The following is a 61038-nucleotide window of genomic DNA, read 5'->3' on the forward strand; positions in this document are numbered from 1 at the left end:
CCCCAACACAACGAGCTTCTTTGTGTGTCAAATCACACTGACTTTTCTGTTCTTTGAATTTCCCAAGTGTAGTTCTGGTTACACTTTCTGCTCCTATGGTTTTAATTGCTGCGTTATTTCTAAATGTGTGTAACAAAAGGGACAAAACAAACAGGATATGTCATACAGTAAACAGAAACCAAGTACATAGATTTGCTTCTCATAGGCATTCTGCAGACAGATGGCAGAGACTTAGTGACAGGTACAGGAATGCAGATTTTCTATAGTGTCGTATTGAGTTTGGTTCTTTTGGGTACATGCCACTCATCTATACCTCTTAACAAGAACCTTTTTTCTACTTTTCTTCTACTCATTTTATTTTTTCATCACTTGCTTTTTTTTGATAACTGAGAGAGGTCTGATTTTCTACCATCTCTCCCACGTTTCTTTGCCCATTCTCTTTCCAGCTCATATCTAGACTTTATCTTTTCTCACTACTTCCTGTTCCCACCATTACTATGTCCCTCTTATAGCAATATATGTATTTACCTCTATAATATTCTTACATACTTCTATAAATTTAAAAACATGTATTTTATATTTGCTATATATACAGTTTATGTAAACATATACTGTATTGCATGTAAACATTACTGTATTTACTATATAAATTTACTATATTTAAATAGTTATAACTGTTATTTTTCACTTTTTTCTTTTTCTCTTTTCATCAACTTTCCTGATTCTAAATTAGTATTATCAGAGAGCCTGATGTGAATCCTAATTCTCTCTCCTTCTCTTATGTGCAGTAATTTCAGTGTCTATGTGGATGAAGTAATCTGACTTAATACATTTCCATATACTTTTTACAAAGGAGTAGATGTTAAATTCAGTGTAACTCTTTCATTACTTAATTACTTATGTTATTATCAAATCATGCTTGTTCTGATAATTACATAAGTTCATCAATGCATTCAGAGTAACTGGAGCTACTTCAAGGTGTATATGCCTAAAAAGTACAACCTCATTTGTTCCCCACTTAGTGCAACTGTATGTAGAAGTTAATAAAACTTCTTTAAAAATAAATACAGTACTAAGTTTTGTGTTAGAAAACAACTGTAACTTATTGATGTACCTATAAACTCTTTCAAGACTTGCAAAATAGACAGTCTATTTTATCCTAGCAGACTCATGATAATCCAGTAAATAAAGAAGACAAGTCCTTCTTGCTTCACGTGACTGCCATTCAGTTCTTTTCACTTCAGACATTTTGAAAGGAATCTCTTGCTTGTTTATGGACAGAATATTGATTGTGCTGGTGCTTCCTGGAGTTTAATGTTCGAAGATGTTCTCTTACATAATCTGACTACTTACTACTGAATCTTTGAGTAGCTTCAAGTGAAAATTGATAGCATACCAAGCCATCAAATTTACTTTATGTAAAAAACACTTTGGCAAGTTTTGTAATAGCTGCACATGATGCTTTATGGTGCATTTCTTCCTCTCCCATTCTGCATAGAGGTGGAAATACGAATTTAGTTTGAGCCTCATCCTCTCTTTTGCATTCTGTTCAGTGATTGATCTGATCAGCAAACAAGAATTTCTTCAAACTTGGCATTTTCCCAACTCTCTTTGAAATGACATCTCAGAATTAGCATGGCCTGAAACCACAGATGTAGCTTATTTTCACTCTGAGGAGTGATGTTTTTGATCATACATAGAAGCTTAGTGGGTTTATAACACAAAGAGGTGCTCTTGATTTATTGAATAAATGGGAACTCTGTGGAGTTCTGGAACTCTGGAACATACCTGATAAGGTTTAAGAAGTTCTCTGTCAAAGCTTAGCTAGTTATGGCAGGGGGAAAGGGCTTAAAATGTCCACATTCCTAAAGCAGTTGTAATTGTTGATAAGAAATTTTATTGCAAGGCTTGTGAACAGCGCAGTAGAATATAGATTGTTGTACCATATTTCCTTTTTTCAAACAGTTCTTTCTGTAAATGTAAGTTTATTACTTTCAAATTTTAATAACCAGAACATACTAGATTTTACCTGCATAGCTAATTTATTCATAGACACCATAATAGCTTGAATTTATGTGAATTGCATGCTATCATAATTAGTCATCATTTTAACTTTGCTGACAGAGATATGATAAATTATTCATGTTAGTCTAAAGACCCAGCATGTTTTCAGATACAGAATAATAAAAACATGAATCTTGGTTAGTCTTGCAAAACTTAAACCAACCTTTTAAAATTAGAAGCAAGACATAAAAGCTAATTCTATCATATAATTCTGACGGTATTTGGAGATTTTAGATAAAGACTGAAGGTAAACTTTATTGAACAGATTTAGCTGAAGAGATTATTTGAAATTCTGATATTTAGTAGCATGAGGCTTGCTCCTTGAATTTTTTGTGACGCACGAGTGAAATACAGAAACATTCTTAAAAGTATTAGGGTATGTTAAATTCCATAGCTCACAAAGGAGGTTAATTCATATATTTGAAAGTAAACATTTTTTTTAATAACTCTTCCAGTCATCACTTTCACTGGAGTACCAGCGCAGCATGGGTGGTAATTTAGGAAACAGATATCCCAAAAAAGATACCTCATGAACAGGGTGTCCCACTTCCAGATATAAAAAAGGATTCATGCAATTATTATAGAACTGATGTGTGCACAGTCCTAGTTTAAAATTATGTTGCTAGTTGGATTAGCCACATGGTCTGAAAGAAGATAGATGCTTGGTCTGAAATAGGTACTTTCCTTCCCCCTAGTCAGGATAAATCTATTACCCTTATTCTGCAAATATTTCTAATTTCTCGCATATGATGACTTTCATTGCTTCTGCAGCTGTAAAACTGTTCAAAGTCTTCTTAAATCAATAATTTCATTGCTCGTTCAATTAATCAGTATAAAACATCAGGCAAGGAGAAAGACTTTTTCCGCTGTTGATCTTCTATCCTAGAGCTTGCACACATCCATATTTACTTTCTGCTTATTGAAGGAATCTTTTTTCCTTGGCCCTAGAACTTCTTCAGAAGTACATACTACTTGTTCTTTTTCCCCCACGATTATAAAGATCTCTGACTACTACCTAAAAATTTTGTTCTCTGAGTGCCCCTTAACAGTTTAATTATGAGTTCATCCTTCTCCAGTACCTCTTTAGACCATCTGGACTTTCATGAAAGTGTTCTTTTCTCTGCCCTTCTTGAGTCCATAGGTGGACTCAATACCATACTACCCCTCCGTACATTTGAGGGGTAGTAGTGGATCTTTCTTTTCCAGCAGTGTTTCTTTCAGTATTTGAATGTGTACCCTCTCTGTGCACAGTGTGAATCAGTTGTGTTTCTGAAAGGTATCAGTCAAGGAACTTGTCACTTTTAGTGTTGGTTGAACAGATACAGATATGTAACAATTTTTCTTTTTTCTGAGGAATTGAATATGTGCTCCACCCAGAACTTTCTCAGACATTGAAACTCTCTTTTCCTTCAATGGCTATAGACTGTGTTTAATGTGTCTTTTGCAGAAGGCTCTTTTGTTGGATTTTTTTTTTTTTCCCCCCCTCAGGTGTTTTGTAGCTGTAAAGAAGAATATTCTCAAGAGGGTAATTTCTTGTTTCTTCTGACTTCTCCCCTTCAATAACTGAATAAGTTTCTCACATTTTTGTAAGAAAAAAAAAAACTTCTGTTAAAAACTATAGGTTCAAAATTTGCCAATGGATGCATTTACCAAGGTGAGAAAGAAAGAAGTGATGATGGTGGGGCTGAATAAGCATCCTGAAACACTGAGGAAACTGCTTACACCTGGAGATCCAGGTGGCTAAAAAGTTGAATGTTATCATCTTCAGTTATTTTGATCATAAACTTTCTCTCAAGATACTATAAAAGAGATTAAGTTAAAAATAAAACCCATCACATCCTGCTAGAGTTAAAGCAGAGAAGGATAGCATGATATCTAATTCTGACCAATACATAAACTCTTAGATTCTGAATAGCCTACAAAGGTTGTGAACTGCTTGAAGGAGAACAAGAGAAGTTTTGATTTGTCAACAATGTAGGTAGAGAAGAGATCACACTTCTCTGAATCTTACTACAAGGCCTGTCTTTTCAGACTCCAATGGCAAAACAAACCATGAGCTTTCTGCCAAGTTAATGCTTCAATAAGACACAGTAAAAAAAAAAAAGTAAGTAGGTTAATTAGAATATCATGTAGTTGTAATTACATTGAGGGTTTAAGGAGACGTCAATGTGGTATGAAAATCTACTTGACTCAACCCTTCAGAGTATCCTTTTGGTTGATTGGGAGCCAGGATAGTTGCTGTTTGCCTTAATGTGACTGTTCATGTCTAAATAAATCTCATTTTTTAATTTGCTCACCTTAATTGTAGCCAGTTGCATTGCATAGTGATCTTAGTTTAGAGGTGTTAATCTTCAACCCTTTAAGGAAAGGAAGTGAAGTAATGGTGGAGCCACTCCTTCTCTTTTGCAGTTCAAAAGGTAAGGAGTAAGGATTGTCTATAAAGGATACTGCTGGCGTGGTTGTGATCTAATATACAGCAATAGTCATCATATATAAGAACAGAGTTAGTGAGGTGCACAATGACTCAAGAGTTTCCAGCCTTATGCAGCAGCTGTCTCCATATAGATATTTTTCTTGTATGTGCAATTACCATTTTAGAGACAACATTAAGACTTCAGTTTATTCAAAAAGAAAATTCAGGGATAATGCCTCGTAAAGTTTAATCTGTTTGGGGATTTATTCTTGATAGGAGGTGCAGCTACTTACATTTCAGCTTGCTTTTCTTGCATACACATGATAGGATGTGCAGACGTTGAAGAAAATGACATGATCTGACTGATACCTACAAGCTGTCCTGTGTTCCTAGCTACCAAAGAGTAGGGCATGGCACTGTTACAGATAAGGATTAAAGCAAGTTATTTAAACAGGCGGCTGAATGCGCATAGCAGTAAATGCTCCATAATACCAAACATATAGAGAGGCAGATTCTACAAAAACTTTGAATTTAAATTGGAAAGATGGGAATTGTTTTCCATACCTTTATTCTTACCTTAACTAGATACAATCCTTTTAAAGAGAAAAAATTCCCATATAGTTGGTCAAAATTAGAATATGTGATTCCTTGTATTCTTTTCAGTCAGGTCTTTATTGGCAGGCTTTCGCCATGAGCTCAATACAGTTGTCGATCCTTTCCTAAACCTTGCCACTAACATTTAGATATTTTGTTTTATTTTAAATTGGTAGGCAAAATCATTTCACTTGCTGTTCTGACCCTGAGATGCTTTCATTCTCTTTTTACTTTCAAAAGGAATCAGAGCAAAAACAGAGATAAAATAATTTAACTTACTGGAACACTGTATCAATGTTTCTTAAAGGGAGAGTGTGGTGGGTGTCTAATGGCGTAGAAATTGATAAGAATGATTTTGTACATCCTATAGGAAATGGAAGTATGGGTTAGAAAACAGTTACCAGCTTTTTCACTGTAAAGGTAAACTAGAATTCTAACTTTATATAAACTATTAAATTCTTCTGAATATTTAGTCACAAGTAAATTGAGGTCAGAGAAGAAGGAAAACTTACTCACAGATTATGATAATCCAAGTAACATACTTAGTTTCAAACTAGAAGGGAGATGGTTTGAGTCAAGTTCTGGGCCAGGTAACTTACAGTGGTCCTGAATTCAGGTTCTTGACTCAGCTATAAAAAAAGAACACTTTCAAAATAAACTTACAATTAATATTTGTCCATGGTGTGTCTTGAAGCTTGTGACTTCTGTTAAAACATCCTAAATCTGGATGAGGTCTGATCATCCTATTTAATGCCTTAAACCAGTATTTTCTAGTGTGCATCCTTCTGGTGATACGATAAACTGTTCCAGGTAGTATGCAGCAACAGTTTGTATCTGCAGACCAGTAGCCAAGGCAGGAGGAGTCAATGTGGGAAGGCAGAACAAGCATGAAAGCAGAGGAGGACTGCTGACTAGATGATTAAGAATGGGAGGGGAAGTGGAGATCATTTTGGCAAGGAGGGGAGAGTGGAGGAAAGGGACCTTTTCTCTTTCCGTACATCAGTCTCCTTTTGGCTGATCACTTTGGGCCTGCTAATGGACGGGTTATCCAGTATTACCATTTATTTAAAGACCAGAGAAACAGAATGATGAACAAAAATACATTTCTCAGACTTGTTTCAGAAATAGCATATTGCTTTCTCCTCAGACCCCAGCATACTCATCAGTCTGCCAAGCTCAAATTAGATACAATCTGTACAGTGAAGTAAACAGCTGTCACAAAAAGGAGTATTTCTTTCATCAGACTGTTGTATCCTCTGAGGCTGATGTTACAGGATTTGTGTGGCAGTTGTAGCATCTGCAAATGAACAGCTAGCGTAATTGCTTTTTGTAAGTGCAGTTACAGGCAGTCTTAATTTAGTATAGCGCAATACCTTTAGCTTAGTAGGCTGATGAAACGCTGTGCCCAGTCTGTGCAGTTCCTGATTTTTTCCACTAGTCACTTCAGTCCAAGTTCAAGAACACTATCTTTCTGTGTTGCAATACTCCTGTCTAAGTTTCAAAATGCCCTGAAAGTAATTATTTTAACCAGTATCACTTCATCTTTGTTTAAATATATCTTGGAGCTGTTGGAACTGATGGGAGAGATGCTTTGTTTTGTTAAGTTTTAACTTGCTAGGTAGTGAGTCTATTTTAACCTATCACATGATATGCTATTAAATGAATAGAGTGAATCTTATCATGGTGTTAAATGATGTTGTAGTGATATTACAGAATAAATTACTGTCTTCTAGGACTTTAGAGAGAAGAAAAGTACTAATTATGTGTATTTTGGTTGGTGGATCGATTTAAGTAACATGGAGTAAACTGAATCCTGTTTATGTTTGGTTGGTAGGGTTTGTTAGTCAGGATTTTCATATGCCAAATAAAGCAAATGCATGATCCAGTGTTAGCAAGAAAACTTAGTTTTGTCTTTTTAAAGGGCAGACTTCTTAGCAATTCTTAGTAATTAGAATGAATGGTTTAAATGTGAGAAATATGGCTGTACTTAAAAGAACTGTTACACATAGCAGGTGCGAACGTAACCTTTTCTTTGTCTTTGTAAACATGAAAGGACAGATTGTTTTTCTTTCCATGAATTTATCTATTCTAAAGAGACAAAGTGGAAAGAATTACAGCCAATAAACTAAAGAAAAGAGCCAACAGAATTAGTTGCAGGCATAAATAACTGTGTTATAAGGGTAACTTGTGTAGATTCCTGAAAAGAATTAGGCACTAAACTTTCCATATATTAATACTCGTTAGAGTACTGTGTACTGAACAAATTAAAAACTATTTTCTAGAATTACAGTTTTCTAAATGATTTGGCACAGTTAGCCATGCTTCAGAGGAACATGCCACCATGCCTTAAAATAGAATTTACTAAATACTTGAAAATAAGAAAAAGATGAGCTCATTTCAAAACCAAGGATGTTAAAATTTTGACAGAAGTTTCTAGAATATATGTTACGAATATTAATGACCACTTCCAGAACTATTTTTGAAATGTGAAGTTCTAAGAGTGATGAAATTTTCACAACAAATTACTCTTGATCAGTGAAAATGCCAGGTCATTCTTGAAGTTGGAGAATTGATTGCCGATATGTCGGTATCTTGTAGGGAGAGCTCAGGAATCACCAGTTCTTCGTAATTGCTCTTATTTGGAAAGTTTTTCAATTCTAGTAACCAGATTTGATGATTCTGTTTTTGTACCTGCCACCTATATTACTGCCTTTTTATGGATACTGTTTAAGGGGACTTTGGTGTGTGTTTTCCGTAATTCTCTCCAGAAAAATGTTATCAACAGAAAATTCCGGTGTATAAAAACAAAGCTGGTTCTTCACAACTCGTTCCCTAGGTTTAGGTGACATATCAAGCTTCCTGATTTCTTATTTTGTAGAGATTTGATTGATTTGCAACATAACTAAGTCTGGTTATGAGGGCAGAATACAGTGCTCTGGATTTTAGATGATCAGGCAGCCAGTTCAATAACGTAGTATCTGCTACGAGACAAATGTACAAATAGCGCATAAAATAAAACATACGTGAAGTACAGACTGCTCCTGAATAAGGAAACTTAAGAATCTGTAAGCATGGCAAATCAGCTGACCATTGCTATTCCTTTGTTTTTCTATCTTTAAAATGGAGATGATGATGAAACTATCTAATGTTTCTGAAGCACATACTTCTTATGGAGAAAATGGCACTACAATTGCTGAGTACTAATATACTAACATACTAATAGTTAAGCTTTACAAGAGGATTCTATCTGGATTTTGACCAGGATACAAAGAGACTTCCATTAATAATAAATTGTATGAGAGTTGCTCTTTGCTTGGCAACATCAATGAAATACCTACTTTCATGTTTGGTAAACTTCCAGTTTAAGTCATTTATAAGGAGAAAAATACTTTCATTTTAAGAACAAGTGAGCCTGATAAATGAAGCATCCCTTCAACAGTCCAGCATAATTTTTTTTAAGTTCATTTTAAGCCTTGAATTGAACATTAACAAACAGTTATAAATTATTATACATACAGAAGCAAAGTGAATAGGTAATCTGAGAAGATGAGTTTATCTGTACTCTTGGGTGGTTGCTACCATTTACTTGCAATCTCACTATAGTTACCATTGTGAGGAGAATAGTCAATCAAAGTTGAAAATATAAAATAAAATTGAAAATTGAATTGGAAGGTAATTTTACTTTCAAATGGTTTGCAAATGTAGATGTTAAGTGTGAAATGAATGCAGTTAATGACCATAGCTGGGAGAGTTATGCACCTGCTGATCACAGGAATATTATTATAAATGAGGTTGATTTTCCTGTTGACTACCTCATTTTTCTCAACATAGTCTCATTATTTTTCTATCACATGTCTGACCCTTAGATATAAATACTCAAGCACAGACATAAAAATAAGTTAACTCCTATATAGATTTTTTTAATGCATCTTTGAAAATCAAGATGTGTGCTGCAGATGTTTCTTGCCTTTAACATAGGTTTAACATAGGTTGTGCTTTTTGATAGCAGAAAAAAAAAAAAGATTGAGTTTCACCCCAAATACTCTTGAGTCATTTTACAAGTGAGAGTTCTAATGTTCTCACTCGGGTTGTCTGAATTATTTCAGAAAAGAGTTTCATCAGACCCTTGTTTTATTTTTATTTTCCAAGAAGCAATGTAACTGATAAGTCTGAAAGTTACACCAACTCTCAAATAATTACCTTCCTTCTCCCAAGAAATAAATTATTTTACAGAATTTTAAGATCATCTTCTTTCTTCAATTTTGCCTGTTCTTCAAATGTTTCACCTACTTCTGCCTGTAGAATATAAATATTTTTTGTTGTTTTAAATTTATTTACTGAAATAAATTTAAAACTTCTTTAGGTGTGGTTATAACTAACATTTTCTGCTTCTTTACAGCATACATACATCACAAAAACCATCTTATTTTAGACTTATATGACAGAGTGATATAAATGCGTGTATTGCTATCTAAATGAATGTGTCCTTATTGCACTTCAGAGTGTAACTGAGCTGTACATTTACTAATGGCCTTTTTATTGTTAAGGTACCTAATATTCTTCAGGAGGGAGAAAGATAAAACTATTAGTATAAAAATAAATAAAATATAAACATATTGAACTAATATTAATTCAATCTCAGTTCAACTTAAGTTTTTATTGCCAGTTGTTTGTAGATATGTATGACTTAAGTCTAGGCTCCTACTGCTTTGTTGTAGCATCATTTAAAGCAACATTCTCCATTGAGAATTACAGTTTGAGTTTCAGCAGATATTTGTGTTTCAGCACTCAGGTTACTGCAACTACCTGGTTCCTCAGCCCAGTTGCTCAGCTCTACACATAACCAAGAGATCTAGGGGAGTTTCAAGCAACCACTACTCCAATTCTTTGAAGTTCTTTGGTGCCTCAATTTCTTAGCACTTCTGAACGTCAAGATTTAGAACAGAGTGGAGAGTTTCTGAAAACTGCATCCATAGGTTTTTCATCAAAGGATAGATGAGAAGCAAAGTGATGGATGGAACTAAGCCTTGATCTGGGGTACAGGCTTAGCTATGTGGCCAACTTGCTGATGATCTTAGGTGAATTATTTCACATCTTGCTTAAATTTCTTCAAAAGCAAGATCAAGCCCAGAATGCTAGCATTCTAAGACCCTTTGAGGTCTTCTGATGAAATCATTTTTCAAGGACTTGATGGTATTATTCATCCATCTATAAATATATGTACAGCTGATACTGAAATCTGCTATGTCAAACGACAGCAGTGGTGAGGATATAAGTTATTCCCCCAGTACAGTAGTGAAATTTCAGCCTTTGAAGTGCATGTGATTTATGAAAAGAACTGCTAGTCTTTCAAAATGAAACAGCTAGTAGACTCTTCCACTTTGTTTTGATTTGCCCACCCATGTTATGAGGATTAATAGATTAAAGAACAGATTGTCTGCAAGGGAGAGGAAAGAATCAACAAGTTCTGGAAATCTGATGGATTTTGTTTGCTTTGCATGATGGTCTTAATGACTATGGGGAAACAAGGAGATCCTCCTGTGTTTTTATCACCTGTACTAGTAGAACCTTTTGATGTTTACATACTTGCAGTGTATTTTGTACTGTCCTTGGTTGAACTCTTGAATTGCCAAAAATAGCTAAAGTATGTAACTTGCTCCAGAGTTAATGCCGGCCTAAGTTGACCTAATGAATCCTAAGAACCTGCAAATTTTGGGTGACAACATTTCATTAGTTAAGCTACAAGTAGTCCTTACTAATGAAAAAGTGTTTTCAGTAATTAAAAAAAAAAAAAAATTTACAGGGCACTCTCACAATTTTAAAGCAAACCCCAGCATTTAAATATCATGATTATGAGTAATTATTGTTAACAACACTGATTAGTGACAGAAAGTTGTTTATTGTAATTATTTGTCATCTTCTCAGAGGGGCTGCTAATTACAGAGAAACACCCATCTGTTAGAAATAGGCTTGTTCAAAAATAATGGGTAAGTTAATCATTATTTCCCCATACAGATTGCAGCCTTTAAAGTAATGTCTGTTCTCTGGTATAATAAGATAGGACTGCTGGGGGATATCAAGGTTGTGCTGCTGTTGTGGTTTAACCCCAGTAGGCAGCTAAGCCACACACAGCCGCTCTCTTACTCCCCCCAGAGGGGAATGGGGGAGCGAATCACAAGGGTAAAAGTGAGAAAACTCGTGGGTTGAGATAAAGACAGTTTAATAGGTAAAGCCAAAGCTGCACGTGCAACCAAAGCTAAATAAGGTATCTGCTATTTCCCATTGGCAGGCAGGTGTTCAGCCAGGAACACAGGGCTTCATCACGCATAACGGTTACTTGGGAAGACCAACACTATAACTCTGAACTTCCCCCCTTCCTTCTTCTTCCCCGCGGCTTTTATTGCTTGATGTCATATGGTATAGGATATCCCCTTGGTCAGTTGGGGTCAGCTGTCCCAGCTGTGTCCCCTCCCAACTTCTTGTGCACTCCCAGCCTACTTGCTGGTGGGGTGGGGTGAGAAGCAGAAAAGGACTTGGTGGTGTGTGAGCACTGTTCGGCAATAACTAAAACACCCCTATGTTATTAACACTGTTTTTATCACAAATCTAAAACATAGCACTATACAAGCTACTCTGAAGAAATTTAACTCTATCCCAGCCAAAACCAGTACAGCTGCTCACAAGACTTAAAGGAAACAGAACATAAAAATGAGCCTCTTTACCAGTTTAAAGGAAACCTAATCTTTGTGATCATGGCTGTGGTCTGACTCTATTAGAAGTGTTCAGATTCGGAGTCCTTGATGTCATTGTGACATGACCTGAATAGTGAGCAATAAACTTCTGTATTATAATTCACATTTGAAGATATGTGCTCAGGAAATAAAACAGACAGACACAATGTCTTGTGTCTATCTTTAAGCTGACAAAGAGTCTATATAAAATGACAGAGGCATTTTAAAGAAAAGAAAGCAAATAATCTTTTTCTAGTTAGCAGGTGACAATTTGTCCCAAGATAACACAAGCTCAAGGGGCAGAAACAAGTGTGATTATTAAAGGCTACTGGGTTCTCAGTTAGTACAAATTGATTTCTTTCATAGTCTGAAGGGCTATGGAAATCTAGTGAAGAGTGCAGACTGTTGAAATAAAATTAGCATGTAAAGTGATTTTATATATGCAGGAATATAGCCACAAAGTTTGAATTTGAGAAAGAAATCTCATTACTCATCTTGTAAAAGAAGTAATTCTTAAATTCCGTATTTGCTATCACTGACATAAAGGTTCTGCATATGAATAGGTTTTTTGTGATTGCCCGAAGATGCTGGATTATTGAATTGACAAAGATCTGTTCCATTCTCTCCTGCTTTTTCCTTTATAGGATAACTGATTTAGGAAACATTAAAAGAAGATTGTATTTATCAACGGTCCACAAGGAGTTGTCTGTAACCCCTCTGCATGCAAAAATTCCTCTGTTTACGGTCAAGCGCAAAATAGTAGGTACCTTGGGAATATTCCTTGAACAGTGGTTTGGCATGCTTTTTTATCAGAAATGTTTTATGTGAGTTTATAGACCTGTTGAAATTACTGTTTGGTTTAGAATTCAGTTCATCCCCTCTGCTGGATGGTATCAGAACCACTTAATACTACTACTCTTCTACCCTTCTTCTAACCTTAGGAGTTCATTCCCATTTTCCAAGATTAATGCTGTTTGTTATGTGTTTATCTCTCACTTCTGCTGTCTATTCAGCCTTTGTAAAGTTCTCTGTGTCCCTGATGCTTCTTCGTTGTAGTGCTCCTGTTCATGCGTACCTTTTCCTGGAGTGACCTTTTATTACGTTCACTGGACCTGCAGGTAGACTGTAGCGAATGGCTACTTTTATGTGCTTCAGGTTCTTCCAGATTCTGGTATATATAAAACAATGTATATGTCTGATGAAAATAAAACAATAGCTATTAGCTTCTCCCTGTTCCCCTCTCCCATGCCCAGCCACAACATATGGTAATAGCTGTCAGGATACAAAACCTGATGGTTACCATACAACCTTGTAGAGACTCAAATACTGCTTTAGAAAATCATTTAGAGATGAGAACAGTTAGATTTCAAATATTTTAGAATATAACTATGCACCAAGAGAACTACAGAACAGTATACTAAGCAGCTGTGGATTTAAGGCTAGACATGAGAAAGTATATTTTACAAAAACCTCTGAAGTTATGACTTCTTTTAAGATTGTTTAGGTGAAGGCAGCTGTGATAATTTTAGATTTCAGGAGTTTTCTGCTTTGTGGGAAGAACTGGTTGGATTTTTTCCAAATGAATATGCGTCAGATCATATTGCTGAAGTTGCCATTAATTCAAGATCCACTGAAATGAAATTATTTTTCTTTAGTATAATTTCAGTTAGTTGGTTTTGGTGTCAGACTAGCACAAATGTTTCAGGATTAAAATATGCATTAATGTACACCTAGTTAAATTCAATCAGAATATGAACTTCAGTTATGTATTTTAATTTAGATAATAAAACAGTAAGCAGATATCTAAATGCTCTGATCAGTTATAATGACAAAATATTTTAATAACCTTAACACTTAACACTTGACCAACCTTAAAGAGTAGGTCTGTATTTCTTAGTATATCTGAATACTTTTTATTGTTGCTTTTACTTAAAGGAGGGAGTATGCTGCTTTCAGTGATTAGATAGATCTTTTACATGGCTCTGATAGTTTAACTTACTGTGTATGCAAGCTGATCATTTTTATCAGTATGATTGGTTGTGAATAAGGATATAATATGTTGTTTGTTCTATCCATAGAACATAGTTTACATTTTCATATGCTAGCTTCCTGTATTGTATTCTTACAAATGATGCTATTTTTCAACCTCGGCAATAGAAATATCAGTTGTAATTAAATACTGCATTTTCCATTCCGTTGCTTGGTATCTTCAAAACAAGTATTCCTTTCCTTTCAAAATTTCAGACTTAGAAGCTGAATAGTAATGTATGGACCTAAATTTTTTTCTCAAAAAATGTTTACTATTTAGTATTTAGAAACTAGAAATTTTACCTTGACTTTATAAGGAAATGAGGCATGTACAATCATTATGTCTTAATAAAACTTCAACCCATTGGTCAACTAAATTTTACACATGAGTAATCATATCAAATATATTACAGTTTTGCAAATTTCATGAAAATGGTTGCATTTCTCCTCAAGGCCATCTCTGTTTATTTCCCAATTATAGAAGATGTGTTAGCATCAGCTCATCCCTCACTAGATATCAGAATCGATAAGGAGAAGAATTGTTAGGAACACCAGAACTATGACCATATGTGTTTTTAAACATCGGAGACTCTAAATGGAAAACATAAGCCACAAGAAAATATATTTTGTTAGTTCTGCTTGTGGTATTACTTGGTTTATATGAAACGTCTTTTTTTTCTAGGAAGGTAATGGAATTATGATATGGTCCACATGCAAAACTGCTCATTTCTGTGTTATAAAAAACAGCAATATACAAGAGTTGAATTAAGTGGAAAAAACTTGAAACTCAGAGATTTTAAAGAACTACTGCAATACTGCAGGAGAGTGTAGCACATTGACGTTAGTGTTCTACCAGTGTTTCCTGAAACAAATGGAGTAATCATCTAATGAGAATTAAAACATGTATTTAAGTAGGATCTTTAGCAATCTAGGCAGTTGTCATTATCTGATTTGCCTTTTAGAAATGTCTTATCAGGAATGGTTAACATTTATTATAAACAAGAAGAAGTTTTAAGATGTTATGATATACTGGGGTCTTGTCCACACTAGAAATTTGCCTGATAGTTTTCAGTGTGGAAGGGGTGCAAGCTTTGCAGAGGTCCTTTTTTTATGAATCTCAGAAAGAAATCATCAAAGAATCTCCAACTATAGCCCTTAGAGCACTTAAGCTGCAATAGCTTTAACTTATGAAGTAATATTGAATAACATCTCCTCCCTCCCCGCCCGAAAACCTTCAATAAATATACTTTTTCACAGGTTAGCTGCAAAACATATTGTGGATATGCTAGGTAACAGAGCTCACTTGGGCTGGCAGTCACTAGGTCATATGTACTGATTTGTTTGTATAAATAATTGTTGTAAGTGCAAAAACAGCAATATCTTTTTTTAATATCAAAATGTTATGCATTGTGAATCACAGCCTGTGAGAATCTAGCACTCCACAGAGACTTCATTTATAGAGAACTATATACTAATACTCTTCTGCAATGATTAGTGTTTGGGTTTTATTAAAGAGTATTGTTTCTCTTTTCTAGTGGTGCAATATGTGTATTGACTTGGTAGCATTCACCAGTGAAATATTCAGAGGAGCTGTCTTCCAGTCATTGGATGGAATTAGTATTTCAGCTAACTGTAAACTGAGAAAGATCTTCACTTTAAAATCCAAGCCTCAAGATACAGCTGAGGAAGATGGTGTGTTATAATTACTGTGTAGTCTTAATCATAACTGTTCATATTATAAAATCAAAAGCTTCTTAGTCATCAGATTGGAAATTTGAAAGATTACATGATTTCATGAAAATTAAAGCGGTAGTACAGCATATTAAATATGCAAGTGTTGGACTTTAGGCGACTAATTAAATATATGTGTACTCCTCTGTTGTAAACATTGACTTCCTTAGAAGTATTTTATTGAAGAAATTCTGGCAAGATTTATCAAGTAGAGGGTTTTAATTGTTTCAATTGTTTTAATTGGGTATCATTGTTTTAATGAGGGTATCTTACACTGATAGAAATCAGGTTTTGGCAAAGAAGAGGGTGTCTGAAAGGAAAGAGAAATACTTAAACTTAGCAGCATTTGCTGTTTGTTTTATTAATTTTGGACATTAGCAGCCGATGAAAGACTACTTCTTTAAATAATCCAAGACAAAACTGTGACAAAACTGTAACAAAACACCTTTGGAGGAAACAGAGCAATGAAACTATCATAAACACCTCTCTGATCTTTAGTCCATTTATCCTAATGTGTCCTTGTTCATTGGGAAAGTAATATTGGTGGTGAGCTGAAAAATGAGAGATTACGTTTGTAATAGGGCAGGATATTTGTCAAAGGTTTACCAGTCTCCAAATTAGCATCATAATTCTGAATCATTATTTTTCAAGGGAGAGAACTTCATTCCTCGCTGATATTTGCAGTAATAGAGGAGGAATTGAAAAAGCACAGCTAGCACTTTCTTATTTTAGAGTAACCCTAGGTATAGTTCAGCTTCAGTTTCATTCAAATTTTCATTTTGTGGCTTTTAAAGAACACATCTGAAAAAAGGGTTCTGGTTTCTGAAGGAGGTATAGTTATGTAAGTGTAACAAAAAGTATCTTCCGTTTGGAAAACCTAAACCAATAAGGGAGAGTATGTGATCATTGTGATTGCTCCTCTTATTTTTGTTGGTGAGGATGGAAAAAAAAATTAATTCAAAAAATGACTACAGAAAGCATCTGGTAAATTCTCAGCAGAAATGGCAGTTAGAGGCCTCACTGGCTTTAATTTAATTCCTTTGGAGCATTGTTTTCTTTTTTCCATTTTAAACAATTTTTGAAATGTGCATAAATGTTCTAAATGAGTTCCAAAATTCCAAAATGTAGTTAACATGAGTAGACAGCTTTAATAAACTGTATGCATGGTAAAATATTGCACTTTTAATTACTGGATTGTCAATTCTATGATTATTATACAGCTGTGGGCATTAGTATTTTCCATATGCTTATGAATTTCCTTATCTAGGCAAGTCTTAAAATTACGTTACAGCTTAAGGTTTGGCTGTATTAAAATAACTCTATACTTCATACCCAATTCCAGAAAAACAATAGTAGTTTTTTGTTATTATTAATTAACTTTCAGTTAACAATCTTGATTTGATAAAGCTTTTTTCCTGTCAAATGATTGGACCAGTTAGTTGAGCTCCACTGAATGCAGTGACATAGCAACTTGTAATGAGGGTCGAGTTCTTTGCTTAAACCTCCTTAGTGGTAGGAGTAGTGATTTCAAGGTGCAATGTGTGTGTTATTCTTTCTTAATAGCTCGTATACAGTATGGTTTGCCGTTCTTAAAATGATAGCGAGTGGAATGGAGAAACCCCATATACTAAGAAATTATTTCTGTATGAGATCATTGAGGTAGAAGAGGAAAGAATTCATCTTCACTGCCCCATGATATTAGGGCATGTAAGCTTGATAATATACCTAGTTTCTGGTTTCCATAGTAATCCCGAGGTTACATATGGGTTTTTTGTCACTAAGTGTTGTCTTACAGCAGTAAATAATGTACCGGCTTGGTGAAAAAATGGTTGGAAAAAGTATGTCCACTACTGAAATATAACATGGGACACTTGAATTTCTCTATTAGGATCCCAATACTTGATCCATTATTTGTTTGGTTTTGGGGTTATGTTTTCCTCTTCTTACACTTGGAAAAGAAGCTAATATTCATTAGCTTACTATATTCAAGTCTTATAAAACTTGGATTGAATTTGTATCAGAACATCAGGAATGGTTCTGACTCTCGATACCTTTCTTCATAGAGAATAACTTTCATAAACACAGTCTATATTGATTATCAAAGGGAAAGCAGAGACAATCAGATCACATTCTACCAGTGCTCAATGTCACAAGAATAAATAGGTTGACAGCTTTTTAGTTTATTATGAAAGTGTAATGGTGTCCAAAGTTTGGAATTAGAGCTTGTCAGATTCTTTATTTGCATGTATAGGACTTCTTTATTTGCTACTTCAGTCCCACTGATATCAATACTATTTTCAGGTGTTCATTTTGTCTGAAAATCAGTATATCAATATTAAGATTAAAGCTGAGTTGTAATAAAAATTGACGAAGTGTATTTTGTGATTCTGTTTTGCTTGTTCACTTGCCAAATCCAAGAAGTTGATCTACTATGGCTATGCCAGCCATTGGTCCGTATTTCGTAGTTTAAATGTATTAAAATTTTTTGGCCTAAAAAAATATGCAATATCATTTTAAAATTTACATGCTTATTGACTTAAAAGTGAACAATTGCAACAAAATTTTTAAATTACCATAATATATTAAATTATTATAACCATATGAACTGAAGTATATGTAATCTATGTAATCTAACAAATAATGTAAGTCAAATTTAATTCCGTTGTGTCATCTGAGTGAAGTAAAGCTCATGGTTTTTGATTCTAGATATGTGTGTTGTTCCATTTATGCCATATGAGCCCACAGATGTTATTCCTCGAACCTGCCAGCTGAATACAGATGTGCCACAAGTTACACAATTGCTGAACCTGACTAAAATTCACAAGCCAGAAATAAAATGCAGGAGATATCCCGTAACAGTGCAAGAAACAGGTATTCTGTTGTATTAAAATACTGTGAATACGATCTATACAGTATGTGTACAAATAATGGATTTTTTTGTAAAAGTGCATGTTAAGAGTTCCAGTGTCTTAGAATAAAACATGACAACTCTTGCATAGCTCTAATATCATGAGCACATAGACACATGTCTGTTCTATAGTTTCGGAGATCTATGTGCAGCCTGAACAATTCTAATTCAAGCATGGGATTTATAATAACAATTTTTGAGGTATGTCTTCTGAATGTACATTGAAGTGTGGCTGTTCAGCTGTTACACTTCTTTTTAAAGTATATTTACATTAATGCAACTCTTCTAACAGTATGACCACGCATAGTCTCCTCAGCTTATACTCTGAAAAAAGAAATCTTGTCTTATTGGTGTCTTGGAGTTATTGGTATGTTTCTGTAAGCTAGAAGATAATAAAACATATAATTTGACTTTGACAGCATTGCATAGAAGAGATTTATTAAAGAAGCTAGGCAGTCATGTGCCAAGATACAAACTATTGAGTTGGATAAAAACTAAGAGACAGAGAGCAAACACAGGATCAAATTTTAAATTTTTTCTAGAGCTGAAGGCTAACAGCAGGAGGCCTCAAAAGTTTTTTGCTCTAGGCTCTGTATTGTTTATTATAGTTATGAATAATCTCAAAGGAGAAGTGAATAATGTGGGAGTAAAATTTTCATACGATATAGATACTAGGTTAGCAAAGAGTGGGACTTCAGAGAGTTTTAAACTTGTAAGATGGGCAATCTGAAATTGCTTAAATAGACTTGGGTTAGACAATTGACTGCTTTTTACTAAAACTGATTTCTTGCTTTAAAACTGTGTATTTCTTCCTACCTGCAGTAAAGTCAATAGCAGTATTTCACTAAGGCAAATGTCTTTACAGTCCTTAATGTTTTGATTCAAAATAATGAATATCTCTTTAAAAGAATTTTGTAAGGAGACAGATTGTCATTAAATAACAGGAATAGAATAAGAGACATAGATTGTTTGTGTTCATTAATGGAACTCTGTAGTTGTAAAATTATTCATAAACAGTAGTGATCTTAAGGTAACTATGTAAAGGATGAAATAAAATTTTCATCTATTGACAGGTTTTTTTGTGGTTGAACAAAATCAGTATTTTTAAATCAGTTGTTGAGTTGAAGACATCAGCTACATTTCCAATGAGGAAATAAATCAATGTAGAAAAAACCCATATTTTTCATTAGTAGTACATTTCATTGATTAGAATTCTAAACATATCAAAAATATAATTTCCTCACTCCCAGGATATTACTGTTTTTGTAAATTCAGTTGCATATAACTAATCTGTATTCTTTTTTTTTAAAAAAAAGTTATTCTGCATATTCATTTGCAACAGTAAATATCCTGCAATATGTGCAAGCACTTCTTAAAAGAGAGGGTTATAATGGATTTTAGAATGAGAATATTTTGTATGGTCTGATTCATGTCCTTCATGGAGATATTATAATTTCGCCCCTTTTGAAATGTTGAATTGATTGTTATTTTCAGCTTAAGCTTGAGAAGTACATAAACTTCTTACTGCTAGAGCTTAGAAAAATACACAGGTGAAATCTGTCTGTAGGCAGCCTCTTTCCTCTACTCTTTAGTTACATTATTATTGGCTTCTGTATGAGATACAAGACTAAGCCTTTAATTTGGCCCATATAATAATTGCAGTGTCTTACTGAAGTTTTTCATTTTCCCCTTACTCTGTACCAACTTTTACGAGTCATTGATACATCATGCTAAAACTGGGTAGTAGAACATCTTGTGAGAAGGAAGTAGGTCTGAAATAGCTTAGAAGTGGGTCTGAACAAGCAAATTGGATAAAGAATCCATTTCCAATACATCTTCATCAGTGTAGGCAATGTTAGAAGTGGTGCTTTCTTCCTTCCTAGGTAAGAAAGGTACATTTTTATTCGACTGTTTTTAGTACTTTCTCAGTCTTGAGGATTCTCATCTTTAGTGTTTGAATTCAGTGAATAATCATTTCCACTATTTCTGTTAAAATGCTCTGGAAATGCATGTGCAAAGTATTGACCAAAGGACTAAGATAAATTGCAGGGAATGATAACTACTAGTGAAGTTTCATATTATAAAAGACAAGAGTAGTACAGCCAACAATAGTATTTAAGGTGTAGCATCTCATTAAACTCTAAAGAAAAATAAACTTCGAAAGAAGTATTTCTTTGATAACAACCTTGATAATATGAAAGGTTTAAGAAAACACTTTTTAAACTTTTCTTCTGCTTTTACCGGAATATGAAAAAAACAACTCATGAAGATTTTATCCTCACTAAGCTACCATGCTGATGCTTTTTTTTGCTCTCTTGATATATCTCATTAGTAAAGGCAGTCTTTGTCCTACAGCAGCTGAAATGAATTGGAGGGGTTTTAAATTTTTGCTTAGAGTAATACCCTTCGTACAGTTACTTATTTAAATTACATTCAGCTTCTTTTTACACGCAAGTACCATTTTTGTAATATTAAAGGGCAAATAATATTTTTAGAGTATTAATGCCCTACAAATAGTCAAGCCAAAGTTCTGTTGTGAAGTTTGATTATAAGTTTACTTTTGAAATATCAGAGGAAACTCTGGAATTCAGTTTCTCAGTGACTGTATTCAAAAATCAATACTTCTTGGCTGGATCGTCAAAATACAAGGGACTGTAAAACCTAAATTAGTGCAATAGTGTGAATTATGTATCTAAACAGAAATGCTTTTCAAATTTCAGAAGTTGGCCTTCTTGAAAATGGAAGCTTTGGTATCTTTAAGTACAGTTTAATTGGAAAATGTTCTTTTTTATTCACTAAACTTTTTGTTTATTTGATAATCAAAAGCCCAAATTATTTTTAGTATCATCCACTTTTAATTACACATTATTTCATTATGTCATCAACATGGTGTTATGTGTAAATGTAGGTGATTAATTGCAATCAATTAATGTGTTCATAAAGAGAGATTTTCATGCAAATCAGCTTTTATAATTGGAGCTAACAACATCCCAAGGTAGTCAGCAGATTAAGAACTTGATGTTAAACCAAGACAGGTCATCTAATCTTGTGAAATGGCAGCTGTTAGCAGCAACCAAATGTCACATCAGGAAAAAGGGAAGAAGGTAATGGCAGAAAGTGGCTTCTTTTGTGCTTATTAGTACAGGAAATTATGATATTTGGTGGCTAATGCATGATCTTTTTTTCATTTCCTTGATGACACGGGAAATAAAGGTGATCTTGAAACAAGATTAAATAATTCTGTGAAAGATGCTTAGGAGAATTGACAAGATGTTTTGTTTCTATTTTATTGCTTTATGAAGGTGTCGGATCTCTAAAGTGAGATAGCAATTTAACACTGAAGTTGTAGCAAGAAAAAAATCTTCAGACATTGTAAATTTTAACTGTAAATTAATGTGAAGATACCCTTTTTTATCAGCTCTGGAAAGGAGAATTCATTGGCATTCTTGGAGAATTAAAAAAGAGGAAAATAGATATTACATGCAGTTCTGCAACCCTGGTGATAAAATTATTACGTAACAATTTTACTGTCCTTCCTTTTTAAATTTTTTTCAGAACATTCACCTCCATTCCATGTTTACTTTTTGTTTGTCTTGCAGACTGGTTGTATTTTCTGTGCTTGAAAAGAATTATGAAAATATATCTACATTTTAAACAGTTTAAAAAAAAAAAAAATGAAGGGGCTAGAACATTTTAACAGGAATAGAGTACGTTTGCAGTATTAGGGCTCAACCCTGGTAATACAGTAGATTCAGTAATTTCAAAAAGCAAGCTACATGTAAATAGTTCTCTGAGCTGTGAGTGATACCTTGACAGTCTTGTCTCAGTTTTCTTGTGTTATTATTTATTTATTGTTATTTATTAGAGTTGTTTTTTCTTCCTCTCAGAAGTTAGATTTTCAATGAAGTTCTAAAGAAATCATGCAAACCAATTTTTTTTTTTATAAATACACCCTTTTTAAATCTTTAAAGGAAGGACATTAGAAATATGTCTATATAATAGACCAAAAGTTTCTTGCTTGTATGTTGGCACACTTTTATAAAATGTGCATTTGCTATTCTTACATATTTCTAGGGTTTGTGCTATAAAGGAACATATTTTTTATGTAGGTTCAGTATTCATAATTCTTTTATTTCAGTTGATTTGGGAAAAGTATTAATATTTATTCTTTGTAAGTACTGTAATATTTTTTTTAAACTATTATTTTTCTTAACTTAGATAGCTTGGTTAACAGAAGACAAGGCAATATACGAAGCAGTAAAACTCAGGATATATCACACATTGCATTTGGATCAAAGATCCTTGGGCCACCTCCATCTTCAAACAGAAGAGTCAGTACAAGGGTATCTGGAGAGGTAAGAAGGCTTAAATTACAACAAAACTGCTGGCATTTCTACAAAGGAAGAGATTGACAAGCAGAGGAGTCACACTAAAAGTTTTTTTCAGAACTGGTGTGAGGCTGTGTCTGGAGTACTGTGTTTGGTTGTGGACTCCCAGTGCGAGAGATGCTGTAACATCCAGTGGAGGGCAAGTAAAATGCTTGGGTGGCTACAGCCCATGACATGGGTTTGTTCAGCCCGCAGAAGAGAAGGCTAAGGGAGAATCTAGTTGCCATTTTCAACTAATGCAGGGTTGTAGAGAAGACAGGCCCAGATTCTTCTAAGACGTGCAGTGAAAGGACAAGAGGCAGCAGCCCCAAATTGCAGGGAAGCTCTGACTGGGTGTAACAAAGTAAAGTGGTTCAGTACTGGAACAGGGTCACAGGGAGAATGTGGAATTTCAAAGCTTTCAAAGATAACAAAACTTGACTGGAACAGGCTGATTTAATTTCAGCATTAGGCCTATAGAGGTCTCTTCCCACTGAAATTACTCTGTGATGTCTTACTCTTATTTTTCTGAATTTTTTGTTCTAGACTGCTGAAATTTTTGTGTATGTGTAAATATTTTCCTTATGATGAGAGCTATGATGCAGAGCAGAAACTCTGCGTTTCAGTATGCTCTAAAGGGATGATGGTCAGCCATACAGTAGCTCATGATGCTTTCAATTACAATGCCAGGGAAAACAGCCGGTTTCACTCTGCCAGCAAACAATATGGAGGTTTTAGGAATCTGGTCGGGACTACAATTCCCAGTTTAACACCATGAATAAAGGATCCAGCCAAAGGAAGTAGACTCTTTTGTAGGAAGTCAATTGAAAGCTAAGACATAAAATGAGATTCCTTTCTACGAAGAAGAAAGGACTCCTTCTGAGGTCTAGAATAGCCACAAGTTTCACTGTCTTTTTATCCAAATAGTGAATTTTCTTTTTTTTTCCTTTTCTTTGCCTTGTTTTCCTTTCACTCAGTCCACCCCTGCCTGTTACTAGGCAGTAAAGATTGAAGATACTACACAGACCTCTACCTACCATAAAGTTTCCCAAAAAGATAATATTTAAAAAAAAAAAAAGTGGAAACATTTATTTGAAAAATAAGCTTACTTCAAAATGTGTGTTTACCTTTGAGTGTTTTGAAAGCTGTTACGTTTTTGGTTTTCATTAACAAAATAATGTCTTTCAAGGTAACAAAGACTTGGGGTAGCAAAAGTAATAGATCATGCCGACTTCAAAGTTCAGAAAAGGGAACTGAATCCGTACAAGACATTGAGAGATTGGAGCTATCATTCTCACCATGCAATGATTCTTTAGATCAAGGAGGCAAAAGAAATACTCACCAAACAACTAAAGATGTATGTCAAAATGGTAAGAGCATAAAGCAAAAAATATGTGGAATTCACAAACTGCCAAAATTTTTGCATGATTCTGACTTCAGAATGTAAGACTTAATTCTCTGTTTTTCTAATCCTTTATCTACCTTGTTAATTACTGAAGACATTTATATGAAATCATGGCTTATTCTCCTGTATGAACTTGAATAAATGCTTGTTCTCTCTGCAGGTATTTGTATTGTAAGTGTTTGAGCCAGGGATCACCACCTGCTGGCAGTAGCCACAGGATGTGCACATATTCCACTTTCCTTCATGCTGTGTATATAACTGGGCTACTGCAGTGCTTCTTGATTATTTTGCAGACTTTTGCAAGAAGTTTTTATAACTTCTATGGTTTGCCCTTCTTCCATACCTAGTGTTAAATTTTTACTTCCTTGTGACTGTCGTATTCCTTCTGCCCTACAAGATTCCTGTGCTGTTTGGAAGATGTTTGTATCCCAGGACAATGCTCCGTATGCTGTTTTTTCATGTCTCAAGTAAGAAAAGCACACAATATGAGTGTTCACAGGCATTTCATAAGCTTCTGGGTTGTATTTCAGACCCTGCAATTCAGACTCAGAAAACATCTGAGAGTGGAAGAGCAGATTTTCAGCTCCCCTCACCGCAAAAGCCATCAGCAGACAAGAACAGTCATAGAAGATTATCTCTAAAAAATGCAGCCAAAAACACATGGGAGATAACCAGTGGTATGGTGCTCATTTTATATTATTTTACATCTCAGTTATGTGTGGCATGGGGGACTATCTGTTGTAAATTTCAAAGGACCCAGAAGCAGTTCAAATAAAATATAAATGTCTGTGTTGTGGGGGATTATGGAAATCAAACACCCTGCAACAGAATTGCTTTTGAGCATTGATAAAGATTTGCAGGATTAAGCAGAGTACCAGAGCAGTGAATGAATTTAAAAAAAAAAAAAAATTCCATGCTTTCATGATGAAAGGGAAAGAACTGAAAATAATTTATTCCTTAAATCCCTATTAAATTTAACGCTAAAAACTCCAAACATCAAATGTATGAGAAATTTTCTTTGTCCCAGATAAGAGTTTAGGATATTAATTATGGTACCCATGTAATATCAGGGGGTTTTGGTATTGTTTTTAAAGTTTGGTGGTGAATTTTCTTTTTTTTTTTTTATTCACCTCAGCTTATGGCTTTTTTCCCTTTCACACCTATCTGCCAAAAGGTGTGGATATTTTTTGTCACACAGTGTCAATCAACTTGCTTTGCATGTGTCTGGAAAGTACATTATTGTGGCAAACGTAGCCCTTGTCTCTATGAAAAAGTAGCGTTACTTTCTATTAAAAGGCACAGCCACCAACTTGTAAAGTGGGCAGACTACTCAAATCTGCTCAAAATTGACCAATGAAATTACCTTCACATTGTGAGTTATTTCCATTTTGTTTAATCTTTGGGATGTTTAGAAGCAATTCTATGCTATGACAATGTCAGTAATCCATAATTGCTATTATGGGTTTCATAATTTGACTGAAACAGATGCAAGACGCTAAGGCAAGTAGAGCTTTCTGGAGAATTTTTAAATTACTTCCTATTTACCTGAATTTTGAGGATTCTGAGGCAGGAATCACTGTCTTACTTGTTTTTCATCTAGAACACCAGGGCCTGTATCTAGTGCTAGAATTTCAGAAAAATGAATCAACACTTACTACTTTATGTAAATATAAGTGATATGAAAAGACAGAGACTTAGGGCAGTAGACTGGCATGTCTAAATGCCCTACTGTAAATTCAGAAACAGAGAACTGAGGAAGAAAGCTATGTATAAACACTGCTATTTTACTGTTTGTGTTTGTGAGAATGAAAACTGTTTCTATATGGTCTTAATTGTGTGTACAGGCAGATAAAGTCACCATGTGAGTTTATAAGTTAAAATTCTCCAAACTTTTTTTTTCTGTATTTTGATTGCTTGGCACTGGTAGCTCAGTTTGCAGATTTCAGTTTCTTTTCGATACATGAAGATGTCTAACTATATGTGGGTGACTTAATGGTTTCTTTATCCTGTGGTACTGGATTCATCTGTGTGGAAGAGTTTCCTATAGGCAACCTATTCATCAAGGAAAGTCCTCTTCTATGCTCTATTCTGAACTTCCTCCAAAGTGGGATAAACTTGACCTCAGAGAATGATAGGCATTCTTGAGGAAAAGTTCACAGAGAAGGGGGGGGAAATTCAAAAGCGAAACATCTAACAAAAAATGAGGAACATAATAATTTTAAATAAAATTACACCATTCAACATGTACATCTGCATAAAATACTGTACAAGTCATTTACAAAAGAAAGTGAAGTCTACACTGACATTATCGGATGAGAGAACAAAAGCACTTCTACCTGTTTCTTACCAAACTATTTCACATTTGCATTCACATTTTAAAAAGAAATACCTTTCTAATAAAAGCAAAGAAATTGTGATTTCTGTGGTAACTGGTGTTGTAGCTGTGTTCACGCACACTGTTAGGATTGTAACCGCATGAACCTCAGGATCGGTGTTCTAGTCAGGAAACCCAACAACCCATCTTGCCCCATAGTGAACAACCACAAGCTTGGTTCAGTGGTGATGACTCAGCCAAAAGCAGAGTCCTGATACTTCTGACAAAGTGTTAATGTACATACACCTGTGACTAGTCATTGGCACAAAACCACATTCCCCAAGCAAATGCAAGCTTACATGGTTTCTGGCTCCCTGCTTATACTGTGGTCAAAACAACTTATATCAACATGAATCTATCTTATGCTACTCTTTTTCTTATCACCAGGCATTTAGTATCCTGTGCAACCATATCCTGTGGTGATCTTGGGACAGTACTGCACTTGTTCTGCCATTAGATTGAGTAAACATTAATTTAAATTTCATGGGGTGAGGGGAGCTTTCATAGCTGGTCTTATTATCTTAGAGGTTAGTTGCTGCTATTTGTAACAATATCTTTTAGATTTATTATAGAGCTCAAATCAGCATGTCTTCTGTAGTAGGTGTGCAGTACTTTTACAAAGGTAAATTGCTTTTAAGCAAGGGAAAAAATAAAATGAGTGAATATTGTTTATAGTTTGCCAATCTTATGTAATGCTGAAAGCTTTATTAAAATGTTAGGCTGCAATTAGAAGCTTTAGCATAAGTCTGTGTAGAAGAACTAATTAGATGTTTAGGTGATCATTCTTGCATTTATCTTGTTTGCTGCAATGTTGTGATTACATAGTAATTTGCATATTTTGCTAAGAAGATACTCCAAAATGTTCATTACAATTGACATGGAAGTGCTGAGTTAAAAAGAAATTCCAGTATAGTTTGTGGTGGAGAGATAATAGGATTTGGTTTGGTCCAAAACACCCCATATCCTTCACTTGTAGACTATTAACAAAATGCTACTACAGGTTGCAGAAGTTGCTGAACTCCATATCCAGCATAAAATGTCATCTTAAAGCCTTACAGACTTTTTTGTCTTCCCCCCGCATATTTCATTAAGTACTGTGGTATACAAACTAATATTTGCATTTAACTTATTACTAACCCAAGTATATTTCTTCAACATCTCTGGAAGCAAATTTTCTTTACAGAGAAGGTTAGCCTAAAAAAGCAGAATATTCAGGCTAAATACTATACAGACACTAAATCTTTTAAAGTAGTTCTTTATATTTCTGAAGTACTTTTGATCTGAGTAAAAACATTACTTTACTCACAGTGGTGAGTAAAGTGATGTGTAAGAAGTTTTTGGATGTCTGTGTCAGAGGCAGGAGTAGGAGTCAGGAGTTTAAGCTTCTAACTGTCTCCTCTTCTCTAAGCACTTGACAAAAACTGTTACTTATTTTTTCTTTTTTATCTTTTGATACTTAATTCAAAATTGACTTAAAATCACAAAAAATAGTGGTTTAACACCTTTTTTTGTTTCAGAATTCATTATAAAATTGTATCTGTAATGACCTCTGCAAATTAAACAGCAACAACTGCATTCTAGAATGAGAATAGAACAGGTGAGACTGCAGTTAGGGAAGTTGGTTGTTGTTAAGTCAGTAGGCCATAATAAAAATTAAGCCACTCCTCTCTACTCATTCACAGTCCTTTGTGCATAAAAATTAGCAGATTCTCATGAAGTGGGTTATACACTAAATGTATAACCATACCATAGAGGGCTTGTTACAGTGGTCTGAGCTATTAGTGCATATTTGAAAACTGCAAAGACAGCATGATACATATCAAATCTAATTTCATGACAGGGGAAAAGGCCTTCTGAATACTGAAGAAGTGTATGTTTTACATCTTGGTCTTAGTCAAGCTACTGCCATTAAAACCTAGTAAAATGTGTCTAGGTTAAACTGTGGAAAGGTGGGTGCCAGCCTGGTCAGAAGTCAGCAGAGTGCTGAGGTAGGAAAAAAATGCAAAAAATCCAAAAATTTTCTTAGCTAGTTAAGTTTTGAAGATACTTTTTGTTTTGAAAAATGCAGCAAGTTGAAAATGTTAATATCGATGCCTTAGAAAAAAAGAGTTAAGAGCATTTTAGACTTAGCATCCAGAATAGCTGGGGAAAAGATCTCTTTACATACAAGAGAGTTGTCCAGCCAATTGAAGTTTGGGAATAAGTAACATTTTTGTGGCATTTCTGCGTAGCGCTTCCTGGAGTTGCAGATGTGGCAGCATCTCCAAGGCCAAAGACATTCAAAACAATTTCAGGCTTGGTGCGCCAGACTCCTATTGGACAAATGATTGGGTACTTTAAAATACTGATTTAGTGCAAGACAGTTTTTTAATCATGTTAGGTCACAAAATCAATAGGAAAAAAAATTTCCTGAGTCTTTGTTCTCGAGCATCCTAATATTGTGTTCAGCCTCATGTGAAAAGTTAATGAGAACATCCCTCTTTTGTTTCATTTTTATAGGGGAAATGATTACTTCAAAAATGCAGATTATATAGATATTAAAATATAGTAAAAGCATAAAAACTGTGAAGTGTGAGTTCGTGATTAATATTGGAGATGTGCGGACAGAAAATTAGTGGGTTTTCTTATGATTTCAGTTGTTTTATTCACATACAACCTTTCACATGTAATTCCAATTGCCTGATTAAGAAAAATGTTATCAGGAGAGTGTGACACAATCTTGAGTGATCAAAGACAGGAGAATTCTGCTCTAGTATCCTCCTTTGAAAAACTTGTAGTTATTGATCAGAACAAAAGGTCATTGGGTTTACACAAATGAACGGTGGTTCTTAAAAGTTTTGAATAGTCTCACTCATTTCTTGAGGCTCTTGAAAATACTAGTCCAAAATATTTGTAGAATAAATGGCATTACTTACATGTTCATCTTGCAAGTCTTTTTTACTAATTAAAAGCAAAGTGAGATTTCTGTATATTTACAAAATAGACTTTTTTATGTACAATAGACAATTAATCTACTAGATTGTTTTAAACCAGCATGATTATCTAATATAAAAAAAGTTTACTTGAAAAGCCTTGGGGCTTCTAACTATAGCTGGTCTTCATGTAGAGACTGAAAAATAGTCTTTTCTAGGTGCAAGCCATGAATGTACAATATGTGTTAAGTGCGTACATTTCACAGGTTCCTAGTACAAATTACTGTTTAGGATATTAACTGGAGTTTGGTAGCTTTACTAGCTATCTTCAGTAAACTGGAAAAATCACAGCAACCCAGTAAGAAGACAGCTGTTTCTCCTGGCGTTCTCATTCTTCTTTCTTTTGCCTTCATTTTTGGTGGTTCAGACTTACTTTTTCTCCCTCAAAGCTGCTGAATCTGCCTGAATTGAGAATTATCTCTAACAAAACTGAAGAGTAGAATACCATAGTAAACTTACTGTCTTCTGGGACAGCAAGCATTTTATTATTGCAGTGCTTTATTATTTATTATTACATTATTACTTTATTATTACATTTTTAGTATTTTTTTATTGAGCCTTTTTTAATACAGTTGGTGGTAACTTTGTTTTATAGAGCCAGAAAGTTTCAAGATCTAGTGAATAATCCACACCACACTACCTTTAATGAAGATAAGGGAGTATTGCATACTTGAGCAATTCTCCTTTTCTCAGATGCTATTTGAGATTGGTTTTAATCAATCAAATTGACATTTTTTTCTATACCATCATTCCAAAACAGTAAAATATAAGTTAACAATGAGAGTATAAAAATGGCCTTTTCATGTTTATCTGGTGCACTCAATCTTTAAATCCATTTCTGTAGTTTATTGTTTGTTTTAAAATTGGCAGATTAGTAATGCCTGTATTCAGGGAAACTTGGCGAAACAGATATCTTCATACATTTTTCATGTGTCACACTATTTTTCATCAGAGCTGTAGTTTGAAATTGAGATTTAAACCGTAAGTTCTGGACATAAAAGAAAGTGTAGAATTTCAGCAATAAAGAAGGAGCAGATTGTGATATTATAAACATTCCACCAACCATGTGTGATTATTTTTTTTAAATGTCAGCCACAAAAAATGCGTGTAGATGTGGTGCTTAGGGACATGGTTTAGTGGTGGACTTGGCAGTGTTAGGTTAATGGTTGGACTTGATGATCTTAAAGGTCTTTTCCAACCTAAATGATTCTATGATTCTATGCCTATAAAAAAAGGTTAATAGCCAAATTTAACAAAATTATGTTTTTCTGGATTGAAATTCAGTTGAACAGTTTCAAATCTTAACTTTCAGATTTGCAAATTGCAGGCTTGCATGTCATATATCATAGCCTGCGGATTTTTTGAGCTTTGATCTGGAAACGTTTTGATTAACCTTGCCTCACTTAGAAAGCAGCTTGATCTTTTTTGTTGCATCCTCGTCACTCTTCCAGCTGTATAAATCTGATAAGCAGAATGTCTCTATATTATAAAAACTTATTTTGCTGTACAAATTCCGGAGAAAGTGTGTGATCAGGGTAAAATGCAATTTACATATTTGGCATTAAAATAAACATCGTATGTTTCAGATGAATGGGTGTTTCCAGAAAGTTTCACTGAGAGTATTCAGTTGGATAGGAGTGAGCAGTTCATAGCTACTGAAGACTCAGCCTGCCATAATTTAACCCCACCACAGAATGCCTCTGTTGAACATCACAGCAATGAAACAGGTGATCACCAAGTGAATAATAAAGAGATTTTCACATTTTCATCAAGACCTCAATCAGCTCCTCATGGGAAGTCTCCAAATATGTCACCAGAATGTTGCATTTTCCCTTTGGATTTGAAGCAAGACAGTAACAGAGTACATGGGAGAACCCAAATTGAAGGTAACTTTCAAGCAACCGACAGCAGTGAAGAGGTAGGCCACTTTGTACATGTAATTCTTGATAAAGTAGTCTTCATCTTAAAACTCCTAGGATGAGATTCTGTCTTCAAGCTAGACAGAGAGGATAAATCATCTTTTCCCCCTATACCTACAGGTAGATTTGTCTTTGTCAGGTTGCTGGATACAGGAGTGAAAATGCAGGTGTACCCTCTGTAACAAGTGGACAAAAGAAACCTAACTCTCTGTCAGCCTTTATGCTAACAGAGAAATGTGAGTATAGTGCATCATTACAACAAAAAAGATTTTAGGAAAGCCTGCATCATAGATTTGAGCAGGACGTAAGTCCGTTATGGTTGAGCAAGAGTGCAGTAAATAAGGCTTCATTGTGCCTTTTAAAACTGTAAGCAGAGACTGTTCTGCTCACAAACGTTGAAAGTGAATTAAGAAATTTCAGCTTTTTATCGTGACTTGATGATTGGTATTTCTGCTTTATATCCTGTCTGAGTTGTGTCAGCATCATTCTTTTGTGATGTGGAAATCTTTCAGCAATAAAATTAATGAAAGAAATGAAATTTTTTTTTAACAAATGTATCAGCTGATACTATCTAGAAATTCAGCAAATTGTGAATGCACTGAATAGTTGCATTGTGTCGTTACAGTAACTGCTAAAAGTTTCTACCTGTATGAACGTTCTAGTGTATTTCATTTTTAATTATAAAATCTGTTTCTTAACATTCTAATCTGTTGCTCATAACTGAGAAATAAAATGCAACCCAGTTACATAATAGGAAGATGGACTGAACTTAACAGAAATACTGCTCTATATTCTGTATTTCTGAGAAACGGAATTGCTGATGCTAATTATAAGAAATAAAAACTTTCTCAGTTTTTTTTCCCCTGTAGTTTTGGGGATTTTCACATTATCTGGGGCAGTGTATTATTTATTAACTTAAACCCATAAGACTTTGTTATTTCAAACAAAGTTCCAGAATTTCAGAATTAAATCAGTTTTAGTCAAGCTAATAGTTCATGAGCAGTGCTATATGGGATACCATTCTGAAGATACAGAACTGTTTGGATTTCAAAGAATTTCTTTGTCTGTTGTGCTCATGAAAAGCCTAGAGGTTACTGTAGAAGCTAGGTTAAGAAAATATTTCCATAACATAAGAATTATGGAAGCTTTCCAGCACTGTCGTTTACTCAGCTTCAATAGTTTCCAATGTGATTGCATCGGGGGGGGCAGGTATTAAAGTCCTTTGTAAAGATATGTCTCCAAAGCAGTGTAAAAATGGCAAACAAAAATTCCTGAACAAGTAACAAACAGTGAAAGTCATGCTATGGTAAGTGAGTGAAAACAAAGTGTCTTTCAAAACACAGCGCATATGGCATACTTAACGATGAACTATAAAGCAAGACAAAGTTATATAAATTAATCAAAAGCTAAATTAATCATTAAACTTTGCTGGTGCCTAAGCCTTTATTGAAGAAGATAGGTAACCTTCCATGCCATCATCCAACCCTAGAGATCCAGAGCCAAACGCACAGAGAGAAAGCAGTAGCCGAGTACTCCTGATTTTACAGCACGACAACATTGGGGCACAACATTAATGGCCATTCTAGAGGCTTGATGCAAGAGAGACTGATAGAAGTTCCCTATCTTTTTTTAAAAAGATTGACGGTATTATATAAACTAAAAACTTTTCTTTGATTATATGCCAGAGGTGTGCTAGGGAACAGCCTTTGTTTCATTCATTATCTTTGGATGCAAACTGCATTAAATAGTACCAGCACTTCAGCTGGAGTTGCATTAGACTTACAAAGCTAGAAGATAATTACATTAAACAAGTCTACAGCATGCTAACAAATTATGAAGACTTTTTTTCTCAGTCTAACTACTACATTAGTAATTCATAGTTAAGCCTTTCTTTCATGTGAAAGAAGTCACTGAACCAACAAATTACTTCACAGTCACATTTTGCCCATATTCATCCTCTTCCTTGTACAGATACATTCTGTGTTGCTTCTTGAAGTCAGCTTTATAGTGATAGTCTGGATACACATTTAATATTCAGATTGCTCTACTTTGCATTACTGAACTAAACTAGAAAACAGTTTTATTTCAAGCACTGAAAATACAGGAAAGAGGATCCTGGAAAAGCTGTGACAGCTGAATATAAGACAGCTAACTTAGTAGTATCTATTTTGGCACAATTTGAGGTATCTTTGCAAAATTACCAAAATTCTTTAGCCCAACCATAACACGTTTCCCAGTTTACTTCACTTATATGACAAAATATTTATTTGACTAAGTTATGCTGAATTTTGCAGTGCTTTTTAAAAATACATGTTAATCTTACAGGCTGAAATAAGCTATGTTACAGGTTTTCACACTATTATTGTTTCTCATGGTCATTGTATTACAGCTTTCTTTGAAATTCAAATACATTATGTTTGTATATAACACACATGGATATGTGCACACTCTTGAACTATATCAAATAAAATAGATATCTCAACCTACAATTTAAATAATTGCATGTAAGCATAAATTGCCTTTCTCCTGGAAAATATAAGTAAAACAATTTTAATTAAAAAAATATATTATTTTGCATATCTTTGTAGTTTAAATATCTTGGACTGGTAAAAAGTCCAAAAGTTCCAGAAGTTTTTCTTGGGTTTTTTGTTACTGCCTCACAAATTCAAGAATTACAGTTAAAGGGGCTAAATCGCAGTTTCATCCTAGTTTACATTTGAAGTTAGTGGAGCTGCAAAGCAGAATTATGTACTTTTTTATTAAATCTGTGGAAAAGCAGTATTACCTACAAAAAATACTAATTGTAAAATATGAGACAGGTTATGCATTAGGATCAATTTCAAATAAGTGAACATTTACTCTCTTTATGTTGTATATACTAAGAGCCGTAAGATATGCACAATAACTGCTAGAATTATACGGTTTATGTAACTTTGGGCTTTTGGGGTGGAAATGTTTCAGCCTGCAAACTGAAAACAGCAAGTATTTATAAATTCCCTTTAGTGGTTTCTAATTAGTCACTGAAATAGTTCAATGCTGTTATTTCATTATCAGAGTCAAATAATCAGTAAAGGATAAAAATTGCTTCTTCTCTTGGAACCATTCACCATCAAGTGACTTATTTTGTAATTATATGAATGTCCATGCTTTCAGCTCAAATTTCTGTCAGAGACTTTGTATAATTAAACTTGTCATGGCAGCATTTACAGTTTCTGTCAAACCCAGAGCAAAACCGAGAACTCTTGCTGTTTGCAAGAGTTGTGTCACTGTAGCAGGTGTGACCACATGTCACATAATGCTATCAAAAATCCTGTTTTAAGTGTAACAGGCAAGTTCATCAATGAAGCCTTCAGTGAAGAAATTGAGAATTTTTCTGTCCTTATACGATTCAAAGAATAAAGGAATAAGATTAAATAAGATAATGTACCTTTACAAAGGCTGATAGATAATTTCACTCTGATACCTCAGTATTAAAGCTCAGCGTACAAAGGAACTATATCCCATCTGCTCCTAGTAGGTGGCCCTCTAGAGTCATTAGAATGATCTTCTTAAAATTACAAAATTGCAAGAGCAACCAGTTTTATGTATCCAGAACTGCTCATCTGCATGTTCTTTCAAGGAATACAATACGTCAGTAGAAGTGCTCATTCCTCAGGAAAATCATTCTAATCTTCAGTTTACATATGCTGCACTATAGTTAATCAAGCAAACCTTATTGATGTTTCTGGCACCATTTCATGATCTAGCATTTAACAAATTATTCTAGGACCTAAATATATATAGCTGAAGAGACATGGAAAGGTGGGAGGTATTTAAGCTTCAGATAATTCAGAGTTATCTATTTATCTCCAATGTGTGAGGAAAAAATAGTGTTTTCTTTAGTAATCTTCCACCTTAAGTTAACCTAACTTAAGATGGGTTTCCAGCACAGATTTTAAGTTAACTTACAGCAAATAAAAATCAATGAAAAAGAGAGAAATACAGATTTGTGTTTCAAGGAAATTACTAAATGAGGGAATAAAACTATAAACTTCCCAAACATGTATCATTAATAAAATTGAGGGATTATTTTCTTCTTTTTCATTCTGTGTAATCCAGTCCTGGACTCACTGAAGTCAGTAACAAATTTGGATCGCTTTCATTTGCAGTATGACTCCACCTTGGCTATGAGAGGCATACTGAAGATAATATTTCAGTGTCTTACTGAATCTTGCAATACATACTGCCTTCTATCCAGTGTGGTAGCATATGGCAGAGGACCCGCATGATGAGGTGAAGATGAGGCCTCTCTCATCCTTTCTTCCTTGAGAATAAGAACATTGAGGCAAACACTAGATGTGTTTCCCCAGTATTTTTCTTCCCGTGTGTCGGACTTGCTATTTGTTGTTGAGATGGGGTATGAGTGAACATCATACACTTGATTCATGGAATATTTTGCAGAGAGATTGTTAGAAGCATGAATATAAGGTTAACAAACTAACCTCCAAAATTCTTAAATTATATTCAAATGGTACTGAATATGATATTCAGTGATATTACCAGAGGTGAGCAAATTGATCTTAGCAGGAGTTACTCCTTCTACTTTTAAGTTGAAGATGCGATGTGAAAATATGGAATATTAATAATTCAATGAAAAGACATCATTGTCATGGACTTTTTGCTTACTTTTGGTTTATAGTTGTAATAAATTTTATTGAAATTATGATCATCCTGTAACACACAGGTTTAAGAGGTTACCAGCATTCGAAATTTGGGCCGACATTTTGAAAAGTGTGATATTGCCTCCTTCTCCTCCTCTTTTTACTTTCTACTTTTCACTACTTGAGATGTAAGAATATGTTTATGGTATACGCAATGTAGTTGCCAGGAAGAGCAGCTGGTTTTCAGAATCCTTGCAAATTTAGAATTAGGCAGCAGAGATTAAAGAGCCATTTTGAAATTTTAAGGTTATGTAAAACTGTATTGTGTGATGATGAGAGGGAATCATTCTTGCTTTGTTTTCTAAATTTAGGATGACAGCAATGAATTCATCCAGGGTACTGAGAACCTTGAGATCAGCCACAGGAGGCAAGGAACATCTGATTCAGCGTTTTTTAAGGAGATCCCATTAAAGAGGATGTCATGGAGAAATGAATACTGGAAGAATGAGGGACACAGCAAACATAACCTCGAAGAGTCCATCTTATCAAAACCACAGAGTTCCACTGTGAGAAAAACAGATTCTGTTAGCTCTCAGAGAAGCTTAAAGCCTACCCTTTCTCTTTCTCCAACTGGAAGTAAATCTGAATTCTTTAAAGTAACTCCAGATGGATCTGAAAAAACTGAAATATATGAAGGAGTTTCTGGTCAGTTAAAAAGATCCATCAGTAAAAAGTCTCTCAAGAAAAGCTCAAGAGAAAATTCATGTCTGACAACACAAACTTGTGTAAGTGATTTTTACTTTGAAATTAAATTATTAGATTGTATAGGAAAGCTATATTAGATATACCCATTGTCATGAAGTGAGAAATGGTACGTCTTTCATCCAGATATATTCTGGTTTCATCATAACAGTATTTACTAAGCTCAGTCTGTTGAAAGCTGATTTTGTACTTTTTTGTGGCACACAAAATGGTACTCCAAATAAAACAGAAATCACAGAGGTTTATAGATAAAAGGAGGTCTCATTGAGCAACTCACATCTTGGAAATATGTGTTAGAAAGTAGTTTGGGGCTGAAAGATTACAAAGGAAAATTGATAGATTTTGAATTGATATATTAACGAGTGACCATAGAAAGAGTTTCAATCTAGGTACTTTGTAGTCTCTCTGCGACAGCCCTGAAAAATAATAAATTATGTGATTGAGGGCCAGCAGTAAGGCTGTGTCATAGGCTAAATTGCCAGGCTACTAAAGGAATTGTTATATTCACAAAGTGTTGTTTTATTCCTGGTTTTTTCTTCCTGGATTCTCCTTATGGAAACGTGCAGTAATTCGAAGAACGAGTTCGTCTGAAGCTAATAATGTTCTTAAATATTTCCTAATAGCTAATTCCTGTCTTTTCAGCTTATAATGATGTGCTTTGAATCAGGAACTGGAGCTTAAGGATCAAGCATATTCTGTAAATCACAAATGAGGCAGTATGTTACTGTTCCATGTTTTTGGATAGAATCCTTTTGGGCTTAGAATTACTGCAGATCCATATCTTTTAACATGAGACCTCTTCTCTAAATGTGTTATGAGTAGATTAGATTTATTCCTGAGCATCTGAGAGGGGAACAGGCCTCTTTAGGCTTCAGAGATCTTTTTTTCACATGTCAGCTAATACCCTATGAGACCAAAGACTTACATAGCATCTTCTGTACAGCAGCGATCAGTTGTAGATGGCTAGGGAAAAAAAACAGAGCAAAAAAAAAAAAAAAAAAGGTCAGAGCAAGCATCCAGCAATACCTTGCCAGTGTGCCCTGCAAGCTTCCTTCCAGCAGTCCATAGCTTAGCAATTTCTTCAGTGAAAGATGTTGGCTTTGTGGTAAATAACTGGTGGTGGAATTTTTTTCCACAGATTTGTGTATCTGTATGGCCTTTGCCTTGTGACAGTGAATTTCAGTGTTTAACCGCTATTTGTGGGAAAAAATACGTATCTTCTTTTATTTGTTTTGAATGCACTGTCTCATTCCTGGTGCTTTCTCATCCTTGTGTTTGTTATAAGAAACAATGAATAATCTTTTTTTTTTTAATTATTATTTTTACCTATGCCACTTACTACTTGATGGCTGTATATCATATTCCCCTGCAATTGTCTCTTCTATACGTCAAGGAGTTTTATGGTATTTAGTCCAAGGATTGCTATTTTGTGATTTTTCTTTTTTTTTTTTTTTTTTGTCATTTTTACCCAAGGATGTTGTTGAATCTAGCTACTGCATGATCATAGGAGTGGGTTTTGGATAGTAGTATCTTGAACCAGGTGTTGCACACTGCTGAGGACCATAAGAATAGACACGTCTCTTTTTTGTGACTCTATGAAGCAGTTATGTATTCTTTGGAAAAATTTACCTGCAGTAATGTCTTGCAACATGACATACACCTCGTTTGCATGAAGGAAATGGACGTCTTCCATCCTTACTGTGTTTTCTGTCCTTGTAGCTTGTCTCATCTGCTATAGGATGCTGCAGTCAGCAGTCCAGTCAGGGGGATGTGCTGTCACTGTGCTATGGGAATTTTAGTCTGTAGCGATTCTGTTACTTGTTGATACAGTTAGTTTTAGTTATCTGATTTGACAGCATCTGTGAAAGGGGAAGCAGTAGTGACTACTTCCATGGGACAAGGTTGCTACTGCTGGGGCAGGGTCATCATGCAGAATGGTTCTACCTATCTACTTTTGGCTGCTATGGCTGCTGAGGGTAGAACACGCTGCAGCTAGTTGTGGATATAGAAATCTGGGCGTTGGGCTAGGAAGAGCAATCCAAACTGGGCATCAGATTAAAGAATAGTGTCTAGGAAAGCATACGTTCAGTGTTTCTGTGTATCTTTGGTAGGGAAATGCACATACTGCCATGCCACTGATGCTTCAGTGCTTTTTTGTGAAACGAGTCTCTTTTAGTACTGGTGTAGGGGTTGGATTTTATGCATCTCTCAGTCTTGTGAGATAGTCTCTCTGATTGAGTGTTCTAGAAATCTCTTCCTGTATTCTACAAGTAGCTTATTGGATTGTTTAAAGGTCTTGCACTTTTCCTGATAAAAACAGAACATCTTTTTCCATGAAGGGTGTGGAGACTCGTTTCCTTTGGGAAGGAAGCAGATTAGGGGGAGGCAAGCGCAATGAAATACAATAATGCAGGTGAAAATCGGAAGCAGTGCTGAGACCTTATGGTGATGAAAAATATCAGTGGCTGGTGATCTTAAAGACAACAACAACAACAAAAATTTAAAAAGCAGAGAAAGTCCTACCAGCATATGTTCTATGTATTTCTTATTCGGAAAAGATGTTAGAATTCCCACTAGTAATGTAGAAAATGTGGAAGAATGCAATGCATGTGGTTTTTTGTATTTGGGAAGAAGTAAGATAATGTTTCTGTAATTTTTAGTGATAGGAAAACCCCAGTTGATAGTGATAATCTGATTCTCTGTTTCTTAGATGTGTTAATATCCATGTATCTGTCTGTAAGTGTATAATAAAATTTGTTTACATTTTACATTCCCTTTCCCTCCTAGTTTTATCTATAGGAATTTATTTTTTCAAGTTTCCAGTAACTAATCACATTTTTGTGATTAAATGTATTCCTCCTTTTTTTCCTGATTCTTTTCAGTTTTGGAAAATTGTTCCACTTAAAAATCAACTATGTTTATTAATAATCATAACTGTAATCTATTTGTTCATAACAAAAGAAATGATATGTTGATTACTTTTCTAAAAGATGTTATCAGTGCTTAATGCAGTGATCAACTTTGTGCTGTAGAACATAACTAAATATAGACTACCTAGGCGGATTGCAATTAAGTTTTTAAAGTGTTAGATATATTTTACAACATTTTTGTGATTTTTTTTTTTTTTTTTTTAAAAGATGAAGGAAAAGAGCGATCATTTTTCCTCTGCTCGATAAATAGTTGATTACTAAATTAGACAGTAGGGATATTACCATACTGCACTTGTAGCTGTAAAGGTATTGCACATGTAATTTATTGCTTGTAAGTATTTTTTGCAAGGACAAAGCCTATTATCAATGTATAGAAACTTAGGAGTTACAGACTTTGTTTTATTGCTACAAAATATAAGATGAAAGTATCTGGCAGATTTAGCTCTCATGTTTGATTTGATCAAGTAATAAAATTTTCCATCCAGAAGCCTTTTCTTGGAGTTCTTTTGATATTTCTTTTTGTACTAGGCCACGGTCAAAATTTGGAGCCAAATGTGAGTGCCACTGCCTGCCTTTTGAACAGTGGTTGTTTATATTAGAAAGTATGTTCACCTAGCACTTATAGAACAAAGTCAAATATATATTTTTATTCATCTTTATTAAGAATATTTCCAATAATTTTAAAACTAATATAATAAGCTATTTTAATGTGGCCTTTTTCTGACCACATACATATGTAAAGCTTTTTTGTATCTGCTGGAGCAGTTTTGCAGGAAGAAACTAGTATTCTAGGTCCCCACAAGTTTCAAGCAAAGAAGTGCTGACATGTAATATTGTTAACTACAGTGAGAAAACACTGGATTTTTTTTGTTGGCTGTGGGCATGTAATTATTTTATTTCCGTTTTGAAACACTGTTCATTGTTTTAAGAATTATGTATGAAAGGATAGTTTCGTATGAAAGGGTATTAGAGTGAGAGTTTACAGAGAAGTAATCTGTTCTAATCTGCTCATACAGAAGACTGGTAAAGAAAAAAAAAATGCTTAACCGACTCTTCCAGCAGTCGATTTGCTAACTACTTCATACACTTTAAGGACCTGGTTGCTTGCAATGTTTTAGTCATGTATGTTTTAATAGAGTTCTCTATTATTAAGTTCAAATATTTTTAATTAAGAAAGAAGGACAGCCCTCTGGGTAATATTGCAAGTGTGTAGATAGCTGGTGAAGTTTTTCACACATATAACTACATTCAAACAATTCTGAATAAATCATTTGAACTTAGAAGAATACAAATGCCATTATATATGAAAAAAATCCTTTAAACAACAGGTTTTGTCAATCTAGCAAAAGTTTTACGCCCTTAATAAAAATACTTTATCATAAGGGGAGGATATGCAAAAAGACAAGATAAGCTTTTAATTACTAAATGAAATACTAATTTTAGACAAATTTGAGTATTACAAAATTACTTCTTACATCAAAAGTTTCTCCTAAATTACAAAGTGAACTTAATCTCAAATTCAATTTTCAAATTCTCTCTTTGAAAATTGGCTAAGACAATATAAAATTTGTGAAGAGGCTTTTTTGTAGTAGTCATCTGAAGCTACAGAATAAATAGTCCAAACTATTTCTCCTTTATTACAAGGAGTTTATTGTACAGGATGTTTAACACAGAAAATTGTCACAACATCTATTCTCCTTTCTGAGTATGGCATTTCTAGAGAGAGACCATTACAAGAAAAGAAAACAGAATGACAGTTTGAAATAAGCTGGGGGAAAAAACAACAAATGTTTTGAATTGTTTTGTAAAAATTCCAAAAATCTATGCATTTTTCTTCATAGATGTAAAGGAAAAGACAAGCAGGGTTGGGCAATGTTTTGCCTTTATTAAAAAGAGAATGAGAAAAATGTTCTTTCAATGCTTAGTGCTTTTATTCTGCATAGCACTAATTCATGCTGTCATTTTAATGACTGCATGCCAATTGCTTCTTATAAGAGGTAAGAAAGATAAGCCGAATCTTCTCTTATAATAATCAAACAAATGCAGAAGGCTTCTATATAGGAAAATTAACAGGAAATCAGCATCTTCAGTATGATCAATAAAAGTTGTAGCAGCTGTAGATCTGGTAGAATACTAATACATCAGAGCAAAGCAGACTTTCCAGATGTAACATAGCAAGCTTCATATGAAATGAACAAATCACTAATAGTAACTGAGCTAGTAACGTACATTCAGTAAGAGTCCAGAGAAAACATCACGTATTATTTTAGGTTTAAAAATGGTAATAATAATCACACTATTCAGGAAGGAAGCTTGGACCTCAAAAGCTGGAGGTAAAAAAGGGGTGGCAGCTGTGCTAACAGCTTCTGTCATCTTCTTATACCTTGTACAAAATGGCAGACCACATTTATCTGTGCCAAAAAGTAGCCTCTGAGTGCTTGAGGTGATTCCATAGGAAAAATCTTTGCAAAGACATTTGACTTAAGAATTTGAGATACATAGTAAAAAAATCAAAAATGTTTGCAATAGGCTTTAGAATTAATTGTCTTTTTCACAAAGATTTGCATACATGCACATGCAACTGTTTCCATGTGAGCACCCTTCAGTCAGAAATCCTGTTTTACGTGATATATTTACCTGCTGATTGTCAGCTTGCAGGCACACTTCCCATCAAAGGTGGTTTACTTTGTTATTTCAGTGATAATTTTCTTTTTGATCAGTTATTTGCAATAGATGGCTTTAAGTGAAATCTAATATCATGGTAGTCAGAAAGAAATGTCAAAAATATGATAGAGTTGCTACTCCCCAAAACTTAATGTTGGGCAGCAATCTTTACTGAATGGTACTTAATTTCTTAACTAGAATTAAAATAGGAAGCATTATTTTACATATTATTGAGATAATAACTGTTAATTTCTTTTAAGGCACCCATGAGGAAATAAAAATATGATACGTGTTTTTATTCTAAAACTATTTTTGCAAATACATAGTAAAATATTCTAGAGCTTGAGCTGAAATCAAGGTTCTGTTCATTGCATGATGCCATTACGTGTATTGTTAAAAAGGAAGAGTTTCTCCATCTGCCCTTGATCCAAAATTTCTGTCCAGCGTGCATTGTATTGCACATCCTAAACTTGGAGTTCAGCACTGTGAATGAATCTATAAGCATGTCCCCAGTTAAACTTCTGGAGAGGAAATAAGTAATGTAGTATCCTTCATTATCTGGCTTTGCTTGATCCCAAGGATAAAAAAAGCTTGCAGGAAAAGGGATCAGACAGGCAATAATGCTTTTGTGATTCCCAGAAAATATGGAAGGTATATGGAAGTCCCTAAAACAGAAAAAAGTACTGTGTGTCACTTGAAAATAACCTCCTTTTTCAGCAGTGTTGTCTTTCTTGTGAAAAGTGAGCACTTTGCATGTGAAACACTAAGCAATATACATTAAAATCTAGGATATATACATATCATCTTGTATGATTTCCTTAAAATAAGGAAATCATCATCCAATGTATAACATCTTTGTGGGCTGTATGTGTCATACCTTTGTGGAGCTGAATAATTGAACCTATATAATATTTTGTTAATCGGTTGCATATATTCATGAGTGGTTTTAAAAGCAAATGTCATGGTTGTGTGATGTCATAGCCTGAAGGTATTGAACGTTGCTCTACTATTTCTCTTACTAAGATAAAGCTGCAGTTCAAGTTTTCCTATGTCTCAGGTGTGACCAATTCATGATTATAATCCACATAGAAGACTTAGATATGTGTCTCATATACATAGGAAGAAGGCAGAGGAGATTGTAGTAATAACTCCACCGTGTAATATTTCAGTATGTCTTCTGGTGGTAAGGTGACTTTTGTACCCCCAGAAGACACACTGAAACATTACACACTGGATTGCATAGCAGGAAAAGCCAGCAAGGTTCGTACCACTAGTACTGCTGACTTGCTTGTGTTCTTGAGATCTTCAGTTACCCTGTACCTCCCCACAGCAAAACAGGCTGTGAAATTGCCTCTTCTGCCAGGAACATGATAAACTCCTGGTCTAAACACGCCATTCTCTTCACTAGAATCAAAGCGCTGTCCCTCTTTGGGATACTGTTACATAGTGTCTTGCAGCCCACTGGCCATATTCCAGTGATCTAAATCCTCTGAAGTCCTGGTCACTACTTCGATTCACTTTTCAAGCAGAAATGCTTTGTAATTCCATTCAGAACCAAAACTAGAGGCCTCAAGTATTAGACCTGTTCCTCTGTGAAACAGCAATCTGTGTGCGCCCTTTAAAAAAAGGGAAAGTTTTTCTTAAAGGAGTTCTTTAAACAAAGATGATGCCACAGCAGGTTGGGTGAACTTAAACAATCTTATCCTGAGGTTTTGTGTGAGGCGTAAGTACAAACTGCAAAATAATTAATACATGTTTTTAGCTTTTGGCCTGTGTATCAAGTTTGATACAACAGTTAGAGTTACATTAACAAGTCAACCAATGAGTATAAAGAAAAATGAAAATACAGTGATGTTTATTTTAAAATGTATATGCTAGCAAGTTACCAAAATAACTTTTAAAATTTAGTGCTGACGTGTGTAGCTTTCCAGAGAAATTTTATGCTGTGCTTGACAAATAACTAAATATTATGTTTATGGTGTTTATGATACTATGATAACTGTGTGATTGGGTTTATTTCAAGATTTGCATTTAATGCTTAAGCAATTTTAGCTGCTGGATTTTTGAACTTCTGAAAGCCTGCGTTTATCTTCTGTTTTTAATTGCAGTGGAACAGCAACTTCATCAAACACCCTGGATCCAAACCGCAGTGCATAACAGTGTTTGTGTTCTTCCTTCCTGTGATTATGTGTGAATATGCTTGATCTTTATAGCTGAACAGAAATCTGTTAACTAATCTTTTCTAGTAAACATTTTGTTTCTCTTTTAGTATTGTACCTTCCTGAAGATTCCCCAAGAGATTCTCCAAGGTATCTGTTTCATTCATATATTCTGTTCCATGATCCTGTCTATGTTGTTGACTTTTCCATTTTATTTCACAGGAGTATGACTGGGAAAATTACCAGTTAAATAGACTGAGTTCATCTGAACTACAGATGCTGGCTAGCATGAAGAAACAACAAAATGAAGAATTAAGGGATACTGGGATCTCACATGGGCTGAGCGCATCACAGATAGACAACTGCAATGTTAGCATAAGTACAAGCAGTGATGATACAGCAACCTGGAACTCTTGTTTCCCACCAGTAAGTCTAAACCCACAGTATTTTCTCTATGTAGTTTCTATCAATTCTGAGACTCGGGGGTCTTGAATGTTAAAATTTCTTTGAGTAGCTGTGAAACTTAAGGTATCATTACCAAACATTTTGTAGAACTTACTGAGTGAACCACGCAACCAAAACACATGCACTTCCAGCAGGTTCTGTAGTACCATGGAAGAGCAAATCTATTATATGTATTCCTTCCTAGAATCCTGAATAATCATGTAGGCTGTACAGCTTGTCACAATAGTGGCTGACAACCTGCAGGTGTGTGATATAGTACTTAAAAATAGTTCCAAAATGAATGAAACCCGGATATACCAGTCAGCAACTGCATTACAGTGTGAGTAATGGAAAATAATTGCTTCTTACAATGATAAAGTCTCATTACTGAAAAGCTGACTCTTTAAAGGACTGAAGCAGGAGAACAGCGGCAAAAAGCTGCAGTAGTTCTGAGCACTTAGTATGTGATCCTTCTGTATTTTACACCTTGGATCCTTATTTGTCCTGGTACAAAGTGGTACAAAATCACACACAGCTGCACTGTGTGACAGAGTACTGTTATAAGAAGCAGAGGAGTATTTGTTACACACCACCGAAGAGTATTGAATGTATGAAATCACAGAATAACATTCTAGGAACAATATAAACGTACTTGCAGGAGCTGCTGTAAAACTAGATAACCTCATACTCCATTTATATCTCAGCAACATAGTTCTTATTTTATTATAGGTGAAACAATAATAAACAATGAATGTGGCTTAAGTAAAGCACACAACACAACTCTCAGAGGTGGATCCAATGTTAGAAGAGGAAGCACTGCTGTGTTGCCCCAATATAAACTATTGTAGAGTAAATGCTCTAAAATGTTAGGTGCAAATTACCTCCAGGGATCTATAGGGCCCAAATAGAGGCCTGTAGTAGCAATCTTCCATAGTGAATGATCAACACAGCATTGAAGCTTTGTGGTACACTGGTAAATGAAGGTTTCAAATGAGAAGAGATGTATCAATGAGTGCGTAATTGTACAAATAAGAACTTGGTTTACAGAGTAATATTTTGCAGGATGTCAAAGAAACATTAGTTGGTTTTAACTATTTGAGATACGTCAACATTACACATTTAGTTGATTTCATCATATTTCCAATGTGTTTTCTCAATACTCACTACATAGACTCAAACATGGTGTAAATCTGCAGGACTGGACAAATGGAACTCAATTAAATAAAGCGAATAGCAGTCTCATTAATTTTTGAGTAGTTTAATTATAAGGAAATTTATAAGAATATTTAGATACATCAGGTTTGGTTAATACAAATTACATGACTAAAACAAAATGAACTTTTAAAGTAAAATGTACTGCTCCAGTATTCAGTGAAGCACAATGTGATTGCAAAGACGGTTCTTTGATCTCACTGCCTTGATCAGCTTCTGTAGCTTCAGCCTAATAGCATCAGTCTAAAGTGTTTAGATATAATAGGTTAGTCATTTAAATTGTAATTTAATATAGCTGTAGTTTTTCATAATAGTCCTTTGTGACCATCTTTCTCTACATAAATCAAGTGTAAAAGGCAAAATATTTGTCTTTGAGAGAGAAGTTTTTCAAATTTCATTCAGTGTTGGTGTGTCTTACACACACAGCCTTGTCAGTTTCTGCTCTGCATATTGCAAGGTGGGCATTGAGGTTTTAAGATTTAATGGCAAGAACCTTGTTTCCAGGAAGAGATAATTTAGAAAGCAAACCTACCTTTCTCAGACAAGGACTAACCACTTAGTCCCTTGCTACAACAAAGACCGCTGAAATTCAGCTTCAGCGGTCTTCCCTACTCGTATACCTCTGCCTTTACACAAAGAGATTCTGTACCAGTACAATGTTGCTTAGTCCACTGTATCTATTGATTCTATTTTCGTTTCCGAGATAGCTGCCACAGCACTAGCTATTCATAGATGTGGTACAAGTTTTTGGAGTATGGATTTGTGTGTTTAACACTGCTTGATGTAATTCTGTTCCCATATTTGGAAAAATGCATAGTAGTCATGTAAGGGTGATAATTCATTTTCTAGACCTTTAATATCTAAGAAGGTTATAAACAGCATTTATTAGGGAAGGTGATTGTTTAATCATCCCAAGTTCTTTAACAGAGAAGCTTTTAAAGGAGTAATTGGGGGCATTTTTGGTATGCTGGTGTTAAATTTTAGTATATTTCGATATGCTTACAACATTTCAGAGTGATGATGCAGTGCCAGTATTCAAATGGGTAGCTGAAATGAAAAAGTTAGTGTAGGCCAGTTAGTCTGATGTCATTGTCAAAACAGTGAAAAATCTGGTGTGGGATTCAGTTAACAGATTTAAAGCATGGTAATGTGGTTAATGATATTCGTTTTACAGAAAATATGTCCTGTTCAAAAAAATCTAATTTTCTTGATAAAGTTACAATTGATAAGGGAACTGCTTAGATGTAACATGTTAAGACCATTGTAAATATCTGTTTAAAGATGAGCAGCATACAATATTGATAAAGCACACCTTGAATGAATTTAGAACTGGTCAACTGACAAATATCAAAAGCAATCAGCAGGGAATTATCTGTGAGTAGAGTATATTCAGAGGGACCCACTTCACGGTTTATTCAGTTCTAGATCTGATGTTGTTCAGTGTTTTTTACTGGTGATCTACAGTTTAATAGCCTGTGATATACATATGGTCATGAGTTGATCTAATTCTTCCCTCTAGTTTTCAAATCTATAAATCTGTCAGATAATTTCATATAGCTGTTTTCAGTGAATCCCCACACATAGACTTCACATGTGCAGTAAATGTGTTACTGTATCCATAGGTAGTCTACGTAACTGAGAGATCAAAATGCAGTTTAGTTGGAGTGATTAGAACACGTTCGAAGGTTGTTCTTCCTGGATTTCAGTCTTCTGCCATGCATGATCTTGGTGTAAGACCTAAAATGAGTAAAGTCATCGTTTCTTCAGCTTCCAGTTTTTACCAAGATGTGTTCCTTTTATATATATTTATTCCTTATATATATTATGTAAAAAATATATGTGTAGAATAAAAGCAGATTTGTTTTTATGTTGCTGATCTTTAGTACCACTATCATTTGAGTTGAGTCAAGAGAACTTGCAAATGATCGATCCTTCCAAAACCAGATGTACAAACTGCAGAAAAGTTTGTATATATCTGTAGCCATCTTCCAGCTGCACAGGCAAATGGTTTTAGAAACGCAGTATATAGAAAAGAAATAGAAATAATCCTCATATTGTAGTTTAAGAAATTAAGGACAGCTTGAAATTCTTGTCATAATTACACTTTCATGCTTACATGTGTTTCCAGGTTGTATCTTTCTGATTATTTAAATCAGGGGTATCTATTGCTTTCTCTTATGTTCTTCAAAGATAAGTAAGGAGTATTTTTATTCCAAATTTTATTCATTTTGTACAACATTTTTGTCCCTTAGTGGAATCTATGGCAACAGCACCACCAGAAGGCAGCTTTTTGTGTATCTTTCATTTCGAAATACCTATGATGATTTGCAAGGCAGGGCAGCATATAATCATGTTAGATAGTGAACTTATGTTTCAAAGTAATATTTTATATATAAAACACATTATTAGTGAGTTTATTTTTTCCATCACTTGCCATTGTTAGTCTGATTTCCAGATTCATTGAAAACTCTCATGTTACTGACTCTAATGAAACTCAGAAACTGTTCTGAATGCAAAGGCACATAGATCAATCATATTGCTAAGCTGCAGTTAGATCAGATGTCCTTAAACAACTATAAAACAGATATGCTAAAACTGTATTTTATAACCTGTGATAGTTTACCAAGAACTGAATATATGCTGTCAAATGTAGGTTGTTTAGCAGCTGCTGTAAACTATGACAGCCAAAAAGGAATAAAATAGCTTTGAATATTATACATTAACCAGCATATCTATCAGTTATAAATATGAAAAACTTATACTTTAAAATGGATTTACTTCAAAGGAGAATTGTAAACCCTTGTAAAATGTGTGTGGGGCACAGTTCCATATCAATAATATGTGTATGTGGAACTAAATATTTTAAAAGACTTTATGTGACTGTGTCTCACCTGAATGTTTTCTTAAATCTTAAAGTCTATGAAATTCCATGTTAGCTTGCAACAGTATGAAAGACACAGTTCTATATATTGCAGAGTATAATGTGAAGTTCATACCCACACATATACGTGTTATCCAAGAAGAGTTGCAAAGCTTACAAAATATTTCTGCTTAAATGCCTTCCTTTGTTCTAGGGATCCAGTAAGACCTTCCTGCCCTGTCAGGGAATTGGCCCATTCTTGGATAACTGTTTCCACAATTCAGACACCACTTGAGATATAACACAAACATTCTGGAGCAAGATCATATATAAGAGAATTCAGGATATTTTCTTGCATATGGTTCCTGATTCTCAGTCAGAAATGCAAAGGAGAAGGAAGATTCTCCTAGATTGCTCATTGATATATCCTAGAAGCTTGTAGTGGTATAACGCTCCATTAGCAGACTCCAACATATGCTCACCACTAAGACCTGTCTTTCAAGTAAGGAGTACTCACAGAGAAGAAAGATTACTTGTTTCCCAAGCAACTTCCCAAATATAAATTCAGTCACATGGGCCTTGATCTGCAAAATATCTGAAAGGGTACTCCCAGGTTCATACCTAATTTGTGGAAGGTCTTCTGGCCTCCTTTGTAATGATTCAGAAAAGAAAGCCACTTAACGCAAAAATGGTCTGGCAGAACTGAAGTCTGACAGACAAGAGGAGTGATATTTAAACCCAGAATTATTCCAACAGAGAGCTCAGTCTGACAACCCCTGGAGGGATCTGTTCACATCAAGTCAAATTGCAAAACTGAGGCAGATGATTCTTTACTATGAAATGAGACTAAAAATTATTTAGACAGATATTCTGGTTCATAGACTGACTAATTCACTTTCTATCTCATCCTCAGTCTTCCACTAGCCATCATTTGGGAATTGCACTATCCACCACCTGGCACTGACTAATATTTGGCAGTAATTAGGATGTCATTCATCCTGAACATATATTTTACAACATCCCTCCCTTCTTCCTGAAACCATGAGAACATACCCATTTTTATATTCATCTTTGTAAAAAAGCAATTGCTTTCGTATTGCTTAGTATTTATTTTTAGCATTTCATGTACTAAATTGTACAAGTATTGTTAATATATGCTTGTATTTTCACTTCTTTTGCATTTGCTTCAATGATTTTTTTAGAACAGCTTTTGAGGTGTGTGATAATGGCAAGGGGGGGTCTCTTCTGGAAGCATTACACATATACTGAGAGAAAATATTTTTCTGAATTTTAAAATTCTTGAATTTTTATACCGGTTTATGAATATTGATCTTTCTTGCAAATAACTGGTTTTAATGCCATAAACCAAATGTGATTTAAAACCTTTGGGGCACATTCTTGCAATGGGTAGGTAAGATTTGAAGACTGTGGAAAACGATCATATTTTGTGTGAATATTCATACAGTCCACCGTTAGCTATTCATGAACAGCTTAATCCAGGTTTCCAATTAGCAGTGCCATAAAGAAGCATATATGCTTCAACAAACTTCATTTGGGACTGCTAAGATTGCTGTTAATGGTGCTTCGTGCCTCTGATGAGAGAGGAACCATGTCTCCCAGCCCTATTAGCTCTGGCTCAGTGTTGTCTAGTCTTAAGAATGGTTGGTTCTGCACAGATTCAACTAAGAATCCCTGCACCATGCTTCCTATACACATACAGTCCAGACTTTTCTATCAGCCAAGACTTTGCCACCCTTCCCTCTCTGTTTCCTGACTGTCCCCACACAGGCAGTAGAGAAATGACCATGTGGTTGACTCCTTAATTCATATGTATTTCCACCCAGATAAGAATCATCTGTTAAGTTGTACTTTTGCACAGTTAGGATCTGAATATCCCTTTTAAATTTCACAGATAAGAAAAAAGACTGTAAAATTCTAATACCAGAAGCTGCAAATGTGTATGCTTATAAAAGATCTCTTACATACTTCTAAACATTCTGAAAGAATATTTGGAAAGTTATTTTCTCACTATTATTTTTTGTTTTCCATAGCCCGTCAGTCAGGAGCATCACTATCAGAAAGAAATGAGCCCACTTTCTCATTCCAACCCACGGTAAGATTCCATTTGTAGCCTAGGCAGTAAGGATTCAGTTAGAGTGTTCTGAATATTAAATGTGACACTTTTTGATTTAATCTTAAATCTCTTTTCAATTGCAACCTCCTCTCAGAGGACTTTACTATTGCTCGGTTTAGTCATTGTCTGCAGTATGTCTGTGTTGTCCTGAACTGAACTGAATTCTGCATATTTTGGATGTACCACGGCGTATTTAAACTAACTGACGTAGGCCTTGCTCCTACACCTGCTTTGATGCGTGATTCAGCAAATCTTCCTCATCTGACATACATACACCTATTTCTTTCTCCTTCTCTTCCTCTATGCTTTGAAGGCTTAGAACTAGAATTCTGTATGTGACTGTAGGTGTCAGGGAATCTATTTGTTACAAAAGATTTTAATGTTACTTATTTAGACAGGACTTTTCAATAGATAGTCCAGTCAGGAAAGGGTGTTACAACGCTGTGGGATAGTTCAAAGGGACCCTGTCTACAACATATTTTGGCTGTCAAGTTTTTACCTTGATCTGTTTTGTTTGGAATCAGCAACAAAATCCCTGTGACTTTAATATAAGGTGAGATGGGGATTTGAAGACAAGGGGAGGGGGTGGCTAGGGAGAAATAATCAAATTAAGACAATCAAAATTAATTGTCCAGTTTCAGAACTGCCTTGTATACCTGTGAAACCCCAACATCACTTTGTTGATTTTTTTAACAAGAGGCATACTTATTTTAAAAAGTAGTCCTGTTTCATTTTCACTTGGTGTGATTAATGTGGATTTTGCTTGTCCAAGTTTTAACTGGACAATGGGAGGGATAGGAAGAGAGGACGTTTCAAATACAACTTCTTGATCTTTTATCAACAGTCTGAAATGTTTTATGATAGTGCACTGCCAGTCAGTTGGGCAGGATAATATGCATTTCTTCTCACACAGATGTTTTTAGTCACTTGTCTCACTTGGCATCCACATTTTTATTATCTTCTTGTTAGATGTGTCAGTTATTGCAACATGCAGCCATATGTTTCCTAGTGCACGCAACATATTACTGGAGTTAAAGTATAATCCTGGATTTCTGTTCCCTTTCACATGTAAATCAAAGTGCTCATGTTGGTCTAGAAAACCTCTCTGCCTTGGGTGCTGGTAATCAGAGGAACTCTCTCTGTCCTTGTGAATTGTTACAATGGCTGAAGTGGACGGAGACACTTGACTAGAGTCTACAGGGTAAGATACCTTGTGACTGACACTTCGTTAAGGACTCTTTATTCCAGAATCAGTTTCATAATTCTGATGGCATTAGAATTGCCTATATTTTAGTGCAAGCTACATTGTTTGTCGTCTTTTTGCCCATACATTGGTTGAGTCAGGTTTTATTAAGCTATTTTTATGCATGTGCTAAAGCAATTTGGTACTCGGTACATTTTATATACTGAAAAACAGAATAAACACCATTATCTGTAAAAATAAAGCGTTTCATCGTATCAAGTTAATATGATCAACAATGAAAACTTATATTTCCATATAATAAAATTTAAAACAAAATAGTATAAATTACGACTTAATTCTTATGCTATTTTAATCCAGTACACACAGTAGACTTAAATTTCTCTAGAAATCATTTTCAAGAAATGCAGGCAAAGTATTCGTAAAATACCTGACTTGCAAGTGCCTCATAAATTCAGTAGCCCTTGTGAACTGCCAGAAAAGCATTATTGGGCTGTAAATACAGAAGATGACAAAGTTATGAGGTCAGTTTGCATCATGATATAAAAACTGGAGATGATGTGACTTGAATACTATTATTCACATCATTACCTTTCATTTATGATGGAAAACTCTGTAATGTTTTTCACAGAGGGTGTGTACCTAAATGAGAGGGAGATAAAATTAATGGTAATTCTATAACTTAGTTCCTAAACTGTTTTTAAAGCCAATTTTAACAAGTAGTATGTGAGCAACTGGAAAATGTCTAAATCTTTGTAAGCCTACTGTAGCTATGTAGGGGAACACACAGACTATTTGAAAAATTTATATATCTTATGTAGATAGGTGGGTATAAATGCCATGGCATGAAGACAGTTACGTGATGCGCTTACTAAAACAACAAATAGTTTGTTGTAAAGAGTGATAAAGAATTCGACAGGTCTCAAGTAACTTTAGAAAGTGTAGTAGTGATATTTTCTGAGAAATGAAAAGAGAGCAATGTGGAAGCTATTGTCCAGTAAATGTAGCTTCTGTCCATAATAAGATAAAAGAACAAGCCAGGAAAGAAAGCACCTGTGAAGATAATGGAAATGCAGTCAATAAAAAGACCCAGCTAGACTTATTTTCCATTGGTTCCACTGGGTAAAGGTCATAAGTCTGCCATGAATATTGCTACTGCAATACAAATCACCTCCACATCATGCTGCTTTGCAAGGTATAGAACCAGTTAATGAAAAGAGACAGGCTGACTGCAGAGGCTACAGAGCTAGATGAGCAAGATGATGTGCAGTGTTTCAAGCCGTGGCTATGCACTTCCCACTGACTGATGTGCTGTATGGTTCCAGCTAAACTTCAGAATTGCTCTTTTCTCTGCAAATAGGAAGCTGTAACTATCTATGTTACTTCTCCCGCCAGTGCAGGGGCTGGAAATTGCTATGTACCCTGCGCCTACTTAGTAAGCATTTGTCCTCCAAAATATTTGTGTGTTACAGAAGGTTTGGAAGTTTCATTAAAGGAAATGCTGAAAGAAAGTAAATATTCTAGAGGAATTTCAGCCATACTGAACTGCAAAATGTGGAGTTGCTCTCTGAAAAAGATCACTTGAGCCTAATTTTGTGAATAGATTTTCTGAACTTCTACAGATGCTCTCCAGAAAATTTACTTCTGATTTTTCCATCTTTGAGAGAGGCTTTTTAGAAGTTGAAACCTGTCTTTATAAACATTGCCTCACCAGATCCTCTGTTGGCATCCTACTCAACTCTTCCCAAGCTACCAAATAAGATTTGTTCCTCTGAAGTTCAAACAGCTGTTCCCCAGAAACCACACTAAAGTAGGACACAAATATTTCATCATTTCACTGGGTATCCTTTCACAAGAAGTATATTTTACTTAAGCAATTTCATATAAAATGTACGCAGCCAAATTTCCAGTTAGGTTTTACCCAGACATTTAACTCTACGTGTTAAGAAAAATGTATTCCCATCATGAATAGTGGGCACAGAGATTTGATGATAGTAAATGCCTGATTTGGACTATAGCCGAGAATATAAGATCAGCACAGGCATCATTTTGTGAGAAAGTTTATTATCAGTGGTCTCAAACCAAAGAATGAGTGATCAAGCTGTTTCATTCACAAATTAAAGTAATTGTTAAACTGAAGTTTAATTTGTTGTCCCTATTAGTGGCTGGCGGGTTTCATATGTTAACAGCTCTAAGGTCAACAAACTACTCCATGTATGTGGGGCTGACAGCTTTTCCAAAGGTGGTTGGAACCTGCAAAAGTTAATTAGTGTATCAGTCAATGAAAGTGATTTTTTTGAAGTGTTGTCTGTGGCTCTGCTGTAGTCTTGGTCAGGGTTACCTGCAGGGAATTACCAGGAGTAAACAGAACTGTACTCTCTTGTAAGCTCCACCTTTATCTCCTCTGCGCTGCTGGAAGTTCAGGCTTGCCTGGCTGGTATGTGAAAGCGTGTATGCATCAGTGTGTAGTGTACCCTACCCATTCAGCCCTATGTGTTGGAATTCGCCCCACCTGATGGATGATCGTGACCCAATGTGGGGACAGGAGGGGAGTCTTCAGCCTCCTTGCTGATAGTGAGAGTCCATCTGTAGCTGCATGATGTATATTGTCAGCCCCGAAATTCCAGCAAGAATCTGAAGAAGCAATGAGATGTCATTTTATCAGGTTCCCATCTACCCTTTCCAGTGTCTTATTCTTCTCCGTGACCTTCTAACCTGCATCCATGGAGATTATTATCTCCATAGTTTTTGCTTTGAAAAGTGAGTGTTACAGTTGCTCTGCAGTGGCAGGATTCAGGACCATCTTCAAGCCATCCAGTAGCTAACTTGTAAAATAAGCTAGATTTATCTGCTCTGTACATGCAAGTCAGTTGCTTCTTCAATGGGATTTTTTGTGTTTAAATCGGATTCCCTGGTTTTTTTGTGAATAAAAAAGAAACCTCTTAAAACTAAGGAGCATATGAGGTCCCTAAAATTTTAAGGAAAACCAATGATATTTTGAAGTGTTTCCTAAAATTGCTAAATGGAAATACGATGCAATTCAAGCCAGCATTTTGTCTAGATTTATGTTTTATCTATGAAAAGTGTCACCACTGTACTGTGGTTTAAATCCTTTGTAGCTTTGCCACTTGTGGATGTGATACAAAGTTCCTTGTATCTTTAACTGGCTGATAAGGGCCTGCAGTCTTTGACAAATGATTAATAGTCACTGACCTCACTTCACATGGACTTGGTATGGGCTGACTAAAGCAACCTGTCTTGCCATTGTAACCTACATGTGTTACATTAGACTGATCAGGATATCATCATTCTTCTCTTCTCTAGAATCCAAAAAAAAAAAAACCCAAAACTTTCTTCCCTTTTTTGGTAAAGGTATCTCTCCAATTATGATAAATGTTATTTTAAGATTTGAGATTTATCATCACAAGAGAAATGTTTCATTGACTTGCAAATTAACGTGTTTGAGGAGGACAATAACTATAAACTTTTCAGAACAAGTTGTAGGTGTTACTTTAAGCTGAAAAAAGCAGAACCCATATCCTTAATTACTACTTTATCAAACAATGTGATTTTCTTTTTTTTTGTAATGATATGCATGCATAATAGCTCAGATAATTAATCATGAAATGGATAAACATGTTTCTTTAACTAAATACATGTTGACTACTTTTCAAACTTGATTACTAGTAAAATTCTGGTAAATTAGTTAAATATAATGAACACCTCTTTCTATGCATAGCTCTGACCACTCTGTATTGATTTTAGGAAATAAATTATTTCTTTCCCTTTCTTTAAAAGTTTCTGCTACAGATACCTTTTCTTAGAACCTATTCTTGCCATAAATGTTGCTGTTATCATGGCAGTTGAAATTTTCATAATATATCAATGATTCCAGCACAAAAACACATCCACTGCAAACTCTCAAGTATAAAAGTATGTTCAGCTTTGAGACTACCATTCAAGTACTCTCATCTGTCCCAGATGAAAACTAAACATTCCAATAGCTGATACATGTGTTATTATACCATTGAGAGATTCAGTAAGATTAAACTCACCTACAAAATGGTGCAGTAAAAGAAGAATTGTAGTTATAACATTTATTTGCACTACACCAGAAATTCTCCAACATGCATGCTGTGAAATTCAGACATAAAAGGTCTTTGTCTCCTGTATTTCCAAGAGGCTTAAATAGCAGAATAACTTAAAGTTAAGAAGCAAATTTAAAGATTGAGTTTTGCAAACAAAGAAGCATATTTATTTTTATGATTCATTGCAAGATCAAAGTCATACAACTCTATTACTTCTGCAGAACAGACAATATTACACTATGAAGTATTATAAAATTACACAACAGTTGTCAAAATAAGTGAACAAGAACAATGTATCACAAAACGTACTTTGGTTTTTCATTGTATTGTTCAGTTACTTTACTCATCCACAAAATAGAGTAATTTGCAATAGGTCTGCCAGTCGTTAATCTGAATTAGCAAAGTTCTGCTGCATTTGTCAGGCTATAATATGCATGAAAAAGAACACGACAAATTAAGCAAATGGCACAAGAAACATCTAATTAAAAAGGTTAAATTTTTTAATCATGACGGTAAAAAGCTTAGCTGCAGAAAGGTTGTTGAGAACCAAGTGGCTAACACATAAAAGCTTGTAAAAATAATCCAAAAATGGCTTTCTCTTGTATGGAAATCTGAGAACATGAAAACGTTGCAGCATATACACTAAGGGTTTGAATATAAAACATGGCAAATGTTTCCAAACATGCTGTTGCATTTATGTTAATATAGGGTAGTTTATCTCTTTTTTTTTTTGTAGCTTCAGGACTTACTGGGAATATTTTTTATTGGTTCCACCCTTTTTCTGAGTATTCCTGGGCCATTCAAACAGTTGTCTGACCGTGCTTGTATGTGGAAATGGAGAATAGGCAGTAAAAGGTTTTACGTGCCTCTAAGATCTCTTAGATTGAAGGGAAGAGAGGGGTGTTATCTTGTAACAAGTCCAGGATTCCCAGTTCCGAGTGTTGCAATCTCTCCGTCAGTACTCAGTTGAACTGTTGCTATGGCCCTTTGCCAGCGTCTCTTCTTCCAGAGCATCCCCAGTGTTTATGGGTGACAAGACACTTGAGTTCAGCCACAAGCCAGCATCTAAGGTCTGCGTCCAACTTCTGACAACTCTTAGAGCCTTGGGATTTTAGGGTAGTTCCCAGGGCAGGCAAGCTTCCAGATAGATTTGTACCAGTTGTATTGTTCCCTTTTCTGGAGAGAAAAAGCTTACTACCACTAACCAGCCCCCATCTATGGAAATATTTAAAGCTTATTTAAATACAGACAAATCAGGCTCTTTGACTGACATCCCATATGCATACAATATTTTCTTACAGAGCAAAAAACTGTCTGGGTTTCCAAGGGCACAAATGCCCACACCTCCCTTCCCTGCTATTCCAGTATCATTTGTGCAAGAGTGTTGGCTTTGATTCCTTTATGTTATTCTACATTTGTTGTTGACAAAACTTGATGTTTTTTAAGAATTAAACTGAGGTAGCATACTTCTCACTTTGTAGTCATGATTAAGTTTCCAGCTTCATGCTGTACCATTCATTGCATTAATATACTAAAAAGTCAGAGTTTTCTTGCATCCTTTTTTTTTTTTTTTTGCTTTTCTGAAGAAGAAAGGTAGTTTTCACAGACTGGGAACATTCAACAGCATCATCTTTAACAAGTTTGATAGTATTAAAGTTAGTGTTCTGTCGAGTCATGTCTCCATTGATTTTTTTTAAAAGCCCTCTGGCTCCATGTCATCCATTAAAAGTTAAATGGGATGCAGTCTACATCCAGGATGCATAGAACAGTAAGATGCTGTTGGTGGCTGGCTGTGGAGAAAAGGGATTACTGTAATTGCAACAAGACGCATTAGGTACTAGATTCAGGTGTTTCCTGAACTGGTGGAATATTAAAATATAATTTTTTAAATGAATGGTTTATCTAATTGTTAAAAATATGTAAAAAAGGGAGCACACCCTACCTAATGGACACTTTATTAAATGTGGAAATCCATTTGATTCACTGATCAATGACTATCTGATGTAGTTATTAGAATTTACTTGCTTAAGATTAGATTAATATGAAGGAATTTTAACACACCTTTGCAAATTCATTACTTTCAATTTTTACAGCTGATCTTCTGATAAATTTCTGATAAATGAATCAAAACTAGCAAAGAAGAAAGGGCTAGTATTTTACTTAAATTAGATCATAAAATGCTGGTTTTCTCTACTAGTGTCATTTATATTGCTAGTGAATATCGAGACTATAATCTAGCCAGCAAGCTAACATGGTGATGAACTAGAAGTTTAGTCTTTAAGTAAATTCCAATGTTACTGTCATTTAACAGAAGCTATGATAGAAGTTTAGTTTCATGTATTTAACGTCAAAACAATGACCAAATAGCACAATATATTAATTACTAAGTTGTTAAACCTCCAAACTCAGGTCATTCATATTTTTAGACTGATGTTGATGACTCTGTATGTTTTTAATAACCTGCACAAATTTATCACTTGAACTTTGATAATGAAAGAAAAATGGGATAGCATTAACAGGTCAAACTTTCAGCTAATACCAGTCAGTGTGATTATACTGTACGCACTTGAAATAGCACCTTACTGTCTAAATATCTTGTTTAATAAGTAGAATTCACATCCCCTTTGTTATCCTTGAATCTAATCTAGCACCCATAAGCCAGTTCATTTGCAGATTTAAGACTTTAAGAGCAGATTCAAGTCTCCCATGCACAGTTGCACTTTTACTTTTTATGATCTCTTTTTTAGTTACTAATTCATTGAAAATTAAATTATTTAGTTTTTAAGGAGGTCTCTCTGCCTCCATTAGAAGTATGGTGTTTGGCAGGCTGGACTTGCTGAAGTGGTTTGGAGGAAGGAAAAAGGCATTCTGTAAATATGCTTGTGATTTTCTAAATCTTAGTGCTAGCAAAAAAAGAAAGTTCCAGTAAGGCATATAGTAAATGAAGATATTATGTATTAGGGATGGAATGAATCTGTCACTTTGATGGATTGTGAGGCAAAGAACAGATTAACAGATTACTCATAGTCAGAATGCAGCTCACTGAAAAATGTGCAGGAAATGATAAGTCTTGGTTTGTGCTGATTTAATGATATTTTGAAGCTACAATAACACTCCAGGAGAATAATACAATGTAGCTCATGGCTTGCAGTTTTTTAATCATCAACGTATTGCCAGATTGCCCTTAAATACTTAGGATATTTCTTTTTAAAATAGAGCTTCCGATTCATGCAAAGTCATATCGACATGTATATTTATGTTATTTTTCAAGATTTTTATTAAAATGTGCATTCAAAAATCCTTGATTTGTATGTATAAGTATACTCTATATTCTTTTGATAGTATATCATCATCTTCTGTATACTCACTCAGTTTTCCATTATAAAGATACTGTTTTTCCCACCTGGAGCTGAGTAGCACTGAACAGTTATTGATGTATAAATTAATATTGAATGTTTCTTGGTTTATGGCATATTTATGTAAGAACTTTAAGAACGTTCAAAAAATGAAATTGTTTGAAGCATTTAAGGTACAATAATGGACAATTTAAGGCTAAGAGTACTTTGTAATTACTACAGACATATATAGCGGCAGGACCTGAAATTTGATTTCAACACTTTTTTCAAATACGATTGCATTTTGAACATAACATGAACACATCTTACTGTTAATAGCCTTCATAAGTCCTTGCTTCACTACTGAAACTATTATTAAAGTGTTTATTTCTATGGAAATGCTTCCATTAAAAAAACCCTCCCCTTATGCATACATCATTAATATATTACAAAGCAGAACCCAAATAGGTATGTGTGTATGTAATCTGATTTAAGTTAATGAAGTTATATGTATGCGTGAAGTTCACCAGATATGTAAATATTTGAAAATTCAGATCTGCTAATCTAGAGGAGCCTAATAAGTAATACATGCTCCAAAAAAGATGTAGCAGGGAATATGTGAGGGGTGTTACAAGGCTAGGTGACTTTTTATTGATTTATCTAAGAATTGAATTAGTCTGTAACAACCTTTCTTAAATAGATATAATTAAAAATCCAAACAAGTGAGAAAAATAGGTCTTCATCTTAGCTGAATTGAATATTTAGGCTATACTAAACCATACTTTCTATATGAGCTGACACTTTGCATTCAGTGGATCACAGTAAGGTATTATTTATTCACTTTGAGCATTTGCAGCAGAATTTGCTTCATGTGGTATTAAATATTACTAATACAACAGAGGTATGTGCTGAGATTTTAGTTGATTGTTGCGTAAGATGTCAAGAATTGGTTCTTTATTCCTGAAAAATATTTTTATACTCTGGATTCATACATTGGCATTCTCTGGCCCTCAGAGAATGGGGGGGGATAATTTGAGTTATCTAATAATAATATTAGATAATTATTATTTAATAATTACTTATTAAATAATAATTATTTATTA

At 34.7% G+C, this 61038-nt stretch overlaps 1 protein-coding gene across 1 annotated transcript; it reads left to right on the top strand.

The window, feature by feature from the left end:
- Positions 1-12446: 12446 nt before the first annotated feature.
- Positions 12447-51290, top strand: LOC104070542 (chromosome unknown open reading frame, human C3orf67; the record flags this gene model as incomplete). The annotated part of the gene is made up of 10 exons (XM_009578914.1): positions 12447-12561; positions 15366-15522; positions 18268-18439; positions 22692-22824; positions 24026-24206; positions 24772-24918; positions 31174-31505; positions 36518-36931; positions 44884-45087; positions 51229-51290. Coding segments are annotated over 10 exons (1917 nt in total), but the record flags the coding sequence as incomplete, so codon positions are not given.
- Positions 51291-61038: the final 9748 nt, after the last annotated feature.

The sequence above is a fragment of the Fulmarus glacialis genome, unplaced genomic scaffold (genome assembly GCF_000690835.1).
Source record: "Fulmarus glacialis isolate BGI_N327 unplaced genomic scaffold, ASM69083v1 scaffold27315, whole genome shotgun sequence".
Classification (NCBI taxonomy): Eukaryota; Metazoa; Chordata; class Aves; order Procellariiformes; family Procellariidae; genus Fulmarus; species Fulmarus glacialis.